This window comes from Narcine bancroftii, chromosome 13 (genome assembly GCF_036971445.1).
Source record: "Narcine bancroftii isolate sNarBan1 chromosome 13, sNarBan1.hap1, whole genome shotgun sequence".
Classification (NCBI taxonomy): domain Eukaryota; kingdom Metazoa; phylum Chordata; class Chondrichthyes; order Torpediniformes; family Narcinidae; genus Narcine; species Narcine bancroftii.
In genome coordinates this window covers 74,784,650-74,856,738 of record NC_091481.1, presented here as the reverse complement: position 1 = coordinate 74,856,738, position 72,089 = coordinate 74,784,650, and the positions used below count along the sequence as shown (strand labels likewise).

At 45.9% G+C, this 72,089-nt stretch overlaps 1 protein-coding gene across 3 annotated transcripts; it reads right to left on the bottom strand.

The window, feature by feature from the left end:
* Positions 1–21,903: 21,903 nt before the first annotated feature.
* On the bottom strand, positions 21,904–71,884 carry LOC138748284 (exocyst complex component 3-like). Of its 3 annotated transcripts, none has more exons than XM_069908189.1 (12): positions 71,760–71,883; positions 64,236–64,840; positions 61,200–61,815; positions 60,080–60,194; positions 49,970–50,074; positions 48,397–48,497; positions 45,109–45,219; positions 35,915–36,050; positions 33,873–33,995; positions 31,759–31,914; positions 27,368–27,489; positions 21,904–23,070 (listed from the first exon to the last, which is right to left on the bottom strand). In XM_069908189.1, exons 2-12 carry the CDS (start codon positions 64,816–64,818, stop codon positions 22,839–22,841), a joined length of 2,400 nt encoding a protein of 799 aa, XP_069764290.1. In that variant the 5' UTR covers positions 64,819–64,840; positions 71,760–71,883; the 3' UTR covers positions 21,904–22,838. The 3 variants fall into 3 exon arrangements, with proteins under 3 accessions (XP_069764290.1, XP_069764291.1, XP_069764292.1); XM_069908190.1 differs by lacking the exon at positions 71,760–71,883 and adding an exon at positions 66,868–67,156; XM_069908191.1 differs by lacking the exon at positions 49,970–50,074 and having other exon boundaries at positions 71,760–71,884.
* Positions 71,885–72,089: the final 205 nt, after the last annotated feature.

Sequence of the window (72,089 nt, the reverse complement as noted above, 5' to 3'; positions counted from 1 at the left end):
ATCGCAGAGACTGGGCGCAGACTGGGAGATCATTTGGTTCAGCACCTCGGCTCTGTCCCCCGCAATAGGTGGATCTCCCAGTGGCCACCCATTGCAATTCCCCGTCCTATTCTCTTACTGACCTGTCTATCATGCACTGCCAGACTGAAACCACCCCCAAATTAAATGAACAACACCTCGTCTTCCATCTCCGCCAACGCTCAGGACTGGAACAAAACTCCAGAGGGTTGTTAACTCGGCCTGCGACATCATGGGCACCAGTCTTCACTCCATTGAGGACATCTACAAGAGGCCGTGTCTCAAGAAAGCAGCCCCTATCCTCAAAGACCCCCCACCACCTGGGCCTTGCCCTCTTCACTCTGCTACCAGGAGCCTGAAGACGAGCACTCAGCAGCTCAAGGGCGGCAGCTTCTCCTCCGCCATCAGATTCCTGAATGATCAATGAACCTCAGACGTTGCTTCACTTTGAATTTTTATTGCGCTCTTTTAAAAAAACATATTTTGTCAGGTGGTTTATATTTAATGTTTTCACAGTGATTCTGCCGCAAAACAATGAATATCGTGACAATAAATTCTGATTCTGATTATCTACCTCGTCATTAAAGGCTTTGCACTGACACCTTCCCTCCAATCCATTCAGCTGCTTGGCGCATCCTTAACTGACTCAGAACCAAAGATAACATGGAGAGGCTCTGGTGAAGGCACTCACTGCATTAAAGGCATTACGCAAATCCGCGTTGTTGTTGGAAAGGAGAGGAGTTGAGGTCAGCAATTGACACAGTCAAGGGAATCAACATCTCAGGCATGGGACTGCTTAGTTATCCAACTTGATTTGCTAAGCAAACAAGCTGTGGGTACATGAAGGGGAGAACAGTAGACACCAGAAAGAGATTAAAGTATTGGCCAATGCCTGTGAATGTTTCTCAATCAACTGATGGTAATAGGAGCAGCTCAAAATTACTTCCCCACAATGACCATTGGATAAATGTCTTCCGCACATCATTTTATTGCATGTTTAGAGCTTTTATTAGTTCACGGAAATGTCAAGTAATGGCTGGTGGTAGGGGATGGTGGGGGGGGATGATAGAGTATTGAGGTAAGACTCCAGACTTACTGTCACCATGAAGATACTAACTGAAATTTATTTCGATGTTTAAGTGGTGCATCACCACCAGTTTGCGCTGTCAACGTGGCTGACAGCCAGAATCTAACATCCATTTCCTTCACAACTCATCCTTGTATTTTGTTTCAATGCAAGTAACCAGCAGGTTTATTTTCAGGAAGTGGGAGAGGAAAATAAAAGTTGACAAACTTCCTGCCTCTGCAATCGGAACTGGAACTATGGTTACATTATTCCACCTCGCCCCCCCCCCACCCACCCCCAACCCTGGGCAATTGGTCTTTTGTTTGGGGAGATGTTTACTTTGGTGACGGTGCTGACTGGCCGAGAGTCTCCCACTGTCTCCTCCCGTTCCCTGGTCGCGGTGAAAGTCTACGTCCGACGGAGGAATCTTTGCCCCATCTGCCTTGGAGCTGAGTGGTAATGAGGAGGGGTTGGCGAAGGCAGAGGACCTCTTTCCCGTTTCATACATCTAAGCACAGCTGGATTTCTTTTCCCCAAAATAAACTTTATAATAAATTATTTACCAAAAAAAACCCCATTCAGAGCCTTTTTGCCTTAGTTTTATTTCCATCAATGTACATCATTGTAAAATTTTCTCTACCATTGCCACCACTGTGGAACCTTCTTGTGACTCCCCACCTCTGTTGGTTGAGGGACTTCCCCTCGGTCTCAGCCCCCCTCAGTGCTCGGTAACAGGAGGGCTCTAGACTGTGGTCCTTCCCCACAGTCCCCTCGTGTCAGTTGCGCCAAGCCTCAGTGCATCCCTCAGCACCTACTCCTGCAGCCCTGACTGTGCCAGTTGGCAGCATTCCCTCACCCGCATCTCCATGTGCTGGAAGACAGACAGATTTCGGGCAGATCAAAGCGCGTCTTTCACCGAGTTGAAGGTCTTCCAGCAGATCTGTGAGTGTGGCTGGGAACAGCCCGTAGATCAGAGAGTCCTCTGTCACGCTGCTGCTGCTGGGGGTGAACTGTGACAAGGACCCTTGCGTCCTTCTCCCCACAATCTGAGCGAATCTGCAGTCATGACAGGTGGCGACGGTCTCCGCTCCACTGCAGTCATCTCGGGGACCACGAGCGTGGTGGGTAATGTTCCGGCCACACAGGAAGGATCTGACCAGAAGGTTCTCCGCTCATTACCACAATCAGACCAAATCCTGGTGCTCGTTTGTGAGCTCCTGGCAATGGGGTATTTATTGGCCAGCTGCCTTGGACAGTTTGCTCAGGGACATCCCCACCCACACAGAATCTATTCTGCCATCAGCTCCCTCAATCCCAAGGGAGAGCCACTAGGATGCAGCTCTTGAAAGCTACCCCTCCCTGCCAGATAAACCCTTCCTACCCTGAATCCCACCCTCATGTCTCACAGGTGTGGGATGCAATGGCTGTCCGAAGACCTGAGAACTGATCCAAGTTGGTTCCACACCTCCATTGAGGGGGTCATTCCACTCAGGTGTAAAACTGAGGTCTAACTCGTCCTATCATTGAATTGTACTTGCCCAGCATCATTCCAGCTTGGATTAATACAGCAATGGTGAATGGTCACTACAATGTACGCACCCATACCGAGAGCAGTTCCAAAACCTGCCACCCCCCCCCCCCCCAACCAGAGACAGTGGACTTTCACCACCATTCGGGGCCCCAAACACTCCTTCCACATGAACAAATGCTTCACTTATGAATTTACAGGGGCCACCTACAGCATCCGGAGTTCCCTCTGTGGCCTCCTCTACATTGGAGAGACTGGATGCAGTCTGGGAGATTGCTTCGATGAGCATCTTGACTCTGTCCGCCACAATAGTGTGGATCTCCCCGTGGCCACCCCTTCTGATTTCACAACCCAGTCCCGCACTGACACATCTGTCCACGGCCTCATGCGCCTGCCAAACCGAGGCCACCCGTAAATTGGAGGAACATTCCATCTGGGAACTTTCCAACCAGTCGACATTAACATGGACCTCCAATTTCTCCCTTTCCTCATCCTTCTATTTTCTTCCCGCTGCCCACGCTCATCCCCTCACCATTCAGGGTGCTATCCCCTCTTGCTACCACCTCAGCTCTTTTCTCATCTACCCTCCGATCGTATGCACATATGAGTATTAACGTACTCCTTCTCCTGCCCCTTCCTCCCTTCTCCTTCCCCCTCCCCCCCTTTTATTCAATATTCAGGCTCCTACCTGTTTTTTGCTCTTAACCTGATGAAAGGCTCAGACCTAAAGCAATGTCTACCGTTTCCTTTCTATAGATGCTGCGAGACCTGCTGAGTTTCTTCAGCACACTTGCGTCCCGCATTGGGATGCCAGTTACCCTCCATCCTGACTGGAAAATACATAACCAGGCCCTCATGGTCACCAGGTCCAAATCTCAGAGCTCTCTCCCCAGCAGTGCTGTGGAATCTCCGTCTCTGCGAGGATGAGGGAGATTGAGGGCAGTACCGCACTAACTTCTCAAGGGCGTTCAGGTGGGGAGGGAATGAGAACCAGTCGCCCTGCCAGCAAGGCCCAGATCCTGAGAAATTCATTCAGAAACCCATCTGATTTAAAGGTGTTGACACAGAGAGCTGTTGAAATCAAAAAGCCAGACGGGATGACAAGGAAACAGAGAGGCTTGGCTCGAGTTCTCAGCAGAGTGGAAATTCCGAGGAGAGAGATAAGATTCTCAAGTCCCCCTCCTCCAGTCCCAGAGATGGAGCAAGTCCTTGAGAGTGGACGTGAGTGCAGGCACTTTAATTGTAACCAGGGGTACTCTGGCACAGGTCACCGTGGAGGGGTGCTCACTCACTCCCAGCGACAGATCTGAGAATAGTCACAGCTAAGGGTACTCCCTGAGTTGGACCCAGGACCTGGGACAACCTTCTGCTCTGAGCTGGCGTGGAAAGGCCAAGGAGGTGGTAAACAACTTGACCGTCCAAAAATCCCCTTGAATGCAGACCAGAGCTTCCTGCAGCACTGGGTGAACAACAGGAAGGCCAGGGTGGATCAAATCTTCAAATGCCATGAAAAAGGCAGATAACACGGGTCTGCAATCCAAGTGATAATATCGCCAAATGCAGTCTGCAACTTATTAACCCCCAGACGACCGACTGGAAGTTCAGTGGAGACACTACCGACTGTGGATGCTGGAAGTTAAAGGAAAAATCAGAGGTGGAAAGGGTGAGAAAATTTTAGTTCTTGGGAGTCACTATCTCGGAGGATCTTTCCGCGACCAAACATACTAATGGCATCGTGAAGAAAGCCCGTCAGTGCCTCTACTTCCTCAGGAGTTTGCGGAGGTTTGGCATGACATTAGAAATCCTGGGAAATTTCTGCAGAGATGTGGTGGAAAGTGTGCTGTCCGGCTGCATCACGGTCTTGTGCGGGGAACACCAATCCCCCTGAGTGTAAAGCTCTGCAAAAGGTAGTGGACACAGCCCAGGACATCACTGGCCCCACTATCCAGAATCGAATCCCTGTCTCCAGAGCTATGAAAGAGCATCTCAACCCACTGCTCCACTGTGGTAAAGGAGCCTAGGGATCCTCAAGTCCACACCCAGCAGAAAGAAGGCACCACCTCCCTTCCCCACCCTCCCCTACACACACCCACATGGAAGTCTGTGTTCCTGCATCAACCTCAGTATCCCCAAAACCGGAGTGCAAGGTAGACATTCCTTGATCCAATGGACAAAAAATGCCAGCCTTTCCAGCAACACCTACATCCACAAAATAAATAAACTGTTCGTCTCAAACCCTGATTTGGGTGAAGCAGTTCATCCTGGAAAAATTAGTCTATTTTCTTCCACAGTTTGTTTTTCCAGGTTTCAGATTTATTGTTAGACACATACGGCCCTGAGATTCTTTATCTGTGGGCCAGGCAGATTTACCACTTATTGGTAATGCAAAAGTAACTGTCCTCAATTTACACATGTAAACAAACTGACTGTGCAATACAGAGAGGAAGCAAAATCAATAAAGGGCACAAGTACGAGTCTTTAAATGAGTCCCTGATTGAGTTTGTCATTGAGGAGTCTGATGGTGGAGGGGGAGCAGCTGTTCTTGAACCTGGTGGTGCGAGTCTTGTGGAACCTAGACCTCTTTCCTGATGGCAGCAGCGAGGACAGTGTGTGCTGGATGGGGTTGGATCCTTGATGATTGCTGATTCCCTCCGACAGCAGCGTTCCCTGTAGATCAGAGGTTCTCAACCTTTTTTTTCCACGCACATCCCACTTTAAGTAATCCCTATGCCAGAGGTGCTCTGCAATCAGTAAGGGAATGCTTAAGGTGATCTGTGAGTGGAAAGAATAAAGTTTGAAAACCACTGTTTTAATGGTACGTTATGTGCACAGTTTCAGAACTCCAAAGGAAATAGTCCAATGACAATTTTTCTCAAGCAAAATATTTCAGTAACAATTAGGTCTAGAGCAGTGATTCTCAACCTTCCCTTCCCACTCACATCCCACCTTAAGCATTCCCTTACTGATTGCAGAGCACCTCTGGCATAGGGATTACTTAAAGTGGGATGTGCGTGGAAAAAAAAGGTTGAGAACCTCTGATCTACAGGGAACGCTGCTGTCGGAGGGAATCAGCAATCATCAAGGATCCAACCCCATCCAGCACACACTGTCCTCGCTGCTGCCATCAGGAAAGAGGTCTAGGTTCCACAAGACTCGCACCACCAGGTTCAAGAACAGCTGCTCCCCCTCCACCATCAGACTCCTCAATGACAAACTCAATCAGGGACTCATTTAAAGACTCTTACTTGTGCCCTTTATTGATTTTGCTTCCTCTCTGTATTGCACAGTCAGTTTGTTTACATGTGTAAATTGAGGACAGTTACTTTTGCATTACCAATAAGTGGTAAATCTGCCTGGCCCACAGATAAAGAATCTCAGGGCCGTATGTGTCTAACAATAAATCTGAAACCTGGAAAAACAAACTGTGGAAGAAAATAGACTAATTTTTCCAGGATGAACTGCTTCACCCAAATCAGGGTTTGAGACGAACAGTTTATTTATTTTGTGGATGTAGGTGTTGCTGGAAAGGCTGGCGTTTTTTGTCCATTGGATCAAGGAATGTTTACCTTGCACTCCGGTTTTGGGGATACTGAGGTTGATGCAGGAACACAGACTTCCATGTGGGTGTGTGTAGGGGAGGGTGGGGAAGGGAGGTGGTGCCTTCTTTCTGCTGGGTGTGGACTTGAGGATCCCTAGGCTCCTTTACCACAGTGGAGCAGCGGGTTGAGATGCTCATTCATGGCCCTAGAGACATGGGTTCGATTCTGACCTCAGGCACTATCCATGTGGAGTTTGCATGTTTTCCCTGTGACTGCGTAGGTTTCCCCCCTTCCCCAGTGCTCTGTTTCCACCCATATCCCATAGACATATGGGATGCTAAATATATTACCCCTAAGGAGTAGGACATTTACACAAAGGCAGGTTTACGGGCTCCCATAAATTTCCCCTGGTGTGTCAGTGATGGGTAGAATGAGGGTGGGGGAGGTGGGGGGGGGGTTTAAAAGGGAATGTTGGAAGAAGAAAATCACTGACACGCAAATGGGTGGTGTTGTGGATTGTCTGAACGTTGGCCAGAGGTAACAAAGGGACATTGGCAGGATGCAGAGCTGGGCTGAGAAGAGGCAGATGGAGTTTAACCCAGAAAGGTGTGAAGAGGAAGTGAAGCAGAATATAATGTTAATGGGAGTGTGGATGAACTGAGATATCTCGGGGTTCATGTACATGGGACACACAAAACTGCTGCACAGCTTGATAGCATGGTTAAGAAGACAAATGGTGTGTGGGCTTTCATTAACCGTGGGGTTGGGTACAAAAGCAGTGAGGGAATGTTGCAGCTGTACAAGGCCTTAGTCTGACCCGCTTGGAAAATTGTGCTCAGTTCTAGTCACCTCATTGCAGGAAGGATGTGGATGCTAAAGGAGATGTACGAGGACGTTGCCTGGATTGGAGCACAGGCCTCATGAGGATAGGTTGAGTGAACTCCTCATTTCTATGAGGGGTGACAGAGGTTGAGGAGTGGCCTGATAGAGGTGAACAAGATGATGAGAGGCATTGATCGTGTGGACGGCCAGAGACTACCCACCCCCCCACCGGGGCGGAAATGACTGACATGATTGGACATAGTTTTAAGCTGTTTGGGAGTAAGTACGAGCAGGTGGGGGGGAGCAAGAGATAAGTCTTTCTCACAGAGTGTTATGGATGCAGCAACAGTGGTGAAAGGCTGGTACAAGAGGATCTTTTAAGACATTATTAGATAGGAACATGGAACTGAGAGAAATGGACGGTTAAGCAGTGGGGTATTCTAGGCAGTTGTTTGAGTAGGTCATTAGGTCAGCACAGCACTGTTGGCTGAAGAGTCTGTCCCGTGCTATAGATTTCCAGGTTCTTTTTAAATGTAGACATTTTTGGCCCGCAAGCCCGCTCCGGCCAATTACATCCAATTAACCTCCAAGTCCCGCTACGTTTCGAACAGCGGGAGGAATCTGGAACCCTGGAGAAAACCCACACAGACAAGGGGAGAACGTATAAATCCTTTAGAGACAACATGGGATTCGAACCCCAGTCCTGGTTGCTGGTACTGTAAAGGCGTTGCGCTAACTGCCAAGCTAAGCGTGCCACCCCTGCAAGTGTAAATGGTAGGCTGGTGGTCAGTAAAGACTGAATGGGCCTAAGGCCCTGTATCTGTGTTGTATAACTCCATGCCAATAATGCCTGAGACATGGCCTGTGGGTGAACCAAATGAAAATGTCATTATTCCTACAAAATAAAGATCTCTACCCGGCTGGGCTGGGAAGTTTCGGCAATTTACGATATGTTTGTGAGTTCACTGGTGATACACAACTTCCTCTCATCCTTTGGAATGCGATGCCAGGACACTGAGCCAACAGCCAAGGAAGCCACTAATGAGAAGCTAAGTTTAGCCTCACGGAAAATAAACCACTGACTTTCCCATCAGAACTCAAAACCGGTGTGGAGGGGTGGGGGGGGGAAGAGAAATGGAAGTTGGCACCTGTTCTTTGGGAAGGATGTATACAGCTAATTTAATGATGAAAAACACCTCCCTTGGAGATCAAGAGAATAGATTAGACCAAAATAGCTTGCATGTGAGAGAACAAATAAGGGCCTGGTAGTTTTGTAATGTCTCTCGCAACCAATGTGTTTTACAGACAATAAAATCCATTCAGTAGCTAATGAATTTCTAGATTTAGATTTTAAAGTTAGACATACAGCATGATAACACGACCGTGCTGCCCAATTAGACGCAATTGACCTCCAACCCACGGTAGGTCTTGAAAGGTGGGAGGAAACAGGAGACCCTGGGGGCAAAGCCACACTGACACAGGGAGAGCATACAAACTCCTTACAGACAGCACCAGATTCGAACCGGGCCACTGGGGCTGCAACAACGTGGCGCTGACCACTACGCCAACCGTCCCACCCTGAAGTTCAACAATGATTGGGGAATATTTTTCTTAATGGTAGGTGTGGTGGTACAGAGCAACCTATGTACCTGCAAAAGAGTACGGGGACAAGACAACACCTGGCCGGCTGTCAATCAGCCAACCTGAGTAGACCAAGCCCCACCCTCCGGGATATAAACCTGACCCGGCCCTTCGAAGACACTCTCAGAGTTTACAGCAGCTCTCCTCACAGCTGGCTCTGTGGAAGTTTATGTCGAATAAAGCCTGTTGTACAGTCTTTTGATTTTGTGTGTTTGCTTCAGACCAACAGCGCACCACAGTAGGTGACCGTGAGACTGCCGCTGAGAACCCTTTGATGGTTTATTTTTATTTATTAATAATTATTATTAGCTATGTTCGTTTTAGTTTACAAGGCGAGTCAAATGTCGGTGAAGGAGCAGGGAGTGTAGAGGAAACAGGGAGACTGCAGAAGGACTTGGACACATGAGAAAAATGGGCAGAGAAGTGGGAAATGGAATACAAAGTCGGAAAGTGGATGGACATGTACTTTGGTTGATAAATGGGCAGAATTTTTCTTAAACGGGGAGAATATTGATAATACCCGGATCCAAAGGGAGTCCTCATGCAGGATGGCCTGAAGGTAGACTTGCAGGTTGGTTAAGAAGGCAAATGCAATGCTAGCATTCATTTCAAGAATACAAGAGCAGGGATGTGAAACTGGGGATTTGATACAAGAACCAGTTTCAGACGCAATGTGGAAAACTTATTAAAAAAAAAACAAAAGAGAGAACTAGAAACTGAGAATGAAGTGGAGGGATTAAAGAATCAGTGTTGTGACTTAGAAACAGCAATACAGAGATCAGAGCATGAAAAGAAAATTAACACTGGAGACCCCACAGTGCCTGAAGCAGATAGACTGATAACTTACGGTGCCAGGAGGAGAAAGTCAGGGTCAGGTTATAATAGCAAATGACCCCAAAGCCCCATTTCTACCAGAAACAAAAAGGGGGCTGTGGAAGCAGATCAGACAATCATATTCTGATTGGCTGCCCAATTGTTCATGATGTGCCACTTGGAGTCAGTGGTGGGCTTGTTTCTTTTTGTGTTGTATATTAATGATTAATGTACAGCCTTGTAAAAGGTAGTGGACACATCCCGGGACATCACAGGCAAAACCCTCCCCACCATTGAGAACATCTACAGGGACCGCTGCTGTCAGAGAGCAGCAGCAATCAACAAGGATCCACTCCACCCTGCACAGGCTCTGTTCTCGCTGCTGCCATCAGGAAAGAGTTATTAGTGCCACATGACTCACACCACCAGGTTCAGGAACAGTTGCTCCCCCTCCACCATCAGACTCCTTAACGACAAACTCAATAGGGACTAATTTAAGGACTCTGACTTGTGCATTTTATTGATTTTTTTTCTCTCTCTCTGAATTGCACAATCAGGTTGTTTACATTTATTTATTTGTTTACATGTGTACATTGTGTACAGTTTTTTTGCACTCCCAATAAATGGTCATTCTGCCTCGCCCAGAGGAAAAAGAATCTCAGGGTTAGATGTGATGTCATGAATGTACTCTGACCATATAACCATAAACGCTCCCACCAGCGTTGTCTCCGCTCCATCCTCAACATTCATTGGAGCGACTCAAGATGGCAGAGGCCGACAGCATTGAATCCACGCTGCTAAAGATCCAACTGCACTGGGTAGGTCACGTCTCCAGAATGGAGGACCATCGCCTTCCCAAGATCGTGTTATATGGCGAGCTCTCTATTGGCCACCGTGACATAGGTGCACCAAAGAAGAGGTACAAGGACTGCCTAAAGAAATCTCTTGGTGCCTGCCACATTGACCACCGCCAGTGGGTTGATATTGCCTCAAACCGTGCATCTTGGCACCTCACAGTTCGGCGGGCAGCAACCTCCTTTGAAGAAGACCGCAGAGCCCACCTCACTGACAAAAGACAAAGGAGGAAAAACCCAACACCCAACCCCAACCAACCAATTTTCCCTTGCAACCGCTGCAATCGTGTCTGCCTGTCCCGCATCGGACTTGTCAGCCACAAACGAGCCTGCAGCTGACGTGGACATTACCCCTCCGTAAATCTTCGTCCGCAAAGAAAATTAAAAAAAATGAAAATAACAGCAAGAAACAGGCAAGTTCGGCCCTTCTAGTCCATGCTGAACACTTTCTCCCACCAAGTTCCATTGACCCACACCCAGCCCATAACCCTCTATACCTCTCTCATCCATATATCTATCCAACTTTTCCTTAAATATTAAAATCGAACCTGCATCTACCATTTGGCTAGAAGCTTGGCCACACTCCCACCACCCACTGAGTGAAGAAATTCTACCTAATCTTTCCCCTAAACTTTTCCCCCTTTAATCTCAATCCATGCTCTCTTGTTTGAATCTCTCCCACTCTCTTTTTAAATTATTTTTTATTTTTCATACTGTGAACCATATCAACCAAAATATGTACGTTTCTCATTAAATATACACAGTGGCATTTTCTCCCATTTTTTCCCCCCTACCTTCCCTCCCCCCTTCCCACCCCCCCCAAAACCAATAAATATTCAACATATACAATACAATAAAACCATTAAACAATGTCTTCACACAATGAAAAATAAACAAGAAAAACGTGTCATCTACTTTTACACACTGGATCAAGTCGTTTTGTCTTCTTATCATTTTAGGGGGTGGAGGTCTGAGGCAAGCCCTCTCTGTTATGTTCCATGTACGGCCCCCAAATTTGTTCAAATAATGTGACTTTATATTTTAAATTATATGTTATTTTTTCCAATGGAATACATTCATTTATTTCCATCTACCATTGTTGTATTCTCAGGCTCTCTTCCATTTTCCAAGTTGACATTATACATTTTTTTACTACAGCTAAGGGTACCATAATAAATCTTTTTTGCGCTTCATCCAGAAAATTGTTTTTTGTGAAATAAGCGATAAACCCAAACAAAAGTGGGAAAAGGATTTAAACATAAAGATGAAAAATGGAACATGGGAAAAGTTATGTTCTGGAACTATGAAGAATATAATAAACACAAGGTTGGGTGTTGGGTTTTTCCTCCTTTGTCTTTTGTCAGTGAGGTGGGCTCTGCGGTCTTCTTCAAAGGAGGTTGCTGCCCGCCGAACTGTGAGGTGCCAAGATGCACGGTTTGAGGCCTAATTCCTTACTTCTTATATTACTTAGAAGAAAGATCTCTGGATTTTTTGGTATTGTTATTTTTTGTGATTTTATTTAATACCTGATTTAGATCTTCCCAAAACTTTTCCACTTTCTCACATGCCCAAATTGCATGTACTGTTGTTCCCGTTTCCTTCTTACAGCGAAAACATCTATCTGATACTGTTGGATCCCATTTATTTTAACTTTTGGGGCATGATATATAACCTGTGTAACCAATTATACTGTATCATGCGTAACCTTGTGTTTATTATATTCTTCATAGTTCCAGAACATAACTTTTCCCATGTTCCATTTTTTATCTTTATGTTTAAATCCTTTTCCCACTTTTGTTTGGGTTTATTGCTTATTTCATCATTTTCCTTCTCTTGCAGCTTGATGTACTTGTTCGTTATAAATCTTTTAATTATCATTGTGTCTGTAATCACATATTCAAAGCTGCTTCCTTCTGGTAATCTCAGTCTGTTTCCCAATTTATCCTTTAAATAAGCTTTCACTTGCTGATATGTAAACATTGTACCATGAGTTATTCCATATTTGTACTTCAACTGTTCAAATGTTAATAAATTATTTCCCAAAAAACAATTTTCTATTCTTTTAATTCCTTTTCTCTCCCATTCTCTAAAGGAAAGGTTGTCTATTGTAAAAGGGATTAGCGGATTTTGCATCAATAGTAATTTTGGTATTTGGTCGTTCATTTTTTTCCTTTCTAAGTGAATCTTCTTGCAATACTGCTGAGCTTTTATATTGTACCAGCATTTCATCCCACCTATAAAGTTTATGTTCTGGTACCTTCTCCCCTATTTTATCTAGCTCTATTTTAGTCCAATCTGATTTTTCCCTTGTCTGGTAAAAATCTGATAAATACCTTAATGGTGCTCCTCTATAATAATTTTTAAAGTTTGGTAACTGCAAACCACCTTGGTTATAGCTCTCTGTTAATTTATCTAAAGCTACCCTTGGTTTCCCCCCTTTCCACAAGAATTTCCTTATTATTATCTTTAGTTCATTAAAGAATTTCTCTGTTAAGGGAATTGGTAATGATTGAAATAAGTATTGTATCTTTGGGAAGACATTCATTTTAATGCAATTTACCCTCCCTATCAATGTTAGCGGTAATTCTTTCCAATGTTCTAAGTTTTCCTGTAATTTCTTTATTAGTGGCTGATAATTTAATTTTAATTTATTATCTAACCTAATACCTAGGTATCGGATTGCTTGTGTTTGCCATTTAAATGGTGATTGTTTTTTAAAATTCTGTATAATCCGCGTTACTCATTGGCATCACTTCACTTTTATTTGTGTTGATCTTGTACCCCGATATTTCTCCATACTCCTTCAATTTCTTTTGTAGTTCTGTTATTGATACTTCTGGTTCTGTTAAATATACTATGATGTCATCTGCAAATAAACTGATACTCCTTCTCCTTTATTTTTATCCCTTTTATTTTATTTTCTGTTCTTATCAGTTCTGCCAATGGTTCTATTGCTAGAGCGAACAGTGAGGGGTTTAATGGACATCCTTGCCTAGTTGACCTACTTAATTTAAATTGGTTTGATACATATCCATTTACTGTTACCTTCGCCAATGGTCCATTATATAATGCTTTAATCCAATTAATATATTTTTCTGGTAGATTGAACCTCTGTAATACTTTGAATAAATAATTCCATTCTACTCTGTCAAAGGCTTTTTCTGCATCTAAAGCAACAGCCACTCTTGGCTTCTTATTTCCTTGAACTGCATGAATTAGATTAATAAATTTATAGACATTATCCACTGTTTGTCTTTTCTTAATAAACCCAGTTTGATCTTGTTTTACTATTTTTGGTACACAGTCGGCCAATCTGTTTGCTAATAATTTTGCTATTATCTTATAATCTGAATTAAGTAGAGATATTGGTCTATATGATGCTGGTGTTAGTGGATCCTTCCCCGTCTTTGGTATTACTGTAATTATTGCTGTCTTACATGAATCTGGCAAGTTTTGTGTTTCTTCTATCTGGTTCATAACTTCCAGGAGAGGAGGAATTAATAAGTCTTTAAATGTTTTATAGAATTCTATTGGGAATCCATCCTCTCCAGGTGTTTTATTGTTTGGCAGCTTTTTTAATATATCCTGTACTTCCTGTATTTCAAATGGTTTTATCAGTTTGTTTTGTTCCTCTTCTTGCAATTTCGGCAGTTCAATTTTAGCTAAAAACTCTTCTATTTTATCATCTTTCCCCTCGTTCTCAGTTTGGTTTAATTGTTCATAAAATTCTTTAAAGTTCTCATTAATCTCTATTGGATTATATGTAATTTGTTTGTCCTTTTTCCTTGATGCCAGTATCATTCTTTTAGCTTGTTCTGTTTTAAGTTGCCAGGCTAATATTTTATGTGTTTTTTCTCCTAATTCGTAATACTTTTGTTTTATTTTCAGTATGTTCTTCTCCACCTTATATGTTTGTAATGTTTCGTATTTAATTTTTTTGTCCGCCAATTCTCTCCTTTTCATTATATCATCCCTTTTTACTAATTCCTTTTCTGTACTTACTATCTCCCTTTCCAACTGCTCTATTTCCCGATTGTAGTCCTTTTTCATCTTAGTTACATAACTTATTATCTGCCCTCTAATGAAGGCTTTCATTGCGTCCCATAATATAAATTTGTCTTTCATTGATTATGTATTTATTTCAAAATATGTTTTAATTTGGTGTTCAATAAACTCTCTAAACTCCTGCCTTTTAAGTAGAATGGAGTTTAACCTCCATCTATATGTTCTTGGTGGGATGTCCTCCAGTTCTATTGCTAATAACAGGGGTGAATAATCAGATAATAATCTACTTTATGTTCAGTTTTTCAACTCTCCCTTGAATATGGGCTGACAATAAAAACATATCAATCTTTGAGTATGTTTTATGCCTACTTGAAGTATTCCTTCTCCCTTGGGTGCTGCCTCCTCCATATATCCATAAGTTTCATTTCCTGCATTGATTTAACCATAAATTTGGCTACTTTATTCTTTTTGCTAGTCTTTTGTCCAGTTTTATCCAACACTGGATCCAAATTAAGTTTAAAATCCCCTCCTAACAATATATTTCCTTGTGTATCTACAATCTTCAAAAAAATATCTTGCACAAACTTTTGATCCTCTTCATTAGGTGCATATATATTGAGCAAATTCCAAAATTCTGAATATATCTGACACTTTATCATTACATACCTCCCTGCTGGATCTATTATTTCCTCCTCTATTTTGATTGGTACATTTTTATTAATTAATATAGCTACACCTCTAGCTTTTGAATTATATGATGCTGCCACTACGTTCCCTACCCTGTCTCTCTTTAATTTATTATGTTCCACTTCAGTTAGATGCGTTTCCTGCACAAATGCTAGATCTATTTTTTTCTTTTTTCAGTAAATTTAAAGGACTCTTCCATTTAATATGGTTATGTATTCCATTCATGTTTATAGTCATATAGTTCAACATGGCCATCTCACATCCTGTTTACACCTCATTTCCGCTTCCTCACCATCTCCATCCCCCTTTTCCCCATTTTTCATCTCTGTTTTCCCTTTTTAAACTCAATGTATGACAACACATTTAAAACATAAAATACTCCAACAACACCCACATCCAATATTCCCTTAACCCCAAATATCCCACGCCCCCTACCTCTGAGTTTCCCCTTATCCCTTGCTGGGCAACTACAACTCTCCTTTCCATTTGGATTGCAAACCTGCTCGCAAGCGTCAACTGATTTCGTAGTGACGGTTATTCTCTCCCCCCCAACCCCCCAAGAAAACATTTTTTTTTTTTTTTACACAAATAACAAAGTTCTCCCTTTTTTCCCCCTTACTTCCTTTCTTCCCTTTCTTTTCCCTCTTTAGTTTTTACATATACATTATTTTTACATCTTTATATATATTTTATTGCCATTATTCATTCTTGTTACATCTCTTCATCTCTCCTTCTGTCCTGCAAATTCTTGTACTTCCTCCGGATCCGAGAACAGTCTGTTTTGCTCCCCCAGGATAAATATTTTAAGCACAGCTGGATGTCTTAACATAAATTTATAACCTTTTTTCCATAGGATCGATTTTGCTGTATTAAACTCCTTCCTCTTCTTTAAGAGTTCAAAACTTATGTTTGGGTAAAAAAATATTTTTTGACCCTTGTATTCCAATGGTTTATTGTCTTCTCTAATTTTATTCCTTGCCCGCTCCAGTATATTTTCTCTTGTCGTGTATCTCAGAAATTTTACTAAAATGGATCTTGGTTTTTGATGTGTCTGTGGTTTCGGAGCTAGTGTTCTGTGTGCCCTTTCTATTTCCATTCCTTCCTGCATTTCTGTCATTCCCAGGACATTTGGGATCCATTCTTTTAAAAAATTCCTTCATATCTGTGCCTTCTTCATCTTCCTTTAGGCCCAGTATCTTTAAGTTGTTTCGCCTACTATAATTTTCCAACATATCAATTTTCTGAGCTAACAACTCTTGTGTCTCTTTAATTTTTTAATCACTTTCTTCCAATTTTCTTCTTAAGTCATTTACTTCCACTTCTACAGCTACATTTTCTAATCTTTTCCCTATTTCTGTCATGACCAGCTCTATTCTACTCACTTTTTCTTCTGTACTTTTCATTTCACTAAATTCTAATGTCAACCATTCTTTTAATGCTCTCATTTGTTCTTGAAAATATTTTAAATCTATATTCTGTCCATCTGTTTTACCTTCTATTTCTCTGTGCAGATCTTGGTCTTCTTCCTCTTCTTCTGTGTCTGTACCTGGGTTTGTGTCGTCGTCTTCTCTTCCTTGTATTTGTGTCTCTTTTGACTTTCCTGATGAGTTGTTTGTCTCACTTTGCTGGGCTTCTTCTTGCTTGGCTTCTTGCTGTTGGTCCTCTTCTTCTGTGCTCCTCATCTGTTGGGCCTCCTGCTGCTGCTCTTCTTTCCTTTCACTCCCTCTCCTGTCGCTTTCCTCTTCTTCCAGCTGAGAGCCCTGGTATCAGGTATCCCTCAGCTGGTCGCGCCGTGGCTGCCCACTCCTCGGCTGAGCCCCCTTCCCATCGGTGTCTTCCTTCTCCTTAGTTTGTCCACTTTTGTTTGGCTCAGAGATCCATTTTTGCAGTCCACCGGTCAGGGGGGGGGGGGGGGGGTTGCAACTCTACGGGGCCATCACCAGCCTTGGAGATCGGGAGCTCTTCTCCACCATGGCTCCCTGTTTCTTTGTGCAGGTAAGGCCTTCTTCTTTCTTTTCTGGTGTCTTTTCTTCTTTTTTTCCCTGTTGTTTTTACTTTTTCTTTCTTGGGTGCCATTTTCTTTCTTTTCTCTACAACTTTATCTTTTATTTCTTATATTTTGTATTTATTGAACTTTGTCTTTTCTTAACTTTATTTCTTCTTTTCTGGAGAGGACTGGTATTACCCTACTGGCCACTACTCCATCACGTAACTCCGAAATCTCCCCCACTCTCAATGGAAAAAACCTGTCCACATTTACTCTATCTATCCCCCTCATAATTTTAATTACTTCTGTCAAATCACCCCTCAAACTTCTACGCTCCAGGGAATAAAGTCCTAGCCTGTTCAACCTTTCCCTGTAATTTAAACCCTGAAACCCAGGCAACATTCTTGTAAATTTTCTCTGCATTGTCTCTATTTTATTGATACTCTTCCTATAATTTGGCGACCAAAACTGCAGACAATATTCCAAATTTGGCCTCACCAATGCCTTATGTAACTTCAACATGACATCCCAACTTCTGTACTCAATACTCTGATTTATGAAGGCCAACACACCAAAAGCCCACTTCACCACCCTATCTACATGTGTCTCCACTTTCAGGAGATGATGTACCAGAATTCCTAAATCCTTTTGTTCTACTGCACCCCTCAATTGTCCACCATTTACCGTGTATGACCCTTGCTGATTATTCCCACCAAAATGTAACACCTAACTTTTATCAGTATTAATCTCCATCTGCTGTCTTTCAGTCTACCCTACAAACTGTCTTATGTCCCACTGCAAGCTTTGATAACCTTCTTCACTGTCTACAACACCACCAATCTTTGTATCATCTGCACACTTACTAATCCAATTTACAATCCTATCATCTGGATCATTAACATATATGAAAAGCAACAATGGATCCAGTACCGATCCCTGAGGCAATCCACTTGTCACCGGCCTCCAATTTGACAAACAATTTTCCACCACTTCTCTCTGGCATCTCCCATTCAACCACAGTTAAATCCATTTAACTACTTCAACATTAATACCTAATACTTGAACCTTCCTAACTAACCTCTTATGTGGAGCCATGTCAAAGGCCTTACCTTATAGACAACATCCACCGCCTTCCCCTCATCTACCTTCTTCGTAACCTCCTCGAAAAACCCTATAAGATTTGTTAAACATGATCTACCATGTACAAAACCATGTTGACTACTCCTAATCAATCCCTGTCTTTCCAAATAATTGTATATACCATCTCCAAGAACACTTTCCATTAATTTACCCAACACCGACGTCAGACTCACAGGCCTCTCATTACCAGGTTTACTTTTTAGAGCCTCTTTTAAACAATGGAACAACATGAGCTACCCTCCAATCCTCTGGCACCTCCCCCGTGGCCAGTGACATTTTAAATATTTCTGTCAGAGCCCCCATTATTTTTACTCTAACCTCCCTCAGGGTCCTAGGGAATATCTTGTAAGGACCCAGAGATTTATCCACCTTGATTCTCTTTAAAATAATCAATACTATCTCCTCATTATTCTGTATAGTTTCCATGAGCTCACTACCTGACTCAATATTCCTTTCTTTAGTGAATAATGAAGAAATCATTTAAAATATCCCCCATCTCTTCTGACTTCTCTGATCCACAGGCAGTTGCCGAGTGTAGAGCTCGTCGAAAGAACCAAAGACTTGTTGATCCAAACCAAGGCTTTTATTAGCAAAAGACCGGAGCTCTTCACAGGTGGCCGACCAGTCCGGAATGATCCGACCTGGCTAGGGACACAACCCTTTAAGGCCCAAACAATAGGTGTGGCTTAGCTCTCAGCCAATCGCTGTAAGCACAGTCTAGATACAGTAACTATATACACTATGTACATTGGTGATAGATCTGTACTATCACACCGAGGCCGGGTCATTGGGTGTATTTAAGGCAGAGATTTTTGGTTAGCCAGGGAATCAAAGGTTATGGGGAGAAGGCCGGGCAGTGGGACTGAGTGGGAGAATGGATCAGTTCATTATTAAATGGCAGGGCAGATGGTGAGGAAAAAGAATCTCAGGGTTGTATGTGATGTCATGTATGTACTCCGACAATAAATCTGAGGCCTGATATTATCCTCCCACCACTGTTTAACTGTGCTTTTCTCTTTAACATTGTACTCTGCATGCTGGTTTTAATGTTACTCCACGTTTTATTTCTTGCACAGCTTACTGTACTATGTAGAGGTTGGCTTGAGGACAGCAAAGCTTTCACTTCATGTCAGTACACTTCTACAGAAGTGGTAGAAAATCTTGTGAAATGGTGTGAAAGTAACAACCTGAGTCTCAAGTGGACAAGATGAAGGAGATGATCATGGACTTCAGAAGGACACATCAACAACTCTGTAGTGGAGAGCGCCAAATTGCTTGGGAGTTTGCTTAACTAGTGAATTGTCGTGGTCCCTCAACATCTCCTCACTTGTCAGGAAGGCGCAACAGCGACTGCATTTCCGGAGAAGACTGAAGCGGGCAAGGCTACTGGCCTCCATCCTTCTACAGGAGCTCTATCGAGAACGTCCTGGCCGGTTGCATCACAGTGCGGTACGGTTGCTGCAGAGAAATGGATCGGAGGTCCATAAGAGTGGCAGAGAGGATCACTGGCATCCCCTCCCCCCATTGGCGTGCTCTACTGGGATCATTGTCTGAAGAGGGCGCATGAAATCAGTGAGGGCACCTTCCACAGCACCTTTTGACTGCTCTCATCGGGGCAGAGATACAGGAGGATCAGAGCAGAGATACAGGAGGATCAGAGCCAGCATCACCAGGCTGAGGAACAGCTTCTTCCCATGGGCAGCGAGAAAGCTGAACGCCCAAAGAAACTGCTCACTCTCACCATCCGAGACTCTCATATTTAGAAAACAATATTTATTTGTATAGATGAATACTTGTCTTGCCTATGTATTGGTTGGTGGTGTGTGTGTGTTTTGTCTGGGTGCGTGTCTGCCTGCTTCACTCCGAGGTCCAGAGGACGCTGTTTCGTCGGGATGTACTTGTGTTAGGGGATGATAAATAAACTTGACGACAAACAATTCAAATCAATTTGTACCCATGGTTAAATAAATTGGCTAACAATATTTTGGGGGGAATGCTGAAAGAGACCAGAAGCATTGGAAGTAAAACAGGAAAGTCTGCGGACCCGTGGTTGAAGTAAAAACACGGCGCTGGAGAAACTCAGCAGGTCAGACAGTATGCTTTATATCGCAAAGATAAAGATGTAGAACCAACATTTCACGTTCAAGCCCTTCATCAAAGTATCAATCCTGGCTGATGAACACACACCTCGACGAGGGTCTCAAGCCCAAAACGTCGGTTCTGTATCTTTATCTTTGTTACATAAATCAGCCTGTTGGACCTGCTGAGTTTCTCCAGTGTTGTGATTTTAATGGTAGCAATATAACTCCATACATCATTGAGAAATATTTAAAAATATACTTCAGAACATTTCAGTAAAGAACCAACTCCAAAACAGGGAGCCCTACTTACAGTAATTTCCAACATTGCAGGCTAATTAGTTCTAGTGAATTGAATCAGTTGGTTAAATGATTCAAGAATCCAAGTGGAAGAGTTGTCATGACTCACAGGAAGTGATCTCCTGCAGGAAGTGACATCACCCACCTCGCCACTGTCTAAAAGAGGTGACAACCCACAATGCAATTTGTGAGCATCGGCAGTGGAAATGTTTAGCCTGGATTAATTAACTGAAAGCTGATTACATCCTGCTGGAGTTCACAAGAAGTGAATGGTTCAACGCGTATAGGAAATGAGGCGAACAGAACAAGCCAACTTTTCTTGCAGCAAACTAGAGATGTTGGGAAGCTGAGGAACACAGCAGGTGTGGAGGAACTCAGCAGGTCAGGCAGTATCTGCGGAAGGCAATAGACCAGTGGTTCTCAACCTTTTTCTTTCCACTCGCTTTAAGTAATCCCTCTGCCATTGGTGCTCTGTGATTAGTAAGGGATTGCTGAAGGTGGACTGCGGGTGGAAAGAAAAAGTTTGAAAGCCACTGTTTTAATCATACCTCATTGACTCGTTATGTGCACAGTTTCAGAACTCCAAAGGAAATGGGCCAATGACAATTTTTCTCAAGCAAAATATTTCAGTAACAATTGGGTCTAGACCAGTGATTCTCAACCTTCCCTTCCCACTCACAAACCACCTGAAGCAATCCCTTACTGATCACTGAGCACCTATGGCATAGGGATTACTTAAAGTGGGATGTGAGTGAAAAGAAAAAAGGTTGAGAACCACTGCCCTAAACTTTTCCCCTTTCACCCTTAACCCACGCCCTCTGGTTTGTATCTCACCTATCCTCAGTGGAAAAAAGCCTATCTACATTTAATATGTCCATCCCCCTCATAATTTTAAATACGACTATCAAATCTCCCCTTATTCTTTTACCCTCCAGGGAATAAAGTCCTAACCTGTTTAAGCTTTCCCTGTAACTCAGTTCCGGAAGTCCGAGCAACATCCTAGTAAACCTTCTCTGCCCTCTTTCTATCTTATTGATATCTTTCCTGTGACCAAAATTGCACACAATGCTCCAAATCTGACCTCACCAATTTCTTTTCAGAATTTACCCCTCGAGCCTGCGCCAGCATGGCAGATGGACCCAGCAATATTGGCCTGCACCATCACCACGTTTCTCAATAATGCCCAGAAATCTATTCATCTCTCCATTGAGGGAATTCAAAAACCTCCACGGTGGCCCTTTTAGCGGAGCAGTCAGCGCAATGCCATGATGGTGCCAGTGACTGGGCTTGAATCTGGAGCTGTCTAGAAGGAGTTTGTATGTACTTCCCGTGTCTGCGTGGGTTTCCTCCAGGTGCTCAAGTTTCCTCCCACTTTCCAAAAACATACAGGGTTGTAGGTTTTAAGTAAAAACACAAGGCTGGAGAAACTCTGCAGGCCATCCTTTATATAACAAATATAAAATACAGAACCAGCATTTATATATCAAGGTGATGAAGGGACTTTCTGCATGACGAATTCATGTACAGCCAGTGATGTGATGTGTTGGCAGCCAGCTTCCTTTGGATTTTCTTCACAACCAGTCTTTGGGACCAGTCTGCCACTCCACTGAGGCATGATTCTGGAATGAAGTTGCTTGGCTGAATTGCCTCTTGAGGTTTGAGAAGGGTGTCCTCTTCTGCCTTCTCATGCTATAGCCATGTAAAGGTCCCTCTGTCTGCTGAACACCGCCTCTCCACTTTTTGTATCTGAGTTCTGCATTTACTATGACCCAGGAACCTTCTCGGGATCTGACTGTGTTCTGTGTGGTGGTACTCGGTAGCTGAAACTGCTGGAACCTTCCATCGAAATCAGAGAGGCACAAACCCATTCACGCCCAGTGATGGTAGAACACAGGGACAGACCCCTCGTCCCATCATAGCTGTGCTGTTTTATACCTCCACACGATCTGTCCTCCACCTGCACATTCACAAGTCCATCAAGGAAGGGAGATGTTTTGGAGCAAGATGCCGGTGTTGGTGAGGTGTCGTAGGGATGCGACCTCGGCTGACTGCTTTCGCAGGCTTGCTGCGGTGACATTAGGATTCCCCCACATCAAGTGTCATGGATAGGTGGGTGAGGTCCAGGGGTGAAAGGGCAAAAGGAACGATGTCCGACACTCCACGGCGGAAGCTGCCCCCACCATCAACACCCATCCTTCCCCCGCCCGCCAACTACGTGGGGAGAAGTACCTTGTGATCCATTGGAGCTCAGTTGCTGGCGATCGCCACGGCTGTTACCTGTCCCTCAGATTGCTCCTGAGGCCTTCCCCCTCTGCCCCGCTGCACCTCTCCTCCCCAGGTCACCCCACGTGGATGGTGCTTCACCTGAATGTCTGCAGCCACCGCATCAGGCACCCAGGGCCGGACCTCCCGCTGAGTCCAAAGCAACACATGTCCCCCGTCTCTTCAATATCTCCGAAGAGCGTCCTGTTGAGAGGAAGGGCGGTTCCATCATCCTGCCTACTCAGTTCCTGCAGAGCCTCCAGGATTGCCTGTTGGTTGGACGGACTCATGTCTCCTCTCATATCCAGCATGGCTGAGATGTGGCTCTTACTGCGGGAGCAAGGACACAGAGACATTAGGAATAGGGTTTCCCAGCCATTCCCTGAGACCAGGCCCATTCTTGGCCTCAGTTCCTCTTTATGCACAATCCCACAAGCCAACAATCCCCAGAGAGAGGATTTGGACATTTTGAATCATCCAAATTTTCCCCAAATGACACATCCTGTCTACTTATTTATTTATTACTAGCCGGGAAATAAAACACACAGTTATGTCGAATCGCCGTAGCGAACAGCCAGCGCGGCAGGGCACAGGTGCTTTGGCCCTGCCGCGCAGAAATTGCAGGCTGCAGGAGCACGTTGCCAGGGGAACGGCCAGGCCTTCCAGCAGGATTATGGCATCGCTACCGAGAGCCTGCGGCCTCCCCTAAAAAGGAACACGCATGGTTTGGATCAATGGCAGCTACTGGTTTACTTGCTTGGTGTGGACGCACAAAAAGGAATTAAATTGTAATGAGGCAGGTTATTTTTACCACTGTTTCATTCTGAATGAAATCCTGTCTAAAATTTCACCCTTGGCTGGCAAGAGTTTAACAGTCTGTTTTTCTTTTTGGAGATGGACCTGCCACGGTTTGATGACACTAGAAATGGCCAATAGGTCAGGAAGTGTTCCTGATCTGACTTCCTTGCCTTGCTCCATGCCAGAGTTTTACTTCCTCACTAACTATAAGTAGGACTCCAAATCAAACAGGAAATGGACACTTCTCAAAATCCATCAACTGTGACTCCTGACCATCAGGATGCCGAGCAGTCAGGAAGAAAGATCCGGAAAAATAACAGAATTAAAAGGGCAATCGATAACACGAGGCAGAGCCATTCTATTCCCCTCCTTCGCGAAGGTCTGTGCCAGCGCCAAAAACATCTCCAGAGCTGCAGCAGGGAATATTTTCACATGTGTTCAGCATTCCTTGGCGTCAGTCTCTGAAGGGGCTTGGGAGTTTACTCAAAGTTCAGGAAGATCATGTCAGCTTGAAGCATTTCCCATTGTTTTCACATTGCGCAGGCAAAAGCAAGGGCTCGGATTCTTTTAAGGTGGTCTGGTGTCTGGGAGGGCAAACATGGGTAGGGGGAATAATATTCAACCTCTTTCCTGCAGTTTCTTTCTTTGGAGGGTTGGAAGGGGCATTATCTCTTCCTTGCAGGGTGGGTGCAGTACTGGCACACCGTCCGTAATCCCATATCGGACGCCACAAGTTCGAATCCCACCAGGACACATGAAGAAGAATTTCAGTTCAGTTGATTAACAATCTGGAATAAAATTCTAATGCGGGGACTGATGGTGAAGCAATTGGATTTTTATGAGGGGGCGGCAGGGGAGGGGGCGGCAGGGGAGGGGGCGGCAGGGGAGGGGGCGGCAGGGGAGGGGGCGGCAGGGGAGGGGGCGGCAGGGGAGGGGGCGGCAGGGGAGGGGGCGGCAGGGGAGGGGGCGGCAGGGGAGGGGGCGGCAGGGGAGGGGGCGGCAGGGGAGGAGCAGGGAGACCCCACCATCCCCTCCATGGGTTTCAACTGCCCAGTCCGACTGCTATCAGCTCTGTACAGGGTTTAAAAGGCCTGTTCAAGGAGCTAACAGTGGTTTGATCAGCAGAGCCCACAATGGGTTGCAGATGCCGGGGAAGCAGAGGACTGGCAACAGGGCACCAGAAAATGAAGAGACCATCCCCTATTCGAGAAGGAGGGGACCCAAGGGATGGTGACCTTGGTGGCGGACTAGCAGGGGACTCTGAGGCGGAAGAACCCGCAGGCGGCAGGCTGTTGGTGACGCGAGGCTGTGGGCTGCTGGAGACTGAGATTCACATCAGGCTGCAACTGTGGGGGGGGGTGGGGGGGGGGGGCGGGGAAACCTCACACCAGGCTGCAGACAGCTAGAAACTGGCTGAAGGTGTTCCAGGTATCAGAACTGGGATGTGAGACAGAACTAGAGACTTCCTGATAGTGTCGGAGGTTCAGTTCTGGAGTTGCCGATGGTTTGGACTGGGCTATGTGTGGTTGCAGAGGCTTGTGGGAGTACTGGAGATGAATCTATAGACACGGTGACTCGGTGGGTGGGGGGGGTGGAGAGGAGAGACACTCTGACTGTAAGGGGCAATTTCTTCTAATGGCGAATCTTTGTCTGCCTTATAGTAGACTAAAGGAAATTTCATGTAACATCAAATTTTCTGTTTTATCAAGGGAAAAGCCAGATTGGACGAGATTAGAATTAGATAAAATAGGGGAAAAGATACCTGAACACATATTATATAAATGGGATGAAAAATTGATACAACATAGAAGTTCTCCAGTATTACATCATCTCCTCAATATTTGGAAGAAGATTCATGTAGAAAGAAATAAAACAAATTATCAATTACCAAAACTAATATTGACGCAAAACAAGTTACTCCCTTTTACAATAGATAACCTTTCCTTTAGAGAATGGGGAAAAAAAGGGATTAAAAGAATAGAAAATTGTTTTTCAGGAAATAGATTCTTATCCTTTGAACAAATGAAAGATAAGTACAATATAACTCAAGATACAGCGCTGGCATATTACCAATTGAGATCCTACTTGAAGGATAAATTGGGAAGCAGTTTGAGTTTGCCAGAGGCAAGTAACCTTGAATATGTGATTACAGATACAATGATAATCAAAAGATTTATAACAAATATGTATATTAAACTGCAAGAAAAGGAGAATGAGGAAACAAATGGTAAAACTAAACAAAAATGGGAACAAGATTTAAATATAAAGATAAAAAAGGAAACATGGGAGAAGTTATGTTCTGGAACGATGAAAAATACAATTAATACGAGGTTACGTATGATACAATATAACTGGATACACAGGCTATACATTACACCTCAAAAGTTAAATAAAAGGGACCCAACAGTATCTGATAGATGTTTTCGATGTAAAAAAGAAATGGGAACAACAATTCATGCAATCTGGACATGTGAAAAAGTAGAAAAATTTTGGGAAGATCTAAACCAGATATTAAATAAAATTACAGAAAACAATATACCAAAAAATCCAGAGATCTTCCTCCTAAGTAACATAAAAAAACAAAGAATTTGGAATTGATTTGGAGGATGCACAAAAAGATTTGTTAAGATAGCTCTCTAGCCGTAGCCAAAAAATGTATTATGTCAGCCTGGAAATCGGAAGATAATTTGAAAATACAACAATGGTATATAGAAATGAATATATGTATTCCATTAGAAAAAATAACATATAGTTTAAGAAATAATATTGAAATATTCGAACAAATATGGGAGCCTTACATTAAATACAATAGCGAAAACCTACCGGGGACAATCATTACCTAAGTTGATGGAAGGAGAAGGAAATGAAAAGAATGGACTCAGTAGAATTTCTGGTGTATTTTTGTTGAGTGACAACATTGTCTGACTGGTTAAATGTATCCTAGATTGTATACCTAAAATGGATGAGGGGGGGGTGGGGGGGGTGGCTTGGGAGGAGGGAGGGGGGGGGGAGAAAATGGCACTGTATATGTGTGAAAAGGAAAAAGTGTGTACCATGGTTAATGTGATTTATGGTGTGAAAAATAAAAAATTTTAAAAAATTTAAAAAAAAGAGGGCGGGTCTGGACCTGTGCAACCCCTGAATCACCCAAAATCCATTCGCGCACACACTCTTCCTTACTGAGGAATGGGGGCATTATGACAGAATATATAAAAAAATATTTTTGGGAGAGAAATTGGGAAAAGTTAGTGTAGGTTTAATCAGCAAGACATTGAGGCGACTTGTGGTGGTACCTCAGTTGTGAAAATCCTGGAACAACAAATCTCTCACTGCAAAGAACCTTCCTGTCACCATTTACCTTTCGAGCACCAAAGCCTGGTGAACTTTATACATATTAAATTCTGTGCACAGTATAAGAATCACCTGCAACCAGTGAACTTGGAGGAGTGAGAAGTGAGATAGGACAGTGAACCAAAGTACTTCTCTGAACTTACACACACACATACACATTACACACACATGCATTTAGAATTAGAAAGGGGTTAAGTTGGGTTCATTAAATTAATAGTGATAAGTTAAAGTGTGATTCTGTTTTCATGTTTAAAGTTAATTAAAAGCAACTTTTGTTGAAGTAAAAAAAAATTAAAAAAAATTCTGTTTTATTACATGACAATAAAAGAATCTTGAATCTTGAGTAGGATTGGCACAGAGACTGTCCCTCCAGCCTCCCTTGGGTATATACCCAGCTCGTTCTGTAACCGGTTGGTGGAGAGCTATTTACACACCCCTCTTTGTGCAGGGGTGGCTGGGCAAAGCTGAACTGACTCACCTAATGTCAGGATAAATATTCACCAGGGCCCCCACTTCCATCTGGATGGAGGAGACGTCCTTCAGCCTGATGATCTCAGCCAGGTGTTCAATGGCAGGGTCCAGCCAGGACATTGTGGAATCCTGGAGGGCAAAAAGAAAGGCCACGGTCCATTAGTGCTGAGACCAGCCTCCAACCCAGAGCAGACCCTACCAGGGATGTGCAGAGGGAGGTTTCGGATAGGGTCAAGCGGCACAGACGTAGGCGCCCACTGAACTCATGCTGACCCATTCCTATCAATCTGATACTGATCCCGTGTCGTGCTCCTCACGTTCCCATTTGCCCAGATTCTAGGACATTCTAGGATGTGGCTGCAATCCCGCATGGGTCACAGGGAGAACATGCAAATTCCGCACAGGCAGCACTGGAGGTCAGGATCGAATCTGGGTCACTACAACTGAGAGACTGCAGCACTACTTGATGTAGCATTGCATGGGAATACCCAACGGATTGCAAAGGAACAGAACCCAGAACCACTGTGAAGGTGTGGCCCTCGTCCTTCCTGTCCTAAGGTGTGGTGATATGTAATGACACCACTAGGTCACCAGGGGTCATCCCGGTGACCTTGTCTATAAAGCAGTCCAGAGCTACAGTCTAGCCTTCCAGGTTCATCTTGCAGAGAGACAAGACCTCTTAGTGTACATATGAGTTTATTAAAGCTGTCTTATACTCACACTGCTGGTGTGGTTATTGTCAGTACAATTTAATAAAATAATATTATGGTTACAGCCTCTTCTGCCCCATGAGCCCATGCCGCCCAAATTATACCAATCAACCTATAAACCCCACACGTCTTTGGAACATGGGAGGAAACCAGAGCACCTGAAGGAAACCCACGGCAGACACAGGGAGAAATTCCTTACTGACGCTGCCAGATGCGAACCCCTGTCATTGGCACTCTGTCTCCGTGCTGTGCTTTCTCGGAAGGGATATCCTTGCTTCTTTTTCTTTAATTTCTCTCTCTCCTGAGAGAGAAATGGCACGGTTAGTGCCATGTCATTACAGCACCAGCGATCCAGGTTTAAATCCAGCATTGCCTGAAAGGAGCTTGTACATTCTCCCCGTGTCTGCGTGGGTTTCTCTGGATGCTCCAGTTTCCACCCACCCTTCAAAACGCACCGGGGGGGGGGGTCAATTGGGTGTAATTGGGTGGCACGGGCTTGTGGGCTGGAAGGGCCTGTTACCGAGCTGGACGTGTTGGTGGGTGGGGCCTCTTTGCCAGCCTTGGAACAGTGAGTTAAAGAAAGTTTTTCACTGTTTCTCACAGGGCATGACAATAATAAAATAAAATAAACAGAGGTATTGGGGCCGCTGCTGTTTACAATTTATATTAATGATTTGGATTGTGGTATGAATGGTTTTGTGGCCAGATTTGCGGATGACACCAAGACAGATGGCGGAGTAGGAAGTGTAGTAGAAATGGTAAAGTTGTAGAAGGATATAGACAGATTAGGAGATTTGGCAAAATTATAGCAGATGAGATTTAACATAGAAAAATATACAGTTGTACTTTTTGGACAGTGGAAATAAACAGGCAGAATAGTATTTGGATGGGATGAAAATTCAGATCTTGGATGTGCAAAGCAACCTGGATGTCCTTGTGCAAGGAAACCTAAAAGTTAATGACCAGGTGAAATTGGTGGTGAAGAAGGCGAATGCTAGGTTGGATTCATTTCAAGAGGAATAGTGTAGAAAAGTAAAGAGGTGTTGATGAGGCTCTTTGGGGCACTGGTGAGACCTCCTTTATAGAACTGTGTGCAGTTTTGGGCCCCCTATCTTAGAAAGGATGTGATGTTGTTGGAGAGGGCCTGTGCACAGAGGGCCTGTGCACAGAGGGCCTGTGCACAGAGGGCCTGTGCACAGAGGGCCTGTGCACAGAGGGCCTGTGCACAGAGGGCCTGTGCACAGAGGGCCTGTGCACAGAGGGCCTGTGCACAGAGGGCCTGTGCACAGAGGGCCTGTGCACAGAGGGCCTGTGCACAGAGGGCCTGTGCACAGAGGGCCTGTGCACAGAGGGCCTGTGCACAGAGGGCCTGTGCACAGAGGGCCTGTGCACAGAGGGCCTGTGCACAGAGGGCCTGTGCACAGAGGGCCTGTGTACAGTGGATCTCTATGCAGTGGGATTGTATACAGCAAGACTGTATACAATGGACTGTATGCAGTGGTAATATATGTAGAGGAGATTTACTAGGATGATTCTGGAATGCAAGGGCTAACATACAAGGAGCGTTTGGCAGCTCTTGGGTTGTATTCATTGGAGTAAAGGGGAATGAGAGAGGATCTCATAGAGGCACTTCATATTTTGAAAGGTTTCGATAGGGTGGATGCGGGTAAGATGTTTCCCTTGGTGGGTGAATCGAGAACAAGGGGTCATAGTCTGAAAATTAGAAGTTATCCATATAAAACAGAGGGTCGTGGATCTGTGGAACTCGCTGTCGCATACAGCAGTGGAAGTTAGATAACTGGGAGTATTTAAACAAGAAATAGACAAATATCTCATTAGTGAGGGTATCAAGGGATATGGGGAAAAGGCTGGAAATTGAAACTAGTGTAGAGTAGTTTAGTGAAGATTTACAGAAAAGACTCGATGGGCCTAGTGGCCTGCTTGTGTTCCTTGGTCTTGTGAATCTTGTGGGGTATTTTTTCCCCACGTGTTACATCTGTGTGTAGGCTCATCACCCAAGTGGCTGAGGTGTGAGAGAGAATTTTCATAACCAGCAGGGGTATAAACTCTGCTTCAGAAGCCCTGAAGCCTTCTCCAAAGCTTCCCACAGAGGCACACGTAATGCATCGCCATCCTGTCTCACACCAACCCAACACCTATCCCACTCTCCACTCACCCCCCCCCCAGCCCAGCACTTGCCTCAGCTCTGTCTCAGTCACTCTCACTGTCCCCTGTCCTCTCAATGTTTGCCATGACCTTTGTCCAGGTCACTTAACCTTAGTTACTGTCACCTGATTTCAATCAAACTTCTGACCCCAATCAATCCCTCCCATCACCCTGACCCCATTCTCACCCAATCTCATTCTCATCCCTGTCCCAATTCTCACCCCCGACCCCTTTCTCACCCCCGACCCCTTTCTCACCCCCGACCCCTTTCTCACCCCCGACCCCTTTCTCACCCCCGACCCCTTTCTCACCCCCGACCCCTTTCTCACCCCCGACCCCTTTCTCACCCCCGACCCCTTTCTCACCCCCGACCCCTTTCTCACCCCCGACCCCTTTCTCACCCCCGACCCCTTTCTCACCCCCGACCCCTTTCTCACCCCCGACCCCTTTCTCACCCCCGACCCCTTTCTCACCCCCGACCCCTTTCTCACCCCCGACCCCTTTCTCACCCCCGACCCCTTTCTCACCCCCGACCCCTTTCTCACCCCCGACCCCTTTCTCACCCCCGACCCCTTTCTCACCCCCGACCCCTTTCTCACCCCCGACCCCTTTCTCACCCCCGACCCCTTTCTCACCCCCGACCCCTTTCTCACCCCCGACCCCTTTCTCACCCCCGACCCCTTTCTCACCCCCGACCCCTTTCTCACCCCCGACCCCTTTCTCACCCCCGACCCCTTTCTCACCCCCGACCCCTTTCTCACCCCCGACCCCTTTCTCACCCCCGACCCCTTTCTCACCCCCGACCCCTTTCTCACCCCCGACCCCTTTCTCACCCCCGACCCCTTTCTCACCCCCGACCCCTTTCTCACCCCCGACCCCTTTCTCACCCCCGACCCCTTTCTCACCCCCGACCCCTTTCTCACCCCCGACCCCTTTCTCACCCCCGACCCCTTTCTCACCCCCGACCCCTTTCTCACCCCCGACCCCTTTCTCACCCCCGACCCCTTTCTCACCCCCGACCCCTTTCTCACCCCCGACCCCTTTCTCACCCCCGACCCCTTTCTCACCCCTGACCCCTTTCTCAACCCAACCCCATTAACCCCAACCCCATTCTCACCCCATCCATTTTAACCCCTGACCCCATTTCTCAACCTTGACCCCAGATTCACTCCATTTGACCACATCCCATGTCCTGACCTTACTTTTCCACCCACATGACCCTCAGACCGTCCCATCCCAACACCACTCCACCCTCCCCAACCCTGCCCATCCTCAGTCCCTCCCCCACTCTCCCTGCCTCTCTCCCACTCCCCCCACACTCAAACCCCTTTCCTGATCCCATTGCCCCCTTTCATGACCCCACTTCCCCCTTTCCTTCCTCCATCCTCCATCCTCAGACCCCAACCCTGACACCGTCCATCTCCATCTCCCTCAGTCCCTACCCTACTCCCCCCTCTCCCACTCCACCTCCCCTCAGTCCCTCCCACCACCAGGGACCCTCAGCAGCGGTGAACAGACTCACCAGCCCCTGGAAGAGCACCTGCAGCTGGCAGGACTCCTCACGCAGACGGTGTGCCACCCTGCCACGCATCTCAATCGAGGTGCAGGTCAGCCGCCTCTGCAGCAGCGCCCTGAGGTACTCAGTGATTGTCCGCAGATGCACGTCGTTCACCAGGGTCTGCAAACAAAAGGCACAAAGACATTCCCATTGTTTGCTGCACAGACCCTTCACACGCGGGGTTAAATGGGCTGTGTCTAAGAGAGTGGGGGAAGAGTTCACTGCGGGACTGCGCACTGGAATCTCCATCCATGCAATTGTACATGGTGGGACTGTGTGCAGTGGGACTGTATACAGTGGGATTGCATACAATGAGACTGTATACAGTGGGCCTCTGTACAGTGGGACTGTGTACAAAGGGACTGTATACAGTGGATCTCTATGCAGTGGGATTGTATACAGCAGTACTGTATACAATGGACTGTATGCGGAGGTAATATATGCAGTGGGACTCTATATAGTAGGACTGCATACAATGGGATTGTATACAGTGGAACTCTACACAGTGGGACCGTATACAGTAGAACTGTATGCAATAGGACTGTATGCAGTGAGACTATATACAGAGGGACTGGTTACAATGGGACTGTAAACAGTGGGACAGTATACAATGGGACTGTATATCTGAAATTGTATTGTATACAATGGGACAATATACAGTGAGACTAAAACCCACGTTTGTTACCAGCACTGGTGGACACGTGTTATATCAGGAAAAGGCTGGGCTCACACAGACTGGCTACTGTATGACTGAACACAGTGAGCCTGTAAACAGCGTCTTCGTTCGCATGTAGACGGTCCATTGAGAGGTGCGTACGATAGGAGCGAGGACAGTGAGTGTCAACACTGAGTATGTATACCATGACCATGTGCACCGTGAGTGTGTAAACTGTAAGTGTGCACCCTGTGAGTGTGTTCACTGTATGTGTGTACAACATGAGGACACATCATGGGACTGAACATAGTGGAACAGATCAGGTGAATGAAATAGTGGTCATGGTCAGGGCAGGAAATCAGGGACAGGGTCCAGACTGTACGTCTGCTCCCCAATTGACCCAGTTACCAACTGGCACAGCGAGTCTCCTCATGGACATTGGGATGGGGTGTGGAAACCGTACCGGCTACAGTGACACACGGTGACTGTGTGTGGAACCGTACTTGGTACAGTGACACGCGGTGACTGTGTTTGGAACCGTACCTGGTACAGTGACCGTGTGTGGAACCGTACCGGGTACAGTGATACGCGGTGACTGTGTGTGGAACCGTACCTGGTACAGTGACTGTGTGTGGAACCGTACCGGGTACAGTGACACGCGGTGACTATGTGTGGAACCGTACCTGGTACAGTGACTGTGTGTGGAACCGTACCGGGTACAGTGACACGCGGTGACTGTGTGTGGAACCGTACTTGGTACAGTGACACACGGTGGCTGTGTGTGGAACCGTACCTGGTACAGTGACTGTGTGTAGAACCGTACCGGGTACAGTGACACGCGGTGACTGTGTGTGGAACCGTACCGGGTACAGTGACACGCGGTGACTGTGTGTGGAACCGTACCGGGTACAGTGACACGCGGTGACTGTGTGTGGAACCGTACCGGGTACAGTGACACGCGGTGACTGTGTGTGGAACCGTACCGGGTACAGTGACACGCGGTGACTGTGTGTGGAACCGTACCGGGTACAGTGACACGCGGTGACTGTGTGTGGAACCGTACCGGGTACAGTGACACGCGGTGACTGTGTTTGGAACCGTACCGGGTACAGTGACACGCGGTGACTGTGTGTGGAACCGTACCTGGTACAGTGACACGCGGTGACTGTGTGTGGAACCGTACCTGGTACAGTGACACGCGGTGACTGTGTGTGGAACCGTACCTGGTACAGTGACACGCGGTGACTGTGTGTGGAACCGTACCTGGTACAGTGACACGCGGTGACTGTGTGTGAAACCGTACCGGGTACAGTGACACGCGGTGACTGTGTGTGGAACCGTACCGGGTACAGTGACACGCGGTGACTGTGTGTGGAACCGTACCGGGTACAGTGACACGCGGTGACTGTGTGTGGAACCGTACCTGGTACGGCGGGGAGTTCATCTTGTGGAACTGGTTGAAACGTTCTCTGATGACACTGACGATAGTTTCAAAGCTTTCAGAGTTTTGCAGCCATTTCTTTTTCAACAGCTTTTCAAAATGTGGCTGGAGATGGAATCGAAACGGAGGAACATAGTTGGTCAACAATCCAAACACTGAGGGATAAGGTGGGCATCTTTCCAGTCTCGTCCATTACAGTACAGAAACAGGCCTTTTGGCCCTTCTAGTCTGTGCTGAACTATTTTTCTGCCCAGTCCCACTGACCTGAACCATCCATAGCCCTCTATACCCCTCGCCATCCATGTACCTGTTCTCCAAAGTCTTCTTAAATGTTAAAATTGAGTCCACATTCCAACTTCAACTGTAGCTCATTCCACATTTCCACCACTCTCAGTGAACTTTTCCCCTTTCACCCTTAACCCATGTCCTTTGGTTTGTGTCTCACCTACTCTCAGTGGAAAGCGCCGATCTACATTTACTCTGTCCGTCCCGCTCATAATTTTGTACACCTCTATCAAATTTCTTCTACGCTCCAGGGAACAAAGTCCTGACCTGTGTAGCCTTTCCCTGTAACTCAGTTCCTGAAGTCTGGGCACCATCCGAGTAAATCTTCTCTGCCCTCTTCAATCTTATTGATATCTTCCCCGTAATTAGGTGACTAAAACTACACACAAGAATCCAGATTTGGCCTCACCAGTGTCTTAAACAACTTTTTCATAACAACCCAACTCCTATACTCGATACTTCAAGTTTATGAAGGTGAATATGACAAAAGTTCCCTTCACAACCCTATCCACTAGTGATGCCACTTTCAGGAATTATGTATCTGGATTCCCAGATCCCTCTGTTCTACCCCACTCCTCAGGGCCCTAATTGATATTTCTATCTCGATGCTGATTTAGAAAACTTTCCTGAGTGCTTTTGACCAATTCCAAGCCATCCAGGTCTTTTCCAGTGTGGGTATCCAAGTCAATATTTGGGAAGTTCATGGTTCCTGCAGCTGTCTGCTATCTCCCTGCAGATTTATTCCTCCAACCCACACTGAAGGCCGAAGGGCCTGTACTGTGCTGTAATGTTCTATGTGTCAAATAGTTGCTTCATCACCTTTTTTACCCCTTTTTGCTCACTCTCTCTCTCCCACTCTCAGCATCTAACTTCCTGAGGACAGCACAAAGTTTGTTCCTGCACTGATACCCTGACATCAGTCAGTCCTGGCCACATGTCCACTGTTCCCAGCCTTTGCTGCACAGATGACGACTGACACAAGTCCCATCTGCTGATCCAGCAGTTCACCCAGATGTTGTCCAACCAGCTGCTCAGCTGTCCATTGGCGTAGCTGTCACACATCGGTTCACACAGCCTCTGCTCCATTTGTCTGGCCTCAGTAACCCAGGGTGGTGTGAGTCACACTCCGCAAGAAGACTTGGGACCTGGCCAGCAAGGTGCAAGGTGTAATTCTGATTATCCAACCGTTCGTCAATCCCAAAGGATCAACATCGGGTAGAACTTGCCATTGTCACGTCCCACTCACGGGGATCTCAGCTCCTGTGTTCCCACCACACACCAGGGCCTGTGACACACCCCCCCCCAACCACTGGGGTTTGTTCCCCACTCCCATGTGGGTCCGTTATCCTCTCCCACCTTGGTCTCTCCCCCCCTTCCCACCGGGGTCCATTCCCCCTCCCCCTCCCACTGGGGTCTGTTTTCTCCTTCCACCAGGATCTGTTGTCCCCTCACTAGGGTCCATCCCCTCCTGCTCCTACAGGGAGCTCTGTTCCCCCCTGTCCCAAGTATCTGATCCCTGGAGTTTCTCACTGACCAGGGTCCCTCCCCTTAAACTGACTTGGTTTTCTTGTTATTTTCATAAACTGTGTAATGTTGTGAAAATGTGATTGAACAACATCTTGGTTATTAACAAGAGAGCAGAAACTCTGCTCCAGGCGTGTCCTGATGGTGTTGGTATGTTGTAACGCTGACCGTCCCTTACCCCTGACCATCCCCAGGGAAAGATCATCTCTACGCACCTTCAGTTCACCGAAGAGTTTTTCCATTAAGAGCTTGATGCCTCCTCTCTCGACCTTGTCCAGGGTACACATCACTTTACTCTTCAACTCTTCGTCATCAGAGGAGAATTTCTGTATCAGCCGCGTGACGTAGTCTCTGGAAAAGCAATCAAGGGCTCAGCAGGGTTGAGGGTGGAGATCGGGGGAAATGCACTGTTTGTAGAATGTCATGTTTGTGTCTGTTTTTGACTACACAGTGCAGAGGGAAACCATTTGTGTACGCTGGATAGAGACAACAGCTAACTGTATTCTGTCCTGTGTTTACTGGAGAGAATGCCTGTCTGGTATTCACGGTAGAAAATTCGACCCCTGTGTTTATTGGAGAGAATGCCTGTCTGGTATTTACTGTAGAAAATTCCACCCTGAGTTTACTGGAGAGAATGCCTGTCTGGTATTTATTGTAGAAAATTCCACCCTGAGTTTACTGGAGAGAATGCCTGTCTGGTATTTACTGTAGAAAATTCCACCCTGAGTTTTCTGGAGAGAATGCCTGTCTGGAATTTACTGTAGAAAATTCCACCCCTGTATTTACTGGAGAGAATGCCTGTCTGGTATTTATTGTACAAAATTCCACCCTGAGTTTACTGGAGAGAATGCCTGTCTGGTATTTACTGTAGAAAATTCCACCCCTGTGTTTACTGGAGAGAATGCGTGTCTGGTATTTACTGTAGAAAATTCCACCCCTGTGTTTACTGGAGAGAATGCCTGTCTGGTATTTATTGTAGAAAATTCCACCCCTGAGTTTACTGGAGAGAATGCCTCTCTGGTATTTACCATAGAAAATTCCACCCTGAGTTTACTAGAGAGAATGCCTGTCTGGTATTTACTGTAGAAAAATCCACGCTGAGTTTACTGGAGAGAATGCTTGTCTGGTATTTTGCTGTAGAAAATTCCACCCCTGTGTTTACTGGAGAGGATGCCTCTCTGGTATTTACTGTAGAAAATTTCACCCTCAGTTTACTGGAGAGAATGCCTCTCTGGTATTTACCGGAGAAAATTCCACCCTGAGTTTACTGGAGAGAATGCCTGTCTGGTATTTACTGTAGAAAATTCCACCCTGAGTTAACTGGAGAGAATGCCTGTCTGTTATTTACTGTAGAAAATTCCACCCTGAGTTTACTGGAGAGAATGCCTGTCTGGTATTTACTGTAGAAAATTCCACCCTGAGTTTACTGGAGAGAATGCCTCTCTGGTATTTACTGTAGAAAATTCCACCCTGAGTTTACTGGAGAGAATGACTGTCTGGTATTTACTGTAGAAAATTCCACCCTGAGTTTACTGGAGAGAATGCCTCTCTGGTATTTACTGAACAAAATTCCACCCTGAGTTTACTGGAGAGAATGCCTGTCTGGTGTTTACTGTAGAAAATTCCACCCTGAGTTTACTGGAGAGAATGCGTGTCTGGTATTTACTGTAGAAAATTCCACCCTGAGTTTACTGGAGAGAATGCCTGTCTGGTATTTATTGTAGAAAATTCCACCCCGAGTTTACTGGAGAGAATGCCTGTCTGGTATTTACTGTAGAAAATTCCACCCTGAGTTTACTGGAGAGAATGCCTGTCTGGTATTTACTGTAGAAAATTCCACCCTGAGTTTACTGGAGAGAATGACTGTCTGGTAGAATTTTCTACAGTAAATACCAGACAGTCATTCTCTCCAGTAAACTCAGGGTGGAATTTTCTACAGTAAATACCAGACAGGCATTCTCTCCAGTAAACTCAGGGTGGAATTTTCTACAGTAAATACCAGAGAGGCATTCTCTCCAGTAAACTCAGGGTGGAATTTTCTACAGTAAATACCAGACAGGCATTCTTTCCAGTAAACTCAGGGTGGAATTTTCTACAGTAAATATCAGACAGTCATTCTCTCCAGTAAACTCAGGGTGGAATTTTCTACAGTAAATACCAGACAGGCATTCTCTCCAGTAAACTCAGGGTAGAATTTTCTACAGTAAATACCAGACAGGCATTCTCTCCAGTAAACTCAGGGTGGAATTTTCACCCCTTTGTTTACTGGAGAGAATACCTCTCTGGTGTTTACTGTAGAAAATTCCACCCTGAGTTAACTGGAGAGAATGCCTGTCTGGTATTTACTGTAGAAAATTCCACCCTGAGTTTACTGGCGAGAATGCCTGTCTGTTATTTACTGTAGAAAATTCCACCCTAGGTTTACTGGAGAGAATGCCTGTCTGGTATTTACTGTAGAAAATTCCACCCTGAGTTTACTGGAGAGAATGACTGTCTGGTATTTACTGTAGAAATTTCCACCCCTGAGTTCACTGGAGAGAATGCCTGTCTGGTATTTACTGTAGAAAATTCCACCCTGAGTTTACTGGAGAGAATGCCTCTCTGGTATTTACTGAACAAAATTCCACCCTGAGTTTACTGGAGAGAATACCTCTCTGGTGTTTACTGTAGAAAATTCCACCCTGAGTTTACTGGAGAGAATACCTCTCTGGTATTTACTGTAGAAAATTCCACGCTGAGTTTACTGGAGAGAATGCTTGTCTGGTATTTTGCTGTAGAAAATTCCACCCTGAGTTAACTGGAGAGAATGCCTGTCTGTTATTTACTGTAGAAAATACCACCCTGAGTTTACTGGAAAGAATGCCTGTCTGGTATTTACTGTAGAAAATTCCACCCTGAGTTTACTGGAGAGAATGCCTCTCTGGTATTTACTGTAGAAAATTCCACCCTGAGTTTACTGGAGAGAATGACTGTCTGGTATTTACTGTAGAAAATTCCACCCTGAGTTTACTGGAGAGAATGCCTCTCTGGTATTTACTGAACAAAATTCCACCCTGAGTTTACTGGAGAGAATACCTCTCTGGTGTTTACTGTAGAAAATTCCACCCTGAGTTTACTGGAGAGAATGCGTGTCTGGTATTTACTGTAGAAAATTCCACCCTGAGTTTACTGGAGAGAATGCCTGTCTGGTATTTATTGTAGAAAATTCCACCCCGAGTTTACTGGAGAGAATGCCTGTCTGGTATTTACTGTAGAAAATTCCACCCTGAGTTTACTGGAGAGAATGCCTGTCTGGTATTTACTGTAGAAAATTCCACCCTGAGTTTACTGGAGAGAATGACTGTCTGGTATTTACTGTAGAAAATTCCACCCCTGAGTTCACTGGAGAGAATGCCTGTCTGGTATTTACTGTAGAAAATTCCACCCTGAGTTTACTGGAGAGAATGCCTCTCTGGTATTTACTGAACAAAATTCCACCCTGAGTTTACTGGAGAGAATGCCTGTTTGGTATTTACTGTAGAAAATTCCACCCCGAGTTTACTGGAGAGAATGCCTGTCTGGTATTTACTGTAGAAAATTCCACCCTGAGTTTACTGGAGAGAATGACTGTCTGATATTTACTGTAGAAAATTCCACCCTGAGTTTACTGGAAAGAATGCCTGTCTGGTATTTACTGTAGAAAATTCCACCCTGAGTTTACTGGAGAGATTGCCTCTCTGGTATTTACTGAACAAAATTCCACCCTGAGTTTACTGGAGAGAATACCTCTCTGGTGTTTACTGTAGAAAATTCCACCCTGAGTTAACTGGAGAGAATGCCTGTCTGGTATTTACTGTAGAAAATTCCACCCTGAGTTTACTGGCGAGAATGCCTGTCTGTTATTTACTGTAGAAAATTCCACCCTGAGTTTACTGGAGAGAATGCCTGTCTGGTATTTACTGTAGAAAATTCCACCCTGAGTTTACTGGAGAGAATGCCTGTCTGGTATTTACTGTAGAAAATTCCACCCTGAGTTTACTGGAGAGAATGCCTGTCTGGTATTTACTGTAGAAAATTCCACCGTGAGTTTACTGGAGAGAATGACTGTCTGGTATTTACTGTAGAAAATTCCACCCCTGAGTTCACTGGAGAGAATGCCTGTCTGGTATTTACTGTAGAAAATTCCACCCCTGAGTTTACTGGAGAGAATGCCTCTCTGGTATTTACCATAGAAAATTCCACCCTGAGTTTACTAGAGAGAATGCCTGTCTGGTATTTACTGTAGAAAAATCCACGCTGAGTTTACTGGAGAGAATGCTTGTCTGGTATTTTGCTGTAGAAAATTCCACCCCTGTGTTTACTGGAGAGGATGCCTCTCTGGTATTTACCGGAGAAAATTCCACCCTGAGTTTACTGGAGAGAATGCCTGTCTGGTATTTACTGTAGAAAATTCCACCCTGAGTTAACTGGAGAGAATGCCTGTCTGTTATTTACTGTAGAAAATTCCACCCTGAGTTTACTGGAGAGAATGCCTGTCTGGTATTTACTGTAGAAAATTCCACCCTGAGTTTACTGGAGAGAATGCCTCTCTGGTATTTACTGTAGAAAATTCCACCCTGAGTTTACTGGAGAGAATGACTGTCTGGTATTTACTGTAGAAAATTCCACCCTGAGTTTACTGGAGAGAATGCCTCTCTGGTATTTACTGAACAAAATTCCACCCTGAGTTTACTGGAGAGAATGCCTGTCTGGTGTTTACTGTAGAAAATTCCACCCTGAGTTTACTGGAGAGAATGCGTGTCTGGTATTTACTGTAGAAAATTCCACCCTGAGTTTACTGGAGAGAATGCCTGTCTGGTATTTATTGTAGAAAATTCCACCCCGAGTTTACTGGAGAGAATGCCTGTCTGGTATTTACTGTAGAAAATTCCACCCTGAGTTTACTGGAGAGAATGCCTGTCTGGTATTTACTGTAGAAAATTCCACCCTGAGTTTACTGGAGAGAATGACTGTCTGGTAGAATTTTCTACAGTAAATACCAGACAGTCATTCTCTCCAGTAAACTCAGGGTGGAATTTTCTACAGTAAATACCAGACAGGCATTCTCTCCAGTAAACTCAGGGTGGAATTTTCTACAGTAAATACCAGAGAGGCATTCTCTCCAGTAAACTCAGGGTGGAATTTTCTACAGTAAATACCAGACAGGCATTCTCTCCAGTAAACTCAGGGTGGAATTTTCTACAGTAAATATCAGACAGTCATTCTCTCCAGTAAACTCAGGGTGGAATTTTCTACAGTAAATACCAGACAGGCATTCTCTCCAGTAAACTCAGGGTAGAATTTTCTACAGTAAATACCAGACAGGCATTCTCTCCAGTTAACTCAGGGTGGAATTTTCTACAGTAAACACCAGAGAGGTATTCTCTCCAGTAAACAAAGGGGTGAAAATTCCACCCTGAGTTTACTGGAGAGAATGCCTGTCTGGTATTTACTGTAGAAAATTCTACCCTGAGTTTACTGGAGAGAATGCCTCTCTGGTATTTACTGAACAAAATTCCACCCTGAGTTTACTGGAGAGAATACCTCTCTGGTGTTTACTGTAGAAAATTCCACCCTGAGTTTACTGGAGAGAATACCTCTCTGGTATTTACTGTAGAAAATTCCACGCTGAGTTTACTGGAGAGAATGCTTGTCTGGTATTTTGCTGTAGAAAATTCCACCCTGAGTTAACTGGAGAGAATGCCTGTCTGTTATTTACTGTAGAAAATTCCACCCTGAGTTTACTGGAGAGAATGCCTGTCTGGTATTTACTGTAGAAAATTCCACCCTGAGTTTACTGGAGAGAATGCCTCTCTGGTATTTACTGTAGAAAATTCCACCCTGAGTTTACTGGAGAGAATGACTGTCTGGTATTTACTGTAGAAAATTCCACCCTGAGTTTACTGGAGAGAATGCCTCTCTGGTATTTACTGAACAAAATTCCACCCTGAGTTTACTGGAGAGAATACCTCTCTGGTGTTTACTGTAGAAAATTCCACCCTGAGTTTACTGGAGAGAATGCGTGTCTGGTATTTACTGTAGAAAATTCCACCCTGAGTTTACTGGAGAGAATGCCTGTCTGGTATTTATTGTAGAAAATTCCACCCCGAGTTTACTGGAGAGAATGCCTGTCTGGTATTTACTGTAGAAAATTCCACCCTGAGTTTACTGGAGAGAATGCCTGTCTGGTATTTACTGTAGAAAATTCCACCCTGAGTTTACTGGAGAGAATGACTGTCTGGTATTTACTGTAGAAAATTCCACCCCTGAGTTCACTGGAGAGAATGCCTGTCTGGTATTTACTGTAGAAAATTCCACCCTGAGTTTACTGGAGAGAATGCCTCTCTGGTATTTACTGAACAAAATTCCACCCTGAGTTTACTGGAGAGAATGCCTGTTTGGTATTTACTGTAGAAAATTCCACCCTGAGTTTACTGGCGAGAATGCCTGTCTGTTATTTACTGTAGAAAATTCCACCCTGAGTTTACTGGAGAGAATGCCTGTCTGGTATTTACTGTAGAAAATTCTACCCTGAGTTTACTGGAGAGAATGCCTGTCTGGTATTTACTGTAGAAAATTCCACCCTGAGTTTACTGGAGAGAATGACTGTCTGATATTTACTGTAGAAAATTCCACCCTGAGTTTACTGGAAAGAATGCCTGTCTGGTATTTACTGTAGAAAATTCCACCCTGAGTTTACTGGAGAGATTGCCTCTCTGGTATTTACTGAACAAAATTCCACCCTGAGTTTACTGGAGAGAATACCTCTCTGGTGTTTACTGTAGAAAATTCCACCCTGAGTTAACTGGAGAGAATGCCTGTCTGGTATTTACTGTAGAAAATTCCACCCTGAGTTTACTGGCGAGAATGCCTGTCTGTTATTTACTGTAGAAAATTCCACCCTGAGTTTACTGGAGAGAATGCCTGTCTGGTATTTACTGTAGAAAATTCCACCCTGAGTTTACTGGAGAGAATGCCTGTCTGGTATTTACTGTAGAAAATTCCACCCTGAGTTTACTGGAGAGAATGCCTGTCTGGTATTTACTGTAGAAAATTCCACCCTGAGTTTACTGGAGAGAATGACTGTCTGGTATTTACTGTAGAAAATTCCACCCCTGAGTTCACTGGAGAGAATGCCTGTCTGGTATTTACTGTAGAAAATTCCACCCTGAGTTTACTGGCGAGAATGCCTGTCTGTTATTTACTGTAGAAAATTCCACCCTGAGTTTACTGGAGAGAATGACTGTCTGGTATTTACTGTAGAAAATTCCACCCTGAGTTTACTGGCGAGAATGCCTGTCTGTTATTTACTGTAGAAAATTCCACCCTGAGTTTACTGGAGAGAATGCCTCTCTGGTATTTACTGTAGAAAATTCCAACCCTGTGTTTACAGGAGAGAATGCCTCTCTGATATTTACCGTAGAAAATTCCACCCTGAGTTTACTGGAGAGAATGCCTCTCTGGTATTTACTGTAGATAATTCCACCCTGAGTTTACTGGCGAGAATGCCTGTCTGGTATTTACTGTAGAAAATTCCACCCTGAGTTTACTGGAGAGAATGCCTGTCTGGTATTCACTGTAGAAAATTCCACCCTGAGTTTACTGGAGAGAATGCCTGTCTGGTATTTACTGTAGAAAATTATACCCTGAGTTTACTGGAGAGAATGACTGTCTGGTATTTACTGTAGAAAATTCCACCCTGAGTTTACTGGAGAGAATGCCTGTCTGTTATTTACTGTAGAAAATTCCACCCCTTTGTTTACTGGAGAGAATGCCTCTCTGATATTTACGTAGAAAATTCCACCCTGAGTTTACTGGAGAGAATGCCTGTCTGGTATTTACCGTAGAAAATTCCACCCTGAGTTTACTGGAGAGAATGCCTGTCTGGTATTTTGCTGTAGAAAATTCCACCCCTGAGTTTACTGGAGAGAATGCCTGTCTGGTATTTACTCTAGAAAATTCCACCCTTGAGTTCACTGGAGAGAATGCCTCTCTGGTATTTTCTGTAGATAATTCCACCCTGAGTTTACTGGCGAGAATGCCTGTTTGGTATTTACTGTAGAAAATTCCACCCTGAGTTTACTGGAGAGAATGCCTGTCTGGTATTTACTGTAGAAAATTCCACCCTGAGTTTACTGGAGAGAATGCCTGTCTGGTATTTACTGTAGAAAATTCCACCCTGAGTTTACTGGAGAGAATGCCTGTCTGGTATTTACTGTAGAAAATTCCACCCTGAGTTTACTGGAGAGAATGCCTGTCTGTTATTTACTGTAGAAAATTCCACCCCTTTGTTTACTGGAGAGAATGCCTCTCTGATATTTACGTAGAAAATTCCACCCTGAGTTTACTGGAGAGAATGCCTGTCTGGTATTTACCGTAGAAAATTCCACCCTGAGTTTACTGGAGAGAATGCCTGTCTGGTATTTTGCTGTAGAAAATTCCACCCCTGAGTTTACTGGAGAGAATGCCTGTCTGGTATTTACTCTAGAAAATTCCACCCTTGAGTTCACTGGAGAGAATGCCTCTCTGGTATTTACTGTAGATAATTCCACCCTGAGTTTACTGGCGAGAATGCCTGTTTGGTATTTACTGTAGAAAATTCCACCCTGAGTTTACTGGAGAGAATGCCTGTCTGGTATTTACTGTAGAAAATTCCACACCTGAGGTTACTGGAGAGAATGCCAGTCCTGTGTTTAGTATAGAGTGCCAGCCCTGTGTTTCGTATAGGGAGTTCCATCGCTGTGTTTCGTATAGAGATTTCCAGCCCTGTGTTTAGCATAGACAGTTCCAGCCCTGTGTTTAGCATAGACAGTTCCAGCCCTGTGTTTAGCATAGACAGTTCCAGCCCTGTGTTTAGCATAGACAGTTCCAGCCCTGTGTTTAGCATAGACAGTTCCAGCCCTGTGTTTAGCATAGACAGTTCCAGCCCTGTGTTTAGCATAGACAGTTCCAGCCCTGTGTTTAGCATAGACAGTTCCAGCCCTGTGTTTAGCATAGACAGTTCCAGCCCTGTGTTTAGCATAGACAGTTCCAGCCCTGTGTTTAGCATAGACAGTTCCAGCCCTGTGTTTAGCATAGACAGTTCCAGCCCTGTGTTTAGCATAGACAGTTCCAGCCCTGTGTTTAGCATAGACAGTTCCAGCCCTGTGTTTATCATAGACAGTTCCAGCCCTGTGTTTAGCATAGACAGTTCCAGCCCTGTGTTTAGCATAGACAGTTCCAGCCCTGTGTTTAGTATAGAGAGTGCCAGCCCTGTGTTTAGTTTCGAGAGTTCCAGGCCCATTTTTTTCAGTAGAGAATGCCAGCCTGTTTAGTATAGAGAATGCCAGTCACAGGGACCATTTGGAGAGAATGCAATTAGATGCCATGCTGTGTGGCATTGTGCACTTACCTGAAGGCAGGGCAACAGTTCACCACAGCAATCGTCTGAGGGACCAGGCATTCCATCCGAGCTGAACCCTCAGCCAAATGGCCATAAAGCTCATGCGCACTCATTTGGAAACTGCAAGAGAGAGAGAGAGAAAGAGAGAGAAGGAGAGGAGGGAAGAGAGGAGAGAGAGAAAGAGTGTGAGAAAGAAAGGGAGAGAGAGAGAGAAATAGAAAGAGAGAGAACAATTGGGGAGAAGAATGGGGTGGATTGAGATAAATAAGTAAAGAGAGGAAGAAAATAGATTAAAAGAGGGAAAAAATGAGGGGGAGAGAGAGGATGTGGGGGGGGGGGGGGTTGGGGGAAATCGGGAAGAGACCATGGTGCCAGTTAGTTGGTGAGGATTAAATCAAGACTACACAGTAACAGATATGATAATCAACTGATAACCTGACCAATGTACAGCAGATCTCGCATTAGGGTTGGGATCTTAAAGCAAATAGGGATGGATAAATTCCCAGTGCCTAACAAGATATTCCCTCAGATCTTGAGGGAGGTTAGTGTAGAAATTGCAGGGGCTCTGACAAAATATTTTATATGTCCTTAGCCACAGTTTAAAAAAGGTTCCAAAAGTAATTCTGGGAATTATAGGCCATTGAGCCTGACATTAGTGTAGGTAAATTATTGGAAGGTGTTTTTAGACATAGGATAGACAATTATTTGGATGGCCAGGGACTGATTAGAGATAGTCAACATGGCTTTGTGAATGGTAGATCACATTTAATCAATCTCATAGAGTTTCTCGAGGAGGTTACCAGGAAAGTTGTGAAGGAAAGGCTGTGGATGTTGCCTACAAGGTCTTTAGTAAGGCCTTTGACAAGATCCCACAAGGTTCAGATGCTAGGACTTCATGCTGAAGTGGCGGAGACTGGAGGCCTGTGACGAGTGGTGTGCCTCAGGGATCGGTGCTGGGACCATTGTTACTTGTCATTTATATCAATGATCTGGATGATAATGTGGTAAGTTGGATCAGAAAATTTGCAGATGACAGTAAGATTGGAGGTGTGGTGAACACCAGTGGAGGTTTTCAAAACTTGCAGAGGGATCTTGACCAGCTGAAAACTGGGCTGAAAAATGGCAGATGGAGTTTATTGCAGACAAGTGTGAGGTGTTGCATTTTGGAAGGACACACCAAGGTAGAACATACACAGTAAGTGGTAGGAGACTGAGGAGGGTGGTAGAACAGAGGGATCTGGGAATATAGATACATAATTCCCTGAAAGTAGCATCACAGATGATCAGGGATGTAAAGAGAGCTTTTGGCATATTGGCCTTCATAAATCAAAGTATCGAGTACAGGAGTTGGAATGTTATGGTAAAGTTGTTTAAGACATTGGTGAGGCCAAATATGGATTATAGAGTGCACTTTTGCTCACCTAACTACAGGAAAAATATCAATAAGATAGAAAGAGTGCAGAAAAGATTTACTAGAATGTTGCCTGGACTTCAGGAACTGAGTTACAGGGAAAGGTTAAACAGGACTTTATTCCCTGGAGTGTAGAAGAATGAGGAGATTTGATAGAGCTATTTAAAATTATGAGGGGGATAGACAGAGTAAATCTAGGTGGGCTTTTTCCACTGAGGGTAGGTGAGGTTTAGAGGGAACATTAGGGGAACTTCTTCACAAAGAGAGTGGTGAGAGTGTGGAATGAGTTGCCAGCTGAAGTGGTGAATGTGGAGTCAATTTTAATTTTTAAGAAGGATTTGGTCAACAGGTACATGGGTGGGAGGGCTATGGACAGAGGGAGTAGGGAGACTAATAGTTCAGCATGAACTAGAAAGTTTTTCTGTGCTGTACGGTTCTATCTCGCAAAGGAGAGAATTGATTTTGTGAAAGGAGACAGAGGGAGAAGGCGGGAGAGGGGGAACTGGGGGAAAGGTGACATGGGAAAGAAGAGGAGGGTGGAGGGATTTAACGGAAACCGGAGATGTCGATGTGACTGCCATCCTGTTGGGAGTACTACAATCACAGTGTCCGCAGACTTTCACAAAGCTCATAAGAGGCTGAGTTAGTCAACATCCTCTTCCCCGTGGCAGAGGCAATGGGTTAAAGGCGAGGAGGAGGAGTTCTGAGGGGAATTTGAGGACTGACTCTTTACACAGATAGCAATCGGTATCTGGAACCAGAGGAGGCAGTGGAATCAGGTACAATGACTAGATCTAAGAAACATTAAGACAGACACCTAAATAGAAAAGGCGCAGACAATACAGACCTAACACAGGCAAAGTGGCTGGCGTGTTCTTGCTTCACCAAAGGTTTAGGTGGTGTACAGTTCTGCCACTCTCTATGCGAGGACATTCAGCCCAGTGTGTTTCCCTGCTATCCTATCCCCTACTAACCTATTTTCTCACATACCATTCCACCACGAGAAGATGTGCTGATGTTGGAGAGGGTCCAGAGGAGGTTCACTAGGATGATTCCAGGTTATCAAATGAGGAGCGTTTGACAGCTCTTGGCCTGTACTCGTTGGAATTTAGGAGAATGAGGAAGGTATCTCATTGAAACGTTAAGAATGTGTTTCCCATGGTTGGAGAGTCTCGAACAAGAGGGCACAGCTTCAGGATTGAAGGGCATCCATTTAGAACAGAGATCCATTCAAAGGGTGGTAAATCAGTAGAATTTGCTGCCACAGGCAGTTGTGGAGGTCGGGTCATTGGGTGTATTTAAGGCTGAGATTGGTCGGTTCTTGATTAGCCAGGGCATCAAAGTTTGTAGGGAGAAGGCCGGGCACTGATGCTGAGTGGGGAAATGGATCAGCTCATGATTGAATGGCAGGGCAGACTCGATGGGCTGAATGGCCTATTTCTGCTCCTATGTCTTATGGTCTCTCTAGTTTTTCTAGTGACCTCAATAGAGGAGGGGTAATTTACAATGCCCTATAAACAAGTCTTTGGTATTTGGAGGAAACCAGAGCCTCAGGCAAACTCCACAAAGACAGTGCCTGAGGACAGTACCTTGCAGCAATGTCGCAGGGTCATGATAGTGTACTTGAGTCTCCTCACGAAAGATGCGAGGCAGATCCCGTCGACTGAGTGGGTCACATCAACAACCATGCTGCCAATAGAATGGTTGAGGTAGTGAATTGAACTAGCACCAAGTGTGGGAAATGAGCTCCAGATCTGCTTCCATTTCTCAAGCTATCTCTTACAGGCATGGGCCATCTGAAAGTGATCTACATCCAGTGAAGCAAATCTTCTAACCCAACCAACCCCCTCCCCCCCACCTCACCAGGCCAGTAAGGGACAGAGTACCTCTGCAGGACGTCCGCCAGGCCATCAAGGCTACACAGAGCGATTCGAACCCCCAGCTCCTCTGTGATTGCGGCTGACTTCTCAATGTGTTGGCTAAGAATCTGAGAAGAAAATAGACGCAATTTTGTTTAAATGGACAGTTTTCCTTTTGGGAGCACGCTCATGGAGGCAGCCTTCCCAATGGAGGCGCACTCTCTTCCATTCAAAGGAGGTCTCACTCCATCAGAGATTCCCCTCCCCCACCCATTTACAAATAAAACCTCCCATCAGCAGTTCCATCTAAAAAAGGGCGCTTTTTTAAAATCAGGGACATACATAGTCATATGCACACAGCATGGGTAACAGGCCCTTCTGCCTGTACTGCCCAATTACACCCAATTAACCCACAACCCCATACAGAAACTGGAGCACCTGGAAGGAACCGACGCAGACACAGAAAGAATATGCAAGCTCCTTAAAGACAGCGGCAAATTCAAACCTGGTTTGCTGGCGCTGTAGCAGCATTGAGCTAATCGTTACGCTAAACGTGCTGCCCTTAAAGATGACATCTCAGTGCTGGTTTTTTTTTTTTTTAAAACCATAAAATACAATCCAGTTTGATTAAGAAAATTATCATCCATCGCTGATCTCCTGAGCAGCAAGGTGTGTATCACCTCTGGCCAAGTGAGGTGTTTCTGGGGGAATGAAGTCTGAAGATCCTGGGGACCTTGTTCACCAAATTCAGTGACTGTAGAGACATGCCTCAGGGAGTCTTGGCCATAAACAGCCCATGGAAGCTGATGTGTTGAAAGCACTGTGGACTCCAATGAGCAATGAAACTACCCGAGGCTGTCACAGCCTTGATCCCCAACTAGAACTCAGGACACCAGCAAACCTTGCAGCCACACCCACAGGATACCTTTTTGGTCGTTTCTTTGGCACCGAAATATCCATCACCTTTCCGCTTTGAAAAGTACCTTGTTATCTGCTGACTTACCATCCACGCTCTGTGCACTTTGTGAGACCAGCACTGTTATGCTGGGATTGTGGGTCCCTCCAAAGCCTTGGTCCCTGCGTGTTTGGTGAATTCCATTGCCAGGAAATTTCAACAGGAACCGAGGGGTTGGGAAGATTCCAGACAGAGACAGAATCCCGAGTCTGTCCTTAAAACTGGGATTTATTTTAGACGTACAGTACAGGTCCTTCTGGCCTAATTACACCCAATTGACCTACAATCCCTGGTACGTTTGAAGGATGGGAGGAAATCGGAACCCACGCAGACACGAGGCGAACCTACAGACTCATTACAGACAGCGCCAGATTCAAACCCGGGTCGCTGACACTGTAACAGTGTTGTGCTATCCGGGCCGCCCTTGTGAGACCAACCAGCAGCTTTATTTGTGCTTTCGTATTCTCCCGGTGCCCGTAATCCCTCACAAGTAACAAGGATTTAGTGTACCCAACAACTCTGCATTTACAACTCCGGGTTGAGAACTTCCCCTGAAGGCCTCTCATTCAGCCACGACGGATTCTATATCCTGAAGGACGGGTCTCAGCCATACAACCCTGAGGAATGGCCCAAGGGTGACCCTACCTGAATGATTTTGTTCACCATCTCAGAATGAAACGTCCTGCTCTCCTCTTTCCACTTCTCCTGCTCTGCATGTAGTTCCCTCTTCATGTGTTTTGTGATTTGGGCCTTTGGAGAAATAGAACAGAAGGGTCCTTAACTCTGGAGGCTGAGAAACTATAGTGATTCTTGCACATCAAAGCCCAGCACCAAGAGCCCCAGTTCAGCAAATGTTCCAAAAGCCTGATGGTTTGGCAGAGTTCCTTGTTTTTAATACAGCCCATGAGCCCGTGCCGGCTAAATACACCAATTAGCCTACAAAATCTAGTATATCTCTGGAACAGTGGGAGGAAACCGGAGCACCTAGAGGAAACCCATGGAGAACGTGCAAACTCCTTCCAGACAGAGCCAGATTCTGTTGCGCTGACCACTACACTATCTGTCCCCTCTTCTCTTCCCATGTCCCTCTGATTGTGTCTCCGTTTTACACACTCCCTTTAAACACACCACAGCCCCATCCCACGCACTCACCTGGTTGACTAGAAAATGGGGAGAAGGGTGGAGAATGGGGTTGAGAGGAAAAATACAACAGCCATGATTCGAATTGAGGAGAAGATTTGATAGACCAAATTTTGCTTCTATATCTTATGGTAAAAGTCATAACATTTTGATTGAACCTCTAAGATAAAAAGTGTGTAACATCCGGTAACCAAGAACATCTGCCAGTCCAGCATGTCATAACAGTTTTCTTTCCACTCACATCCCACTTTAAGTAATCCCTAGGCCATCGGTGCTCTGTGGTTAGTAAGGGATTGCTTAAGGTGGGATGTGTGTGGGAAGGGAAGGTTGAGAATCACTGCTCTAGACCCAATTGTAACTGAAATATTCTGCTTGAGAAAAATTGTCATTGGCCCATTTCCTTGGGAGATCTGAAACCGTGCACATAACGAGTCAATTAGGGACGATTAAAACAGTGGTTTTCAAACTTTTTCTTTCCACCCACATCTTAAGCAATTCCTTACTAACCACAGAGCACCTGTCGCATAGGGATTACTTAAAGTGGGATGTGAGTGAAAAGAAAATGTTTGAAAACCACTGAATTAGATCATAAGACATAGGAGCAAAAATAGGCCCATCAAGTCTGCCTCACCATTTAATCATGAGCTGATCCATTTTCCCAGTCAGCCCCCCTGCCCAGCCTTCTCCACATAACCTTTGATGCCCTGGCTAATCAAGAACCGATCAATTTCTTTTAAAAAATATTTTATTCAAAAATTTCCATACTTAATTAATAAACTCTCAAATAAACAAATATTGGTTAAATTTAAAATGATTACATGCTAGTTTTACCCCAACCTTATTCTCCCCTCCCGCTTTCCTTGTACCCCCCACTCAAAAATAGTTCAAAAAATAAATAATATAAATATGATATATAGTTATATAAAATATAGAAAAAAACTAGTTTCCTGGATTGCATGAAGTATTGGTTCACACACTGGGATCCAGCAGTTTATACAACTAGTTTGGGGAAGAAGATTAACACAGATCTCAAGAGGCTGGACGTACACTTTTACATATTCATCCCTAAACTTTGCATATACGGGCTCCAAATTTGTGAAAAGGAAAAATATCTATTTCTTAAATTATATGTAATTTTCTCCAAAGGTATAACTTTGAATTTCCACATTCCATACCCAAATGTGCATCTGATTTCCAAGTCACTCCCCCTTGCCACCACTAATCCTATTTTAATAAATTTCACTTGATAAAATTATCTTTTTTACCTTGGTTCTTGTTTCTTCTATATTTCCCAATAAATCCGATTTCATTTTATTCAATTTTGCGGCGTTAAATATAATTGATGTAGATAATTATATAGAACTAATCTATACCTAACATTTATAATGTTTGTCATACAATCCCAACAAAGATATAACCAACTTTTCTCATCAATTGTAATATTTAGATCTGTCTAGATTTATGAACTCTTTGTTTAATAGTGCCTGCTTGTAGTAAAAGGTACATTACAGAGATAAATTTCTTAGGTTTTCCACTCCTAATATGAATTTCCAACTCACTACAAGCCGGTAAAAATATTTCTGGACCTAACTTTCCCCACAGATATCCTCTCAGTTGAAAATAGCAAAAAAAAAAGTGTATTCTGAGTTATTCCATATTTGCTCTTTAATTGTTTAAATAACATCAATTGACCTTGTTCATAACAATCTTCTATATGGTTAATGTCTTTGAGACCAATTGATTATCTCTAGTGAACGATACGATTATTTTGAAAGGTGATATACTTGCTTTTGCTCCAATTTCGTTATTTATCTTGTTCCAAATAGTAATCAAATGTTTCAAAAATGGCGCTTCTTTCACACCAGTTATTAACTTTGAATTCCATTTGTATATAAATTCCTCTGCTATTTTCTCTATTGTTTTATCCAACTCTATTTTGACCCACGTCGGTTTTCCTGATCCCTCAAAAAAAGTAAGACATCTCATCTGAGCCACTTGATAATAATTATTAAAGTTAGGAAGCTCTAAACTTGCTAATTCATATTTACACATTAATCGTTCTATAGAAATGCTTGACATTTTACCTTTCCAAAGAAATTCCCTAATATGTTTATTTAATTCTTGAAAAACTTTTGTGGTAATAGTATTGGTAAGGTTTGAAAAATATATTGTATTCATGGGAAAACATTCATCTTAATACAATGAACCTACCTCTTAACATTATTGGCAGGTCATCCATTTTTTTAAATCCTCTAACTCTTTTTAAGTAATGGTGAATAATTCCATTTATATAAATTGTTTAAATTATTATCTATCCAGATCCCTAAATATTTAGTTGCTTCCTTTAGCCATTTAAATTGAGTATTTCTTCAACAGAGGCTATAATCTCCTTGTGTAAGGGGCATAATTTCACTTTTATCCCAATTTAATTTATAACCTGAAATCTTCCCATATTGTTCCAGATTTAAATGTAATTTCCATAAAGAAATCTCCAATTCTGTCAGATATATTAAAATGTCATCTGCAAATAAACTAACTTTGTACTCTTCCTGACCGACCTTGAACCCCTTAATTTCTAAGTCACCCCTAATTACCTCTGCTAGTAGCTCTATAGCTATAATGAACAGAGCTGGGGATAAAGGAAAGCCTTTTCTAGTAGATCTTGCCAATTGAAATGGAGCATTAGTTACTACTTTCACTTTTGGTTATTATATTGTGCCTTAATCCATATTATAAAAGTCTGACCAAACTAAAATTTATCTAACACTTTAAACAAAAAGTCCCACTCCAATCTATCAAACACTTTTTCTGCATCTAGGGCAACTGCAGCACTCAGATCTTTCGTTTTTTTTGTGCTATTTGTATAATACTGATTAACCTAGCCACATTGTATGCCGATTTTCCATTTTCCATTTTTTTCACAAAATGTTTATTAATTTAAGCAATAATTTAGTAACTATCTTCATCAATAATTTTGTCAAATCTGCATTTAATAATGGATAGGTTTGTATAATTAAGGTTTTAAAAGATCTCTATCTTTTTTTGGTCTCACAATAATTATTGCTGTTGAAAATGAGTCTGGAAGAGTATGAGTCATTGATGCTTGATCTAACATTTCCATAAAAATAGGAATCAATACATCTTTAAATACTTTATAAAATTCAGGTGGGAAACCATCTTCCCCCAGGGATTTGTTACTTTGTAATGAACTAATTGCCTCCTTTACCTCTATGTAAAACATGCATTCAATTCTCTTTGTTCTTCCATATTCAATTGAGGTAAATTTATTCTAGATAAATAGCTTTCTATTTTGTTATCATCTTTTAAGGACTCTAAGCTGTATAGTTTAGAATAAGAGTTTTAAAAGATTTCCTTTATTTCTCAAGGTTTATAATATCACATTCAAATAATTTTTAATTGAATTAATCATTCTTGAAGCCTATTCATACTTTAATTGCCATGCATGTACCTTATGTGGTTGTTCACCTAACTCATAGTTACCTCTGTTTAGTTGTTGTAATCATTTTTTTTCCATTCTTTAAGTTTGTAATGTTTTATATTGGTTTTTAATTAATTATTTGCTTATGTTTATCTTCAATACTTTGCTTCTGAAGATTTTATTTCTTGCTCCAATTAATCTACCTCTTTCATATAATCTTTCTTAATTTTAGAGGTGAAACATAATTTGTCCTCTCAAATAGGCCTTTACAGTATCCCATATTATAAATTTATCATTCACCAAATTCAAATTTATATAACAGAATAGCTGAATTTTTCTTCTAATAAAGTCATAAAAGTATTTTTTAATAATGTTAAATTCAATCTCCATCTATACATCAATTTCTCTTTATCTGGAATTATAATAGTCATTAACAAAGGCGAGTGATCAGATAAAATTCTTGTTTTATATCCAACATCTATTACCCTACTTTGAACTTGTGCAAATAATAAGAATTATGTCTACTTGAATAAAAAGAATAGTTTCTTTCTCTAAGATGACTTTTCCTCCACGCATCTATTAAATTCAAATCCCTCATTAATATCAATGTAGCTTTTGCTGCTTTATTTCTTACTGCTCTTCTTGTAGTTCAATCTAAAATTGGGTCTAAACAAAAATTGGTCTCCTCCTATCAAAATATTGTCATGTGCCTCTGCTCAATTCAAAAAAAGTTTCTTAAATAAAAATCCCATCATCTACATTTGGTGCGTAGAGGTTCAGAAGCATCCATAATTCTGAAAATATTTGACGAAGTACCATCACATATCTCCCAGTAGAATCTGGTACTACATTTTGTATTTTAATTGGAATATGCTTTTTCACTAAAATTGCTACACTTCTTGCCTTGGTGTTAAAAGAAGAAGCTACTACATGTTCAATCCAATCTATTTTTAACTTCAAATGTTCTTTTTCAGTTAAATGAGTTTCTTGCAAAAAAGCTATATCTACTCCCAGCTTAATATATGTTAATACTCTTTTTCTTTTCACGGGTCCATTTAACCCATTAACATTATAATTTACAAATTTGACTGTATTACTCATTTTAATAAACCACTGTTTACTTCGCCTCTGCTTGTGAACCTCCCTCCTACAACTCTTTCATTTCAAACCCAGCGTGCTTGCACAAACCTCCTCGGCAATCCAGATAAGAAGTAAAGAGAAAGTAAAATACAATAAAATTGGCCAGAGTTAACATAGGACCCTTGGAGGATGAGAAAGGAAAACTGGTAGCAAAACATGAGGAAATGACCGAGGCATTGAACAAATATTTTGTGTCAGTCTTCACGGTGGAAGACACGTCCAGCATGCCCAAGTACGGAGTTAAGGATAAGAATGTTGGGAAGGGCCTTGATAAAATAGTTGTTACAAAGGAAGTAGTGATGAAGAAACTAATGGGACTAAAGCCAGACAAATCACCTGGTCCTGATGATATGCATCCAAGGATTCTGAAGGAAATGGCAGAAGTTATAGTTGATGCATTGGTTGTCATAGACCAAAATTCCTTGGATTCTGGGCAGGTCCCGGCAGACTGGAAGACAGCAAATGTCTCGCCACTTTTTAAGAAGGGATGTAGGCAGAAGACTGGAAATTATCGGGCAATTAGCTTGACGTCTGTAGTTGGAAAAATGCTTGAAGCCATCATTAAAGATGAAATAGTGAAACTTTTGGAATGTAAGGGTTCAATCAGGCAGATGCAGCATGGTTTTAGAAAGGGAAGATCTTGTTTGACAAACTTGTTCGGTTTCTTTGAGGATATAATGGGTGCGGTGGATAGAGGGGAACAGGTTGATGTTGTCTATTTGGATTTCCAGAAAGCGTTTGATAAGATGCCGCACAAGAGACTTATCAGTAAGTTACAGGAAAGTGGAGTCCGGGGAAGTATATTGGCATGGATTGAAAATTGGTTGTCTGACAGGAGGCAGAGAGTTGGGATAAGTGGGTGTTTTTCAGGTTGGCAGAGAGTGGTCAGTGGGGTGCCGCAGGGGTCGGTACTCGGCCCACAACTGTTCATCATTTACATTGATGACTTGGAGGAGGGGACAAAATGTGTTGGAGCCAAGTTTGCGGATGACACCAAATTGTGTGGAAGAGCAAATTGTAATGAGGATGTGGAGAGTCTGCAGAGGGATAGAGTTAAGCTGGATGAGTGGGCAAAGGTCTGGCAGATGGAGTACAATGTTAGTAAGTGTGAGGTTATACACTTTGGCAAGAAAAATAAAAGAGCTGAATATTATTTAAAGGGTGAAAAACTACAGCATGCTGTTGTGCAGAGGGACTTGGGAGAGCTTGTGCATGAATCGCAAAAAGTTAGGTTGCAGGTGCAGCAGGTTATTAAGAAGGCAAATGGAATGTTGGCCTTCATCGCTAGAGGAATTGAATTCTGGAGTAGGGAGGTAATGTTGCAACTGTACAAGGTACTGGTGAGACCGCACCTGGAGTACTGTGTCCAGTTCTGGTCTCCATATTTGAGGAAGGATATACTGGCTTTGGAGACGGTCCAGAGGAGGTTTACTAGGTTGATCCCTGGGATGAAGGGGTTGACTTATGATGAAAGATTAAATCGTCTAGGATTGTATTCGCTCGAGTTCAGAAGAATGAGAGGAGATCTTATAGAAACATAGAGGATTATGAAGGGTATGGATAGGATAGATGTAGGAAGGTTTTTTGAGGTGGCTGGGGAAACTAAAACGAGAGGACACAGTCTCAAGATTCGAGGGAGTAGATTTAGGACAGAGATGAGGAAAATAGTTTTTCCCAGAGAGTAGTGAATGTTTGGAATTCTCCAACCAGGGAAGTGGTTGAGGCTGCTTCATTAAACATATTTAAAATTCGGTTAGATAAATTTTTACATGATAGAGGAATTAGGGGATATGGGGAGAAGGCAGGTAGGTGCAGTTAGGTCTTAAATTAGATCAGCCATGATCTTATTGAATGGCGGAGCAGGCTCGATAGGCCATTTTTGGCCTTCTCCTGTTCCTACTTCCTATGTTCCTATAACAAAACTTGTAATGAACCCTCCCCAATAGGTGTTGTAATAATAAAGTCCAACACCACCTCTCTCTATTTTACAGTCTGTGACCGGAGTCACAGCTACCCACATGATCCAATAGAAGTCAGAACCTCTTCCCCTCCCCGGTACATTTTTCTTTCCTTCTTTAAATGTTACTTAAAAGTTTATTTAAGAAAACCAATAAACAAGAATAATAAAAATAAAGAAAAAGTATTTAGTATACAATATTCTGAACTACTTCACCTTATGAAAACTACCAAAGGAATTAAGTCCATCAAAGAAACAAAAACATCAACCAATCTTATTCTTCATTCCTTCTGAACTCTTTGCAGATTTTGTACAAATTTTTCAGCTTCCACAAAGCTCAAAAAGAACTTATTTTCTCCATCAGGTAAGATCTTCAAGGTCGCTGGATGGCGTAATACAAATCGATATCCTTTCTCCCATAAAATCTTCTTAACCGGATTTAATTCCCTTCTTTTTAATAAATCTGCACTTATATCGGCAAAAAATAAAACTTTGGCCCCTTCATACTCAAGCTGGCCTTCTGTTGATCTTGCCTTTTCTGCTACCAAAGATTAAATCTTCTCCTTATCTCGGTATCAAAGAAATTTAATTGACTCAGACTGTGGACTTTGAGATGGAAGCAGTTTTGCTCGGGAGATCTTTGCACTCTTTCGATCTCCATAGGACACTCAAAATGTTCAGCTCCCAACATTTCAGGAAACCATTCGGAGAAAAAAAAGCCAATTTAGTCTTGTTTTTCTCAGTATCTTGGTGTTTTTGCTGCTAAAATGTTCCAGTATATCCACCTTTTTCTGTAGCTTCTTATCCTCCATAGTTCAAACAGTGATATTATCTTCCACTCCAGTCACTCTGACTTCCATGTGTTGCATACCTTCTTGCATTTTTTTCAACCCTCTAATTTATCGAGTTTGTTAACAGCCCCCAAAACTTTAATTATTTCTCCCTTTACATCTGACAGTAATTCAATGTGAGAGATATCTTTATCCTTACTCTTGGTTCTCCTTTTAACAATTTTGACTTCTTTTTCATGACCTCCTCTTCCTGCTGCTGCTCTCCTTCTTCGTCTTTATCCTCTTCACTGCTAGATGAGCCTAAGTCTTCTTCTTCCTCCGATGACATCGCTGAAGGCCTCCGTTGTTTGAGCACGCGCACGCTGCTTCCGGTTCCTTCCTGGACACCATCTCTCCATCACTCCAGGCCAGCGACATCAAAAGGAGGTCCGTCCAGAGGATCACTCACCCGGCGAGCAGCTCGAATGCTAGCTCGCTGCTTCTCACCAATGGTAGGCCTCAAGTCTCTTGTCCTCCTCGTGCCGGGCTCCAGGTAAGGCTGAGCAGTTGTCTCTTTTTTTTTGGAGATACGTTTAAAAGCGTTGTAGATGTATTTAAAAATACTTCAATAACTTTTATTGTTCAGGACATTTCTTTAATTTAACTTGTTTTTACAGTGTTCCCAGGAGGGTTAGGTTCCACATCCTAACCCTAGGAGACGTCTCTGCCCTAACTGCACCCAATGACCTGGCCTCCACAATCGCCTGTGGCAACAAATTCCACAGATTCACCTCCCTCTTGCTGGAATTCCTCTGCATCTCTGTTCTACGTAGACACCCTTCAATCCTGAAGTTGTGCCCTCCTGACCTGGACTCTCTCCCCATAGGAAACAACCTTTCCACATCTATTCTGTCCACACCTTTCAACATTTGAAATGCTTCAATGGGATTCCCTGCTCATTTTCCTAAATACAGACTAAGAGATGGAAATGCTCCTCATATGGTAACCTTTTCATCTCCGGAATCATCCTGGTGAACCTCCTCTGAACCCTCTCCAACATCAGCACATCCTTTCTTAAACGAGGAGCCTTAATCTGCTTACAATACATCGTGAGGTCTCACCAGGGCCTAAGAAAGCCTCAACATTGCACCCCTTCTTCAACATTACACCCCTTCTCTGAGCAAGCTAGGCTACCAAGAGTCGAAATAACAGCTGAAGATGCTGGATAAGATGCTGAAGTTTCCACAAGCACGCTGGACCTGCTGGGGATTTCTTCCAGTAACGGTGTGGTCTGCATCTTACCGTCCCAACACTCCCCACCCTCTTCTTTCCCCTCGTTCTCCTTTTGTGGACATCTCCTGCACACAGATCACTTCCAACCCCTCACCAACCGTTCCTCTACCGTGTGCAAAACAGCCTCTCCTTGTCTCGTCCGTGTGATGAATTCCCCAACTTTTCGCCCCTTGTTTTTTTCTGTCTACAACACAACCTGCCACATCTTCCGGTCTGGTTGATCTGATTTTTGAATCAGTTATTTCTCTTAGTTAGAGCTGCTGATCCACAGTTAGTGAAAAAGGAACATTATCGCATTCTAATTTTCCCTAACTAACCTTTCAGACTTGGTCTTGTCGTGCCAGAGATATTTGCCTTGGCAATCGGTCTCTCCTGCTAAATTTCTTTCAAGTGATCGTACAAGAACAACCCGACGAAACAGCAGTTCTCAGTACACCACACAACCAGACATAACACACACTCAGACAAAGAGTGCATGTGCAGGACAAATCCGTATATATGCGTGTAATCGTCAAATCTTTAGGGCAAAATTTAGGGGGGGTCGACTATTACACGCATACTAATTTTGACCACACAAGTATTTGCATCATTCAAGGCATCATGAGCTTGAACGGGTGGGCACCTGAGCCTAGGAAAGAGTTGGTGTCTGGGACGTCAGGAACCTGGTGAGTGGGCGATTTCAGCTATTACATGTGTATATACAGTATTCACAAATAAACATTGTTTCGTAAATACGAGCGCCTCGGATATTTCCACCTTTTCTCATCTCACATTCCCGGCTCCGGAGGCTCAGATCTGAACTGTGAAATGCTGCCCGACTTGTGAAGTGTTTCCTCTGTGTGGGTCGGTGCCGCTCATGCTGGTGGGATGGGAACATGGGGAAAATAGGGTGCAGGGGAAACTGGTGGTGGCACGGCAATGCTCTGAGAGCTGATATGCCCTCAATGGGCTGAGCGGAAACATCAAAGTCTGGGAGGTTTGGCAGAAGAGCAAAGGAAAGTTCCAGAAAGTCCTACCTTCACCATGGAAACACACTTATCCTCCAGTGTGTGAACCGTGTCCACAGGAAGCAGCGGCACCAGATGTTGTTTACTGATGTGCGCAGTGAGTTGTTCGTGGCCCATCACCTCTCTGAAAGCAAAGAACACCCACAGATGTCAGACGTTGGTGACAGAGAGGCTGAGGTGGGTGGGGGAGGGCAAGTATTAATGTTCTTTTTCCAGAGACCACCACAGCGTTCCTGCGCAATGCTGTTACAGCATTTAGTGATTGACCGGGGTCAGAATCCTGCGCTGTCTGTAAGGAGTTTGCACGTTCTCCCTGTGTCTGCGTGGGTTTTCCCGGGGGCTCCGTTTTCTCCCACTACATACCGCGGGTTGTAGGTTAATTGGGTGTAATTCGGCAGCAGGGACTCGTGGGCCGAAATGGCCTGTAACCGTGCTGTGTGTCTAAATTTAAAAATTAGTCAGGGTATCAGCCTTCTGAGTCGAACAGGAAAGTTGGCCGATGCTGTGATTGTCGTGCGATGCACAAAAGTCCTGGAGAAACTTCTGAATCAGCTTGCCAGTGCTACCGTGCAAGGTGACATTCGCTGACGTGTCTGTCCGTGGCCTCACGCACTTCTAAACCAAGACTGCTTGTAAATTGGAGGAGCAACATGTAATATTCTGTCTGGGCCCTCCCCAACCGGATCCATTAATATCGACTTCTCCAGTTGCTGCCTGTCCGCTCCCCCGTTCTCCTTCCCTTCCCCATCCCTCTGTCTTCGTTCCACCCCCTTCCCTCTCCGTTCAGACCCATCCCCTCCCCCTCTTTACTGCTGAGCCCTCCCTCCCTTATCCACCTATGACCTCCTGCCTGTGGGACTGTGCCCCTCCCCACCACCATTTTGTTCGGGGGCCTCCCTACATTTTGTCACACTTTGATGAAGGGCTCAGGCTCAAAACATTGGTGACGTATCTTTAACTTTACTATATAATTACGCTTTGACCTGCTGAGTTTCTCCAGCATTGTGTTTTTACTTCCATCTACAGACTTTAGTGTTTTACTCTTGGCTGCAATTAACCTGGCCCATCCCAGTGGCATACCCTGCCCTTGTTGAGGTGGAGAGGTGGACAACCCCACGTGAGGGCTCACCTGAAGTAAAGGCAGTGGCACCATTCGAGAAAGGTGTAGAGCTCTTCTATTCCCAGGTCTCTCTGCGCCAACTGCAACAGGCAGGATGACACGGCCTCGTGGTAGATCCTCACGTAGACGTTGAAAACCTCAAACTCCTTTGGGTAGCTGGGAATGATGTTCTTTCGGACCAAGATCAGGTCAGCCACGGTCTGCTCCCCAAGACCCCGCAAACACTGGGTGACGGAGGTGCTGTCCACTGCCTTGCTTGGCAACAGCCTCTCAGACGCTGACGCCTTCACCGCCTCCCGCCACTTCCTCCTCAGCTCCCTGGGGGCGACCCCTCCTCTATCTGCCCGCACCCGGTCCGCCTTCTCTTCCTGCTCGATGGTGCGCACCATTTCCCCCAGGTGCAAGGCGCCCTGTGGGAGGGCTAGGGACTCGCTGACGATCACACCCAGCTCATTCTCCAGTGCCTCGTACAGCAGGGCCACATCCTTCGCTTTCCTTTCGCTGTCCTTCATGGCCGCCTCTAGATTCTGCTTCCTCAACCTCTCGCACTCTTCGTCCAACTCGATGATGTGCCTGTCGGCCACCACCAGCTCCCTTTTCTGGATCAGCTGGTGAATTTCGAGGACTGAGAGACAAAAAGGACCCAATGAGAGAAGGGGGAGCATTAATAGGGTGATCATTTGCAAACCTCCCAGTGTGGGAGGCTCCATCTTACTATGCAAAGCAACTGAAGGTCACATCTCAGGGAGATGTGTTGGTCTCGGAGTGAGTGTCCAAATTTCCGAGAATCATCTGGACTGGGCTGGAGAGAGTAGATGTGACAAGGATGTTTCCCATGGTAGGGGATTGGAGATTTGAGGACAAGAGGATGAAAGGCTATCAATTTAAAACAGAGATGCGGAGAATGGGTTGTAAGGTTGGTGTAGCGGTTAACGCAACACTGTTACAGCGACAGCGATCAGGACTGGGGTTTGAATCTCGCAAAGTCTGTCAGGAATCTATACGTTCTCCCCATGTCTGCGTGGGTTTTCCTCGAAACACACCAGGGCTTGAAGGTATAATTGAGTGTAATTGGGTGGCATGGGCTCGTGGGCCATAAATGGCCTGTTACTGCCCAGTATGCCTACATTTGTAAAAAAAAAAATTAAATTTAAAGTTTCATTAGTCAGAGGGTCGTGAGTCTGTGGAACTCATTGCCACGGGCAATTGTGGAAGGGAGGCCATTGGGTGTATTCAAGGCAGAGGTTGACAGGCATTTGATTAGTTGGGGCATCAAGAGTGATGGGGAGAAAGTCAGGGAGTGGGGCTGAGTGGGAGGACGGATCAACTCGGGATTAGAATAGCGGAGCGGACCTGATGGGCTGCTCCTATATCTTGTGATCTTGAGACGGCCAAGAGAAGTTATAAGATTATGAGGAGCTTAGATAAAATGGACTGCCAGCACCTTTTCCCCAAGGGCAAAAATTAGCCAATACCAGAGGATATTGGTTGAGGGTGAGGAAGGGGAGATGTCAGAGGTAAGTATTTCACTCAGAGAGTGGTGGGTGTCAGGAATGGTGGTGGAAGCTGGTACAACAGGGACATTCAGAGAGATCGAGGGCTAAATTAGATTGTGGTGGAGTAGATTTATATTGGTTGGCACAACATCTTGGGCCAAAGGACCGGTAGTTTGTTGTAATGTTCGAGGTTCTCTGGGAGAAGCAATTTCTTCTCATCTCTGTCTTCAATCCACTCCATGAATCTTGAGGCAATGTCCACTAGTTTTTGTTTCACCTGTGGGTGGAATTAACCTCTCTGCTTCTATCTTTGGGTTTCCCATAAGTGTATTTGTTTGTACAAGATCCTTTTCTCTCCACCGAAACTCCAATGGTTTGCACTTCATCCTGACCTCCAGTGTTGTCTGTGGTGATACACCATTGTATACTGTTACTTGGTTACAGGCACTGTGTATATGTTTGGTTCATATGTATGGCTGACCCACCTTCCCTTGGTGACTCCAAATCCCACAATCCCCTAATAAAGTCAGGTAAGCCAAGTCCTTCCCTCAGTACGAGTCCTGGGATTGGGCCAGAACAGGAGCATGGTCCAAGTCCTATGGTATTAAAAGCCTGTCGTCCAGCAAATCCAGCCTTTTGGATTACTGAGAGTGTATCACTGTCTGTGTGGAGTTTGCCCATTATCGCTGTGACTGCCTGGGTTTCCCTCAGGCGCTGCATTGGTTTTCTCCCCAGTCCCAAAGGCATGTGGGTTGTGGGCAGGGCCTCTGTAAATTAGCCCCTGGTCTGGCAGTGAGCGGTAGGATCTGCAGGTAGTCAATGGGAAAGTGGGGAGAGTGAAATGAGACGAGTGTAAATGAGGGTTTGATGGGCCTTTGCAAGTTCTGTCAGCTAACGGGCCTGTTTCCGCACTGCTGGCACTAAGAGCCACCAGCCCTTTCAATGCGTGTTAAGTAGGTCATTCTGCTCACAAGCCACTTATGTCCAACTGCCAATACATATTGCTCTTCCCTGTACGAACAACCCTCGTAAATCAAGAGGCCAGTGGCTGGCACAATACAGTCTGTAAAATCGTGCTCAAACACAATAGGGAGCAGGCACGCTGATTGCTGGTGTTAGGACCTTTGCAGTCCACTGATTTTAATTGTTTCACCACTGGCAGCCTGGGCCCCGAGCGGTCTGCTGGCCTCACTTTCTTTCTCTCACTCTCACTCTCCCTTTCTCTTTTAGTTCCCTTTTTCTCATTCTCTCTCTCTATGTTTATATTTCAGACTTCCAGAATCTAATCTTTTTTCTCTTCAACCTGCTGTTTTGGTTAACTCTGCATTTGGTCTCGCCTCTGTTGAGCAGGGACCGACCGCTCTGTGATTCAGAAACTCTTCCCGTCTGCACACCTATTATTTCTTAATCTGAAGTGTGTGTGTGTGTGTGAATATGTGACCCTGTATGTTAATGTGTGACTATGAATGAGCGTGTGAGGCTTTATATATACTATGTCTTTGTGTGTGTACATGTGTGTGTACATGCTTGTGTGCATACGTGTTCCTACCTGAGAGAGGATCCTTTGCTTTGGCCATGGCCTCAGCTCTTGACTTTTCCAGCGCTGTTTCCGCTTTCCCCTTCCCCCGCCTCAGGAAAGAGACCTTTCTCGTGCATTCCAGATCGGCCGCCACCTCCGTGACTGGCCCATTGGCCGGTGCCGTTGGCTCGTCTTCCATCCATGACTCATTCCTCTTCTTGGAGCTCTTCACTGGGCTGCTGGGTTCCGTCGGAGACCAGAGCTTAAAAAGAGACTTCGTCTCGGTCGGAGACTTCCCCTTCTTCACCCACATCCTCCGCAGGGACTTCGTCAGTGATTCATGCTTCTCCTGGCCTTTTGTTGGTGTGACACCCGTGCCTGAGAGTAATGTTCCATTGGGCCCTTCCTCCTCATCCTCCTCCTCCACGAAGGGATTCTTCTCCCGCTCCAAGTCTTCAGCGAAAGGATTCAACTCGTTGCGCAGATTTTCCTCGAAGGGATTGGTTCCACTGCCCATTCTGCTGCCGAGAATGATCTCCTTCTGCAGCTTCACTGCCCCCCCGTGCAGTTTGGCGGGGCTGAGACGGGGCAAGTTACTTTTCACCAATGGCATCAGAGCTTAAAGGTGGCACCTCCTGCAGCAGGAAGAGAAGACTCATCAGGTGGTCCCGAGAACCCCCCCCCCTTCCAGCATGGGCTGCCTGCACCTCCCGCCCCAGTGACCTGTGCCACTGTGGTCATGTGAGTTACCCCTCTGGGCTCTCCTCCTTTCTCCCACGTCCACGAAGGGCGTGCAGGTTGGCAGGTTGATAGCTTGCCAGTGAGTAGATGATTGGTAGAATCTGGGGTTGGATCAGAGTGGGGGGGCGTGGGTCAATTAGAATCTGGAGAAAATGGGTTCAGTGCGAGATTAGTGTGAATTATGGTCAGTACAGATGGTGGGCTAAAAAGCCTCTTTCACTGTTTGATGCCCGACTCCCCCCCCACCTCCACTTCCATTGTGTTGACCAGTTCCCATTCTCCAGCATTTCTGTGTGTTTTTACCTGTACTCAGTGCTAGATACCAAAGTAAATACCATTGCATTAAAAGAAATGATTTAAGATCTCCCCATCTAAGAACATAAGGAATGGCGGCAAGAGTTGGCCATCCAGCACGTCGGGCCTGCTCACCCATTCCATGAGTTCATGGCTGATCTGGTGATCGGCTCATCCCCACCCACCTGCCTTTTCCCCATATCCCTTAATTCCCCAACTATGGAAAAATCTATCCAACCTTGTCTTAAATATATTTACTGATGTCACCTCCACTCCTTCCATGGGCAGTGAGTTCCACAGAATGGGCAGCGAATTCAACAGAATTTTGACTGAACACCGCCAACCAGATCGCAAACCATTCGGATTCCTGAACAATCAGCTTATCAGAATTTTGCTGTTATTACAAAACATCGAGATCAAAGTGCAGTCCAGATCCAGCATTCCAGGCCATCGAATGTGCTCCTCTGCTTCTCGGATGAGAAGAAATCAGGATGTGGGAGCTACTTCCAGCTCTTGTAACCCTCAGCACTTTGCTCCAAACCTTCCTCCCTGTCTCTGCCACTTCACCAGCCTCACGTTTCTCTGGTCCAGGAGAAGAGGTTTGGAGTCTGGCTTTTAATACCACAGGAGACTGGACAGCTGGTCCCTCTGTTCCAATCCCCTCCCCTCCCTTCCCACTGAAAGATCTGCATTCCCCCACTAACACTTCACCCACTTCACACAGCTGATTTACTGATAGATTACAAAACTGGTTTGGCAATTTTCTCAGGTTTTGTACAGCATATGATTTCCCTGAAATGATCCTCCACATTGGGATTTAAACATCAACTGCTTCAGGCAGTTTGACTGGTCTATAGTAAAATCATGTGGGTGGGGAAGGTCGCCTCTTCATTAACTTCTTAAAGGGCCACTGTCCTTGCATCGCATTCCCAGCACAGAGGGATCTGGGGGACAATGGCAACGCTGCTGTAATGGAGGGGCCTTGGAGAGCAGGGAGGGGAGACCTAGTGCCGTGCCAGAGGGTTCAACCACGCAGTCCTAATGCCAGCAGCTCCGCACAGGCCCGTTGAAGGAGCCGACAGTGTCTGCAAGTAAAATCCTGCAACCACGGAGGGCTGGGCCAGAGATGGTAGCGCCTGTACTCAGAAGCAGCCACGAGGGTGTTGCAGACACTGGGCGGTGGGGAGCAGTGGACAAGCGCAGGGCAGCAGAAAACGGGGAGAAGGATAAGCAGAGGAGACAACCCGACAAGATGGCGGACCAGTGAGGGGCTCAGCAGCCAAGGGTCCCACACTGGCTGCGGATGCATTGTGTCGCAGGACCCGCACTGGCTCCAGCCAGCTGGAGACTGGCAGGGTGTAGGATTCCACAGTTTTTAGTTTGGGATATTTCTCTCCTGTTTATCATTATCGCTTACCCTCCTTTTTGGGGATTTTTGTCACACCACCTTGTTTTCTCTCCCCAGTGGCAACAACAATCCCTTCAAAAATGTACTGGGGGTTGTAGGTCAATTAGGTGTAATTGGGCACACGATCTCGTGGGCTGAAAGGGCCCGTTACTGTGCTGTACGTCCAAATTTGATTTTAAAAATTTTAATTAAAATTTAAAACATTCAATATTCACATACCTTCCTCTTGGATCCCTCAGCAAAAAAAAAAAAATCCTTTCTCCTTCAATTCCTGAAATTAGCTTGTTATGGCGAGTAATGTTCACTGAACTCTGCCCAAGAGCCAGGCTTTCCTCCTCTCCAAAACATTTACGGGAAGTAGAGGGTGGGAGGGACTCCGTTCAAGCGTAAACAATGCAGGTGAAAACATGCAGGTAGAGATGGATTGCAGGCAGACAGGGAAAGTGTATGAGAGAGAGTTACAGATTTTAGAGAAAAGGAGAGAGAGTAAGATAGAGGGGGTCAGACAGAGAAAAAGATAGAGTGAAATACGCACGCACGCACGCACGCACGCACGCACGCACGCACGCACGCACTGCCTAACAAAGCCCAGCCTCCCACTGGCCCTCTCAACTCTCCTATCAACCTGCGCAGCCACTGCAAGAGATGTATGGATTTGGACCCCAAGGTCCCTCTGATCATGCTGTTAAGGATCTGACCATTAACCCTGTGCTCGGCTTTCAGGTTTCTCCTTGCACTTATCCGGAATGTTCTATGTTTTCCCTGGAGCAGAGGGAGTAATGGGTGGGGGGGGTGGGGAACGTGATTGAGTAGAATAAAATTACAAACGTAGACTGCAGGAGACTTTTCTCCATATCAGATGTAGTGAACAATTTAGGACCAGGGTTTAAAGAGTTGGAGAGAATTCCTTTTCACCCACAGAATGCCTGAGAGAGTGGGAAAGCAGAACATTTGAAAAGTGTTTAGACAAGTGCTTAACTTGCCTCGGCATGGGAGGGTACGGGCTAAAAGCTGGAAGAGGGGATTAACCTGGATGGGTGTCTGCTGGTCAGTATTGGGCAATGGGCTGAATGGCCTGCTTCAATGAAGTACAGAGAAGAGTGGGGATGGTTTTCTCCTGAGCCTTGAGGGTCAATAGGCCTCTGCCAATCAACAAGGACAGGAAACACTGGAGAAACTCAGCAGATCTAACAGTGTCCTTTATACAGTAAAAATAATGATACGGAACTGGCATTTCGGGCTTAAGCCCACCAACAAGGCACTTTCTCTCTGGGGCAAAGGGCCTGTACTGGGCTGTCGAGTTCAATGTTTCATGTAGTGTGCATCATTATCGAGGGTGACATGGTGTTACAGCAGATTGTGCTTCTGTCCTTCAGCTCCACTGGGAGGAGTTTGCACATTACCCCCCCCCCCCGGGACTGCAGGTGTTTCCTTTCCCTCCCACCTCTCAAAGAGGTGGCTAAATAGCCATCGTAAACTAGCCCGTTGTGTGGGTGGCAAAATACTCAAGGGGAAATGAGAGAAGGAACAGGTGTGCCAGGTATTGAAGGGGCAAATAGTGGGATTGCTCTGTTGGGAGCATGTCTCAAACCAATGGGCCTCCTTCTATATCATTAGACACAGCACCTTGCAAGATAGTCTTGATGAAAACTTCTGGCCCAAAATATAAACTGTAGGTCTTGATATGACATCATCTACTAATTTGTTGATGATACCTTGTAATGGGTTGTATAAAGGACAGGGATGAGTCAGTGTACAGGATGGAGATAGAAAACTTGGCTGAATGGTGCACCAACAATGAGCTCGCACTCAATGTCACCAAAACCAAGGAGCTGATTGTTGATTTCGCAGAGGGAATCCAGAGATCGGGGATCAGAGGTGGAGAGGGTGAGCAAATTTAAGTTCTCGGGAGTCACTATCTCAGAGGATCTTTCCTGGACCCAACGCACTAATGGCATCGTGAAACCACATCAACAACTCTACTTCCTCAGGAGTTTGCAGCGGTTTGGTATGACATCAGAAACCCCGGCAAATTTCTACAGAGGTGCGGTGGAAAGTGTGCTGACCAGCTGCATCATGGTCTGGTGTGGGGACGCCAATAGCTCTGACCATGCAGCCTTCCAAAAGGTAGTGGACACAGCCCAAGACATCACAGGCAAAATCCTCTCCACCATCATGAACATTGACAGGGAATGCTGCCCTCAGAGAAGGGAAAATAGGTTGTGGCTGGGATAGGATGAGCCTTTTCATCTACTGGCCCCCTCTCCAAAGCATCCCTTCAGCCTGTCTTGAAACAGTCTCCATCTGCCTGCAGCCTGGTGCGAAACCCTCGACCATGGTTACCAGCAGCCCACAGCCTGCTTGGGTTCCTTGCCTCAGGTTACCCACAGTCCTCCCGCCTATGTGTTTCTTCAACTGCAGAGCCCCCTCACTGGTTCGCTGCCGTAGTCATTGTTCCATGGGTCATTTCCTCTACTTCTCCTTCTCCTTCTCAAACTGGGGGGGGGGGGGGGGGTGGGAAATGGTGGTCTGCGTTGGGGGGAGAGGGACGGGATGGGGGGGAGAGGGACGGGATGGGGGGGAGAGGGACGGGATGGGGGGGAGAGGGACGGGATGGGGGGGAGAGGGACGGGATGGGGGGGAGAGGGACGGGATGGGGGGGAGAGGGACGGGATGGGGGGGAGAGGGACGGGATGGGGGGGAGAGGGACGGGATGGGGGGGAGAGGGACGGGATGGGGGGGAGAGGGACGGGATGGGGGGGAGAGGGACGGGATGGGGGGGAGAGGGACGGGATGGGGGGGAGAGGGACGGGATGGGGGGGAGAGGGACGGGATGGGGGGGAGAGGGACGGGATGGGGGGAGAGGGACGGGATGGGGGGGAGAGGGACGGGATGGGGGGGAGAGGGACGGGATGGGGGGGAGAGGGACGGGATGGGGGGGAGAGGGACGGGATGGGGGGGAGAGGGACGGGATGGGGGGGAGAGGGACGGGATGGGGGGGAGAGGGACGGGATGGGGGGGAGAGGGACGGGATGGGGGGGAGAGGGACGGGATGGGGGGGAGAGGGACGGGATGGGGGGGAGAGGGACGGGATGGGGGGGAGAGGGACGGGATGGGGGGGAGAGGGACGGGATGGGGGGGAGAGGGACGGGATGGGGGGGAGAGGGACGGGATGGGGGGGAGAGGGACGGGATGGGGGGGAGAGGGACGGGATGGGGGGGAGAGGGACGGGATGGGGGGGAGAGGGACGGGATGGGGGGGAGAGGGACGGGATGGGGGGGAGAGGGACGGGATGGGGGGGAGAGGGACGGGATGGGGGGGAGAGGGACGGGATGGGGGGGAGAGGGACGGGATGGGGGGGAGAGGGACGGGATGGGGGGGAGAGGGACGGGATGGGGGGGAGAGGGACGGGATGGGGGGGAGAGGGACGGGATGGGGGGGAGAGGGACGGGATGGGGGGGAGAGGGACGGGATGGGGGGGAGAGGGACGGGATGGGGGGGAGAGGGACGGGATGGGGGGGAGAGGGACGGGATGGGGGGGAGAGGGACGGGATGGGGGGGAGAGGGACGGGATGGGGGGGGAGAGGGACGGGATGGGGGGGAGAGGGACGGGATGGGGGGGAGAGGGACGGGATGGGGGGGAGAGGGACGGGATGGGGGGGAGAGGGACGGGATGGGGGGGAGAGGGACGGGATGGGGGGGAGAGGGACGGGATGGGGGGAGAGGGACGGGATGGGGGGAGAGGGACGGGATGGGGGGAGAGGGACGGGATGGGGGGAGAGGGACGGGATGGGGGGAGAGGGACGGGATGGGGGGGAGAGGGACGGGATGGGGGGGAGAGGGACGGGATGGGGGGGAGAGGGACGGGACGGGGGGAGAGGGACGGGACGGGGGGAGAGGGAAGGGACGGGGGGAGAGGGAAGGGACGGGGGGAGAGGGAAGGGACGGGGGGAGAGGGAAGGGACGGGGGGAGAGGGAAGGGACGGGGGGAGAGGGAAGGGACGGGGGGAGAGGGAAGGGACGGGGGGAGAGGGAAGGGACGGGGGGAGAGGGAAGGGACGGGGGGAGAGGGAAGGGACGGGGGGAGAGGGAAGGGACGGGGGGAGAGGGAAGGGACGGGGGGAGAGGGAAGGGACGGGGGGAGAGGGAAGGGACGGGGGGAGAGGGAAGGGACGGGGGGAGAGGGAAGGGACGGGGGGAGAGGGAAGGGACGGGGGGAGAGGGAAGGGACGGGGGGAGAGGGAAGGGACGGGGGGAGAGGGAAGGGACGGGGGGAGAGGGAAGGGACGGGGGGAGAGGGAAGGGACGGGGGGAGAGGGAAGGGACGGGGGGAGAGGGAAGGGACGGGGGGAGAGGGAAGGGACGGGGGGAGAGGGAAGGGACGGGGGGAGAGGGAAGGGACGGGGGGAGAGGGAAGGGACGGGGGGAGAGGGAAGGGACGGGGGGAGAGGGAAGGGACGGGGGGAGAGGGAAGGGACGGGGGGAGAGGGAAGGGACGGGGGGAGAGGGAAGGGACGGGGGGAGAGGGAAGGGACGGGGGGAGAGGGAAGGGACGGGGGGAGAGGGAAGGGACGGGGGGAGAGGGAAGGGACGGGGGGAGAGGGAAGGGACGGGGGAGAGGGAAGGGACGGGGGAGAGGGAAGGGATGGGGGGAGAGGGAAGGGATGGGGGGAGAGGGAAGGGATGGGGGGAGAGGGAAGGGATGGGGGGAGAGGGAAGGGATGGGGGGAGAGGGAAGGGATGGGGGGAGAGGGAAGGGATGGGGAGAGGGAAGGGATGGGGGGAGAGGGAAGGGATGGGGGGAGAGGGAAGGGATGGGGGAGAGGGAAGGGATGGGGGGAGAGGGAAGGGATGGGGGGAGAGGGAAGGGATGGGGGGGTGAGGGATATGACACGGTGCTGGAAGTAAAAGCTGGAGAACCTCAGCAGGTCCAACAGGGTCGTTTCGGTGCAGAACCGGCAGCAAACGATGTGGACGGCAGCGATCGCCCGACTGGAGGCTTTCGGGGTTGTGGGAGGAGGGATTGGGATGGGGATGGGGAAGGGAGAGATTGCTGTGGAGGGGCCGAACGCCGCGAGGGGAGAGCGAGGGCTGCCGTCGCGGCCCCTTACCTGCAGGAGACGGGGGCAGAGAGAAGTCCTGTGCGAGTTGCGGTCGGGCTCCGTGCCGAACTCTGCCTGGACTCGCACCCGCGGTGATCTTGGTCGCTCCTCCCTCCCCACCCCAGCGGAGATTTAAACCCTGGCATCCCCCTTCCACTCATACTGATTCCACCCAGCCCTTCCCCTCGATACTTCACGGCCCCGCCCCAACGAGGCGAGACAAGGGATGAGCGACTGATCCCAGCCTGGGGGCTGGAGTTTCCCGGGCTCAGGCACTGGGCTCCGGGCCAGGAACTTGAGCTGGAGAGAGACGGGCGGTCGCTTCTGGGTCGGGGGGCC

Bases quoted from the DNA above. Each gene is read 5' to 3' on its own strand.
- LOC138748284 (XM_069908189.1), bottom strand. From the start codon at position 64,818: ATGCCATTGGTGAAAAGTAACTTGCCCCGTCTCAGCCCCGCCAAACTG. The intron at 50,075-60,079 runs GTAGGACTTTCT...ATTTCTCCAAAG, and splicing joins AGTGTGTTTCCATGGTGAAG to GCCCAAATCACAAAACACAT. The intron at 36,051-45,108 runs GTAAGTGCACAA...TTGCTTTTCCAG, and splicing joins AACTGTTGCCCTGCCTTCAG to AGACTACGTCACGCGGCTGA.